This window comes from Miscanthus floridulus, chromosome 5 (assembly GCF_019320115.1).
Source record: "Miscanthus floridulus cultivar M001 chromosome 5, ASM1932011v1, whole genome shotgun sequence".
NCBI lineage: Eukaryota > Viridiplantae > Streptophyta > Magnoliopsida > Poales > Poaceae > Miscanthus > Miscanthus floridulus.
This window is the reverse complement of record NC_089584.1, coordinates 33,406,786-33,478,158: the sequence shown is the minus strand read 5'-3', so window position 1 is coordinate 33,478,158 and position 71,373 is coordinate 33,406,786. Positions and strand designations below refer to the sequence as shown.

General features: G+C 46.4%; 4 protein-coding genes, 1 long non-coding RNA gene and 2 pseudogenes across 11 annotated transcripts in view; 4 read left to right on the top strand and 3 right to left on the bottom strand.

Annotated features, from left to right (window-relative positions):
• The window catches only part of LOC136449800 (uncharacterized), a 4,613-nt gene extending 3,868 nt beyond the window's left edge, over positions 1–745 (bottom strand). For 2 of the 4 annotated variants that reach the window (XM_066449996.1, XM_066449998.1), the window contains exons 1-2: positions 359–744; positions 1–78 (exon numbers count right to left, since the gene is read on the bottom strand). The exon at positions 1–78 is cut by the window's left edge and continues 106 nt beyond it. In XM_066449996.1, coding sequence (XP_066306093.1) covers positions 1–78; positions 359–570 — 290 coding nt within the window. In that variant the 5' untranslated portion in view covers positions 571–744. Of the gene's footprint in view, positions 79–358 lie in introns of all 4 variants that reach the window. The other 2 variants (XM_066449997.1, XM_066449999.1) reach the window with 2 other exon arrangements.
• A 571-nt stretch (positions 746–1,316) lies between these two features.
• On the bottom strand, positions 1,317–8,916 carry LOC136449799 (rab escort protein 1-like). The gene is made up of 10 exons (XM_066449995.1): positions 7,464–8,916; positions 7,262–7,384; positions 6,971–7,070; positions 6,651–6,689; positions 6,258–6,474; positions 6,082–6,157; positions 5,734–5,929; positions 5,516–5,602; positions 5,172–5,277; positions 1,317–1,689 (listed from the first exon to the last, which is right to left on the bottom strand). The coding sequence occupies exons 1-9, from the start codon at positions 8,219–8,221 to the stop codon at positions 5,188–5,190; spliced, it is 1,686 nt and encodes a 561-aa protein (XP_066306092.1). The 5' UTR covers positions 8,222–8,916; the 3' UTR covers positions 1,317–1,689; positions 5,172–5,187.
• Positions 1,700–4,334, top strand: LOC136449802 (uncharacterized). 4 transcript variants are annotated; one of them, XR_010758143.1, is made up of 3 exons: positions 1,700–2,495; positions 2,575–3,280; positions 3,359–4,334. It is a non-coding gene; the product is annotated as an uncharacterized lncRNA (long non-coding RNA). The 4 variants fall into 4 exon arrangements; XR_010758144.1 differs by having other exon boundaries at positions 1,700–3,048; positions 3,163–3,253; XR_010758141.1 differs by having other exon boundaries at positions 1,700–3,048; positions 3,163–3,280.
• A 28,482-nt stretch (positions 8,917–37,398) lies between the features above and the next one.
• On the top strand, positions 37,399–43,421 carry LOC136454499 (uncharacterized; annotated as a pseudogene).
• A 120-nt stretch (positions 43,422–43,541) lies between these two features.
• On the top strand, positions 43,542–48,047 carry LOC136454498 (disease resistance protein Pik-2-like; annotated as a pseudogene).
• Positions 48,048–49,149: 1,102 nt separating this feature from the next.
• On the bottom strand, positions 49,150–51,909 carry LOC136449798 (cysteine proteinase inhibitor 12-like). The gene is made up of 4 exons (XM_066449993.1): positions 51,621–51,909; positions 51,247–51,466; positions 49,707–49,852; positions 49,150–49,612 (listed from the first exon to the last, which is right to left on the bottom strand). The coding sequence occupies exons 1-4, from the start codon at positions 51,828–51,830 to the stop codon at positions 49,457–49,459; spliced, it is 732 nt and encodes a 243-aa protein (XP_066306090.1). The 5' UTR covers positions 51,831–51,909; the 3' UTR covers positions 49,150–49,456.
• Positions 51,910–68,757: 16,848 nt separating this feature from the next.
• Positions 68,758–71,373, top strand: part of LOC136451923 (peroxidase 57-like) — a 2,699-nt gene continuing 83 nt past the window's right edge. Inside the window, exons 1-2 of the mRNA XM_066452604.1 lie at positions 68,758–69,269; positions 70,579–71,373. The exon at positions 70,579–71,373 is cut by the window's right edge and continues 83 nt beyond it. Of these exons, the coding sequence (XP_066308701.1) occupies positions 68,982–69,269; positions 70,579–71,331 (1,041 nt within the window). The 5' untranslated portion in view covers positions 68,758–68,981 and the 3' untranslated portion in view covers positions 71,332–71,373. The remainder of the gene's footprint in view (positions 69,270–70,578) is intronic.

The window sequence follows — 71,373 nt, the reverse complement described above, 5'->3', positions numbered from 1 at the left end:
GCAGCAGTCACTTTGCCTCGATGTAGCGTTGACTGACTTTGATTCACCAACCTCCTCCATAGATAATAATATTCCCTACTACAAAGTAGTGCAGATTTAGCTGAAAGAAATAATGATGAGGAAACCAACTGTTCCGATCCTGAGAAATCACTGAGCACATTTCCCTTGTTTGCAAGGTGTGAGTTAGGAGTTGATCAATCATTGGGAAGCTAATTCCTGGCGGCAAGGGAGCAATTGATTCAGGTAGTCATCAGATCAGTTGCGAACGAACAGTTGAGGCTCCCGATCATGAGATAAAGCAATGGCACTACCCAAGTCTGGCCCTCGGCGGTTCTGAATTCTGAAGTTTGATGCTCACCTTGAATCGCCCGAGGAACTGCAAGGCAGTGGGGGCGGCGCGTCCGCCGCGTGATGACTTCCCGTCTCGCCGAACCCGGCGCCTGAGAGCATCCCAGAGCCCAGCACGGGGGAGCTCGCCAGCGCCGCCGCCGCAGCAGCAGCAGCAGCAGCGGACGATGAGGCGTGTGGAGAGGCCAGCCTAGAGCCGACCTTGGTGGACGCCGCCAGCATGCTGCCCGCCGGTGAGCTTGTTAGCTCGGGCTCAGCCGATGAGCTCCTAGAAGCTTCGGCGGGTGAGAATGGGAGGGAGGGAGGAAAGCGAGGCGCGAGTCCAGGACGGAGGAGGGGTTGCGTCTGGGTTTCGGGCTCCGAGCACCGAGAGCAGCTTTGGCCCTGTTGGCTTGTGTTACGAGTCAGCGAAAGAACAGTTTTTTTTACTTATTTTGCAGCACTGGGATGGGAGCCATTACTGACGTGGAATCTGGTTGGGCAAGATAAGAACATTATCCTTCTGACCTTGTGCAATGAGCCCATGTTCCCGTGTCGTCCTAAGATTGTTCTTGTAGAAAACTAAACAGATGCAACGCCGATCTTTCAGAACTCATCAACAAACAAACAAAATGTTGCGAAAAAAACAAACAGACTGATGATCGATAAAAAAACACATTACTATAGGCTCGGGTATGGCACCCAATTCTGCAAGGTGAAGATCAAAACCTCACCTAAAACAACCAAAAACAAAGATACTCTTTCCGTTCCAAAGTACATGTCGTTGTGACTTTTTTGGTATATCAAATATATTATGTATTTAGACATAATTCATATATAGATACATAGCAAATTCGATGTATCAAAAAAAAATTAAAGCGACTTATAATTTGAAACGGAAGGAGTACCGTGAAAACGCAGTCTGCACACAGCTTTAGCCGTCCAAAAATACACTCAACAGTTTAACTACCCTCAGGGGGGAGAAGTCGTTTGAATACCCATTTACCCTCTCTCTCGTTCAAATGACTTAATTGGGGAATCATATCGAGCGTTCAGCATGTATCCCGTATTTGCTGTGGTCCTGTGTACAACAAGGTTTGCGAGTCCATACAAGGCCATTTGCACCGAGCATCGCAGAATGTGTCCATATAGCATTTGGTGAATATGAATATGCTACCACATCCCTCCTACCAACTGTTACCTACTAATGCCCTCTGAAAATCCAGCACAACTACCCATCAACCCCACAGGCTCCCCTTGCGACGCTCTTTTGCCCTCTGAACTTCAAGGAACACCACGACATAGAGGATGATGCCTTCATGCATCTTCAGTGACGGCGTTCTCCAACCAAATGATAAAGCCCTGTCAGTATTGGGGAAAAAAAATACTTAGTGCACAAAGATATATGGTTCCCATTCCCCACAGCAAATTCTTAGCAATAATTCATATTTTGCATTGGTCACGGCCTTGTTCTCAAGACAATATACAAAGTTTTCAGACATCCCAGGCTGTCAGCATGGAAGTGCATTTGATGTATTGTTTTTCGGGTCACAGGTATGTGCTCCCTACTTCCCCTTACTTAATTCAACTAGTTTTCCATAGCAGAGCAGCAAATTAAAAGTAAGAGTGTTCCTTGATTGCTTCAATGGGTTGCCGTCGCAGCCCTTCTCCCCTACACGTGGTCTAAGGCAAGGTGATCCGCTTTCACCATACTTGTTCTTGCTTGTGGCTGATGGCTTGTCTACTCTTTTGAAGCACAATGAGCGGCTGGGAAATATTGATGGAGTAAAGGTGTGTCGGAGGGCACCGAGTGTGTCACATTTGTTATTCGCGGACGATAGCCTATTATTCTTCAGAGCCATTGTGCATCAGGCGCTGGTTATCAAGGATGTTCTCTCTACCTTTGAGCAATGTTCAGGTCAGCTTCTCAGTCCCAATAAGTGCTCTCTGTTGATTAATGGGAATTTTGACCAGCAGATCACAGATCAAGTGCACCTTACGCTGGGGGTGGAAAGATTAGATTTTGAAGCAAAATATTTGGGCCTCCCGACCCCTCATGGATGGGTCCTGCGGGGACTGTTTCAACCCCTCGAGGAACGTTTTCATAAGAGGATGGTGGCGTGGAAGGAAAAAAATTTGTCGGCTGCTGGGAAGGAAGTGTTGATCAAGTAGGTTGCCCAGGCCTTACCTATCTATGTTCTGAGTGTTTTCAAGCTGCCCCTGACATTGTGTGAAGAACTCATGAAGCAAATACGTGCTTTCTGGTGGGGAGCTGAAAATGGTAGAAGAAAGATGCAATGGATCCCATGGGAGAAAATGTTAATGCCAAAAGGGTTTGGAGGTATGGGCCTATGGGGTTCAGGGACCTCAGACTTGTTAACCAAGCGTTGCTCGCCCGGCAAGCATGGAGGTTGCTAGCTTATCCTGATGGCCTTTGCGCAAGAGTTCTTAAAGCAAAATATTTTCCTGAGGGCGAGCTGCTAGATTCTGTTCCTGCGGGAGAAGCATCCCAAACATGGAGAGCAGTTGAGTATGGGCTGGAATTGTTAAAGTTAGGCGTCATCAAGAGGATAGGAGATGGCAGATCCACTCAAATTTGGTGTGACAATTGGCTCCCAAGAGGTCATGGTCTGAAACCAATTGGTCCAAGACGATTGTGTAGACTGCGATGGGTGCACCACTTGATCATAATGGTACATCGGATGAAACAGCCGTGCGCAGGTACTTTTTTCCTTGTGATGCTTCAGAGATTTTTAAGATCAAGTTGCCGCCGTCTAGTACTTCTGATTTTGTTGCTTGGCATTATGAGAAAAATGGCTTGTTCTCTGTCCAAAGTGCATACAGGCTTGCTGTCTGGAATCAGTATGGTGTCGGTCAGATTGGGACCAGCTCAAGTTCAGAACAGGGTAGCGCGGTATGGAAGAAGGTATGGAGTGTTAAAGTTCCTTCTAAGGTTAGTGTTTTTATCTGGAAAATTGTCAACAATAGTTTGCCTACCCGTGTCAATAAGAAGCACCGTCATCTTGAGCAGCAGGATATATGTCAGCTGCGTGGAACTCAGGCCGAAGATGCCTACCATGCGGTCATCAGGTGCCCCCATGCTGCTGCGCTTCGCTCGGCAATGAGAGACCATTGCTCCCTGCCATCAGAGCAGGACCGAGTGGTTACTGCAGATTGTTTTCAACTATTCCATGGAGGTATTGGCTAGCTTCTTCTTGCTTCTCTGGCATACTTGGAACATATACGAAATAAAGTTATACATGAGGGTGCTTCGGCCTTCATCGGTAGCTGTCATCTTTCTGAATCGTTATATGCACTCACTGTTCACCATCCAGCAACAGGGAGACCTTCAGATAACAAAGGAAAACGCAGTCTGCTACCGAGTACGAGTAAAAGCAAGGTTCCGGCAGTGGGTCAGGTTAAGAAGATATGGAGTCCTCCACCACAGGGTACTTTCAAAATCAATGTTGATGCTGCTTTCAATCAGCTGACCGGCGACACTGCGATTGGAGTGGTAATTAGAGATTGGGTTGGAGCTTTGAAACTAACCGCCTGGCGTGTCATATTCCATTGCAGGGATGCCGAACAAGCTGAAGTGCATGCTTGTCTGTAAGGTGTTCATCTGGCGCATAGATGGCCGGAGACCCCGATGATTCTGGAATCAGATTGCCACTCGGTGGTCACCAAGCTCAAAGAGAACACCCGTGACCGTTCGGCGATCTGGCAACTCATTGAGGCGCGCGAGGTTGGGGGTTAGTTGAGTAGGATTGAGTTTTCTCAGATTAGTAGAGTCCAGAATAATTTGGCGCATGATTTGGCGCAGTTTGCGATTAGGTCTAGGGAGTGTCAGGTGTTTTTTGCTTGTTTTCCGGAGTGGATTGTCACTCTTTCTTGTAAAGACTTTACTTAAGTTTTAATAAAGTTACTGTTTCGCAAAAAAACAATTAGCAGTCCCATTGGTTAGCCACAATTGGCCGGACAAGGAAAATTGCAAGTTATGCGGGTTGAGAGAGACTTGTGACCATATTGTTTTTGAATGTGCCATTGCACATTGTGTCTGGTGGTCCTTCAGAGAAGTGCTGGGATGGAATTCCATGCCAATGAGTATAGAGGAGTTTCAATTGAGCATATTACATTCTAGTAAGAGGAAAGAAAGGGTGATTTTGGTATACTTGCTGCCTTGCTGGGATGTATAGGTTTGAGCCTTTGGCTGTTTAGAAATGGAGTTAGTCTTTAAGAATACAACGGTGAGTTCACCCATTGTCGTTGTTCATCGTGCTTTACTTCTTATGCAGAAATGGAGCATTCTCCTCAAGGCAGAATAACAAGGCTGGGTGCCAAGGGTAACGGAGGACATGATGGATCGGCTATAATCGCTGCAGCCGGTTAGCTGAAGCTCCTGTTAGCTATAGTGGGAGCGTGTCAACTTTGAATGCAATGTTGGGTATCTTATCTTTCAGGTTTTGTTTGAGGAAGAGGGAGTTTAGAGAGAGAGAGCCCGCTTTAAACTTGTAATGGTATAACTTAGTGCTACCCTTTGTAAGCTGGTCTCCCCAGCAAAACATTGCTCTCTATAAAGCAGGGCCTATCGGTCTGGAGTCTAAAAAATTGTTCAAAAATCTTAATCACCAAAATTTATAGCCAGTGATAATTTCATCAATATGAACAAATGGCACAAAGTTCAGCATGTCAAGACATTTATATGCCAATGAGCAAAGATACTAATATTTCCATATGCTGTATGTTGCATAGGAGCAAACATTGTCCCAGTATCAGAAAATATTTTCATATGTAATAAGCTAGAATGTGAGCTCCTAGTGAAAGTTCCATATGCAAAGACATACCTCTAGAAAGATGGTTTTACTCTGCAAAATCAGAGTCATCATCGGCATATACAGGAGCTGACTTTTTAGGTAAGAACTCTTCATCAGGATAGATACTTGCGAATAACTGTAAAAGAAAATAAGAAAACAAATTCGTCAGGACAGAGCTAGTGGTGTAAATGAAGCATCATCCATTCTAAAGCTGTCACAAAAGAGCGTACTCTTGATGTATATTACGAAGAAAATTGTTATAACCATCTGATACTGACAGAATTACAGATCAACCAGAGTTTCAGACCTAATTTCTCATGCAGGTACATGTGTACATCATACAAGAAACAGAAAAAGTTCACAGAATGTAATACCTTTTTTGTTGATCCCAGTACATTTCTGTAGTCCAGGTATTCATCAGGCATGGGGCATGACAATAAAGATGTTCCCTGATTTTTTTCCTGATAGTGCAAGACAGGACACCAAATGCTTTAAATATAAAAACACATATATATAACCTGAAAAACCAATGTGTTTATAGTACTGAAACAAACATGAATACAGTCCATATTGATAACAAATAGAAATGCACCTGTGTGATGTCTTGAACATACACACAGCTCCAGATTAGTGTTGGCTTCACATCCCCAGTGCTTTCACTGGCTGTCTCAAGATGGCCTTCCGAACCATCTGAAGCCTGAGGACTGAAAAGAGCATCTATTGCTTTTTTTATGCATTGCTTTCCGGCTGAGACATCCGTACAGGGAGTAGACAGATATGACATAAACCTGCAAGTGAGATTAGCTTGTGAGGTAAGTTACTTGCCTATATTATAGGGCAATTTTGAACATAGTGGTTCCTGGCGGTAGACTGGTAGATATAACAAGTACATGAGAGAATTACATTGATGCATACTATAATGATAGGATAGATAGCTTACATCCCAGGAAGACATACTGTGAGATTGCTGCTCAACTGAAGAAGTCGAACAGCTGTGACCTGCTGCTCTTCTAGTGCTAAATTAAGAGTAGAAATGGGATCAACAAAGAGAACCAAGATCACCAATACATCAATAAGATCTGGCATAAACACAAGTAAAAGAATAGTTGTCCTTACATTTTGGAGGGAAAATAACCAGAACATTTGATGATCCCTGTTTCACGGACTTGCTAATTATGCATACCCCTCTCGCAACTTTTCTTGGAAAGTGAGACTCTGAACCATCAAATGGGACGTCCAAGGTAGGAATCTTATAAGACGGGTCAATTATCAATTGTTGGCACAAAATATCCTGACCAGATGCCAATCTGGCACCTACAAAATGCTTCTTTTCCTAATCAATAAAGTATAAATTATTTCAGGTTAGTAACGCAAATAGAAGCTGTGCATAAAGATGAAACATAGATGAAATAAGCAAGATTTCAAAAGGATCCAGTGTATGATAATGACATCAGGCAAAAACAAATTTGCAGGAATATGGCCACCATAGATTTTAGTTTATTATCATACCTCATCCATAAGAACTGCAGCCACTGGCATCCGCAACACCTGAACAATAAGATATGTTGTTAAGGCTAAGTATGAGGAAACCAGCACATGTTATTAAAAAAGAAGAAGTAAAGAAGGCGTCAGATGCCATTCCAGCAGAGAGATGTCAAGCCCAAGACTACCACATCATTGTTCCTAAATGTTTGGGTTGCAATCAAATTGCAATGTACCAATTACAGATAATTGGGATGAAAGATGCTACAATCATGCAACTAAAGAAACTATAGCCAAAGCTAGAGCACAAAAAACATTGCCACGCATACTTGTGAAGATCATCTTACATATAGGGCGCCCTTAACTGCAGCACAGCGACAGAAAGCCTGAGGCAGCTCACCATGCCCATACATAGGATAAATGAAAGCGCCTTCTGCATTAGCGAACCTGGTGTGGTGAAAAATAAGATGTAAAATTATACCACCACAGCTATGTTATTTTAAGGTTTTACATGTTAGATTACATATATCTTCTCTAAAGCTAAATGAAAGGTGGATTAATAAACAAAGCATTATATAATATGATATATATATGGTTTTCCAAAGTGGACAAGGAAAAGTTCAGACAAGCTAATTCACCTCCCAATGGACGAGGAGTACAAAGCAATGGTCTGGATTCCCTCCCTCGTTGTAATCAATTTCCCACAAGGGTCAGCACCATCTTGATCATAATCCGCCATGGCAATCGCATACAGCACGACCCTGCAAACACCACACAGAGCCCAATCTTAGTCATGCTGCTAAAAATAGCATATACTCGACCAATTCATAACACCCTTACGCTCTCATCTTGGGGGGAAGCCCCTGTTTCTTGAGGAATTCAACAAAGGGGAGATCCAGGTCCTCCTCAGGTATCTTGGCAGATGCATCCCCCTCTCCCGTCTCATCAGCAGAAGCTGATGCGGCAGCAATGTGCGCCTGCACAAGCTTGAAGAACCTGAAGAGGATGTTCTTCTCCTTGAGCTTGAGTGTGGTGTCCTTGAAGATGGCCTGCCTCGAGTCTGGCACCGGGTAGAGGCAGCCCTCCCAGTAGAGGAGGCTGCCCCCCTCCACGCTCTTGAACTCCACATGGTGGCTGCCCCCCGACCGCAGGAGGAGGTCCACTGCCTCATCGGCGCAGTACAGCACACGGGGCCCCACCAGGTCAATGGTGAACCGCCTCGCCGGCTCTGGCGCCGCCCCCGAGGTCTCGACATCGGAGTACACGCTCCGTCGGTGGAGATCGACGACGACGGTACGCGAATCGGAGGCGGCGGCCGCCGCGGACGAGGTGGGTGGGGAGGCCTCAGGGGATAGGAAGGAGGCGAGGGAGGAGAGTGGGATGGAAGAGTAGAGGGAGCCGTAGAACGGGCTGGGATCGACGTGGAGGACCGTCTTCCCAGCGGCGGCGCAGGCGGCGGCGAGGACAGACTCCGGGAGGCCCGTGCCGCAGAGCACCACGTCGAACGAGCTCGGGTCAATGGTGGGATAGTCGTTTTGAACGCTACCGCCGCCACCGTCGACGGCCGAGTTGGAGGAGTGGGCAGCCGCCTCCGCCATGTTCGTTGGGAAATCTAGGGATCAATAGCGTACCGCAGCAACGAGCGGCAGTTCACCGTGCTGGCGGCACACTACCTCCCGCCGTCGCAGCACTCAGCCGCCAAATCGCGAACCCGTGCCACTATCGGCCGTGCAAGAGCGCGCTGAGGAAGGCCCTGTTTGTAGTAGATTTATCTGGCCACGCGTCGATTCGAAGCTGACTTCGCTAGGAAGCGAGCTTTGAAACGAATCGTGGACAGATAAAGGAGAAGACAAGCTCGGACTGGGGCACGCAGCTGGAGAAGAAGACGAAGAAGCGAGCTCGGACCGGATCTCAACCGACGGTCATCCCTGGGGGCGGGCGCACGCGTCGTCCGCTTTGCGCGCCGAAAGCGGCCGAACACCCGATGAAGTCGCCGCCGCGCCTGCTGACGACCCACGAATCCGTCTCCTTTCCGTTGAGCAGAGAAGTGATCGAGCAGGGCTCGAAACGGCTCGGCGACAGCCCAGATTCCGGCGCCTCCTCACCCGCGCTGGAAGGCAGATCGCAACGGAGGCTACGGAGAGGCGAGGGGCCGGGCCGAGAGGGCGGCGGAGACGGAGACGGCGAGGCAAGGGGCCAGACCGCGAGGAGCGGCGGCGACAATGCGGCGGCCGGAGGGGTGGTGCGGGGATGGCGAGGCGGGGAGACGGGAGACGGGTCCGTAAGACACAGATTCGGTAACTAGTCTTAGCAAGTCACCGTATAATTTACCTTCAGCATCCAACCCTTCAAATCAAATCCAACGGTTCAAAGCTTCTCCTTTGTTCTCGCCATCAAGTTCCACTTGTACTTGAGGTTCTTTTGCTGCCAACGAAATTGCAACTAATTAGTAGAGGATGGGCAACAACATATAGAAATGTTCATATTGCAATTGCAAACATATCATGTCATCATATATATCAAATCGCTAGTTTCTCAGCCGTCACAGTCCTACAGTGCCCAGCCACACCCTTGCCGTCCGATCTGTCCATGTGACGGTCATCGTTCGGTATTGTTTTACTGTTTGAACGACACCTTCCACCTCACGTATGAAACCACACGTGCCGTCTACGCGTAGACGCGTGGCCTGCCTCGCAACCATTCGCTCAGAAATAGAAAAAAAATCGTCCATCCTGGACCTCATGACCGTCGCCTCATTCCTATCCCGATTCTCCTCCCTCAGCGCCGCCGCCGCTGATCCCTCAGGCCGTCCTGCACCTCCGTCGCGCGCCCTCCGCCTCTCCCCCTCGCAGTCGTCTACCTCCGCGGCGCGCCCTCGGCATCTCCTCTGCGCCGCCCCTCCCTCTCCCTCTCTCTCCTTCCCTCTCGCGATTGATCTGATCCCTCGCGTCGTCGTCCGCCTCCATCGCGCACCGTCCGCCTCTTCCCCTCGTGCCGTCCTCCACCTCCACCGCACGCCCTCCGCTTCACCCCCGCGTCGCCCCTCCCTCTCCCTCTCTCTCTCCTTCCCTCTCACACTCGAATCTTGCTCAGCACTCGCGGAGGCACGCTGCGATGGGCCTCACAGCGGACCTCCATGGCAGAGCACAATAGCAGGGGGACACCGTCGCCGCACCCTGAGAGGAACTCGGGACCCCACCCCCGTCGTTGCTGCTCGGTAAGAGAAACGGGGGTCGTCACGTGCCCTAGGGCGCGCCGCCTTCCTGCTCCAATTTGGTACACCGGTAGCTCAATTTTGTTTTTCTGAATGCATTCATTTGTGTTGTAGGTACTGTTCGACTTGCTTCATAGGTCACCACGAGGTAGGCCGTTGCGCAGCTTCGTGGTGCTCAATTACTGTGCGTGCCAGTTGATATGGTGTTCAATCCGCAAACGTCCACCACGCCAAGGTCATCTGCATTACAGCAAGTACGCCAGGTTTGTGCTTCCTGGGATTCAATTTATATGTGTTGGCTGTTTAGTTATTTTGTACCAACTAATTCTAGGTTGCCTACAAAATGGATCTGCAGCTGGTGATGCGGAATATTTGTCGAGGCTATGGAGGCCCTCTGCATGTATGCTCCTCTTTAACCTGGACTACCTCGAAAGGTCCGTAGCGGACAATTGCGCCATTATGGTCTGCTGCCTCTCCTTACCTTCATATCAGGTTTTCATATTAGTTTTCGTAAATGTTTAAAGTTCTAATGACCTAAAATTAAGTCCATGTGCTATGCTTCCTGTGTAGTTTATGTATTAAAGAAACTAACTGGAATCATCATATAAGCTTTACAGGACCTGGTCACATGTGTTCATATGATCCTTCGTTGTATCCTTATATGCAATGAAAGATCTACTACATAGACTCGTCTGTTCATGTACCTGCAGATTCTGTTTGAAAGATTGCTTCCATGATCACAACAGTAGGAACAATTTAAAGGTCTGCTCTTCGGTGAGCATTTACTTTTCTTACTCTTTAATTAGTTATACTGCTACCTTTGCACCTTTGAACTAATTCGTGTTTGTATTCTTTGATCTGTGCTTACTCATCTTTCTAATTCAATATCTATGTGCACATATGCAAGCTACACATATAGGATTATAAAAGCCCACCCATGCATACATGCTTTTTCTCTGTTATTAGTGTTGTTCGATGTATGTTCAGATCATCCATGTGGCAGTTAGTACAAAACATCCATTACAACTTTGAATGTTGTTAACTTTTCGTAAGCATTACTAATCTGCCAATGCCAGTTACAAGTGCAGCTCCTAATTCATTCTAGTTATCTAATGTATACTACTACGTACAATCTAATGCATTGTCGCTTTTTGGATGTTTACTGGAAACCATATTGGCTGCGCTCCACATTAGTTTGCATAGCATTCAAAATATTAGAAAAAAGAATTGTACCTGCTTTTTTATCCTTCCTGCACTAAATGCACAGTCATGACACTATTTTTTGAAAGTGCTTCACATAAACAATTAGTACTAATTCTAATCTTTCGTATGTTCTACATAGTCACTGATAAGTGAATCCAAATTTATTATGCGAGGGTTGAGTCTGGCAAAATCTCTCTAAATACCCCTTATTTCTTTCATCCCATTCTATTTGTCTAGGTAGTATTTGTAGGTTCATAGGTGTATTCTAAATTTGGTTTACACTCTTACAAACATGTCTTCTTGATTCGTAGGCAAAGATTACACAACTCTTCACTTTTTGACCCCTTCAATGTTCTACTACACTTTTTGAAGTAAGTTGCCGCCGAGTTCCAGAACAAAAAATGTAAGTCCACTTTTAGGCCACCTCACATGATTTATGGGGTTACAATTTGCTTCTATTAGTCACAGTATTTGCTTGATAAAAAAACTTTCTCCATACCCACAGGATTTGCTTGATAAAAAAAACTTTCCCCGTACAAGAAAAAAAAAGAAATTGAAAGAAAGAGGCTAAAAATAATACATGATACCTACTGATTTACATAGACCCTTTCAGAGTTTGATGTCATTAGAAAAACAAATCCATTGTATCATCTTTGCTATGCCTATGGTATGTACATAATCTTGCTCTATTTACAGTTTAAATGACTACATTGAGTCTATGGGAACCTCTTTCTCTAATATGACAATTTAACCATATCCATGATGTAAGGAAAATGGACCCAAGGCCTATTTACTTTGGATTTTGGTGTTTGATGACCAATACAACCAAGTTGGACTAATGAATTTACAAGTGATTATTTTGTAGTTCAATAAGGTGCAAGACGTGACTTGGACGAAGGTGACGTGATGATCCGATGATCAACACCATAAGCAAGACCTTAGGAGCACAAGAGAAGACCCAAGATATCAAGCAAAAGTCCAAGCACGAAGATAGGAACCAAGCCGTACGTAAGATCATGAAGAAACGAGCTCACAGAGGTGATTGGACGCTGGACCGGACGCTGGCGGAAAGTGACCGGACTCTCCGATCAAGAGGCTCGGCAACAGCAGGCGTCAGCAGCAGCGACCGGACGCTGAGTACTAAAATCGACCGGACGCACCGATGGTACTGTTCATCATCACTGGCAACATATTTAGTACTACCGGACGCTGGCGGCAAATCGATCGGACACAGAACTGCAGCGTCCGATCGAGTACAGAAAGGTTCTAGAGCGGCGAAATTGTGACCGAACGCGTCCAGTGGCATGTGACTGGATGCTGGCAGCGTCCAATCAGTTGATCGTGGCTCTAACGGTCGGGACGACCGGACGCATCCGGTCAGGACATGATCAGTGTCCGATCAGTAGCAGAAAAGTAGGATTTCGTCCCCAACGGTTACTTTCTCAGTGGGGCTTATAAATAGACCCCCCAACTGGCCATTTGAAGTGTGTGGAGCTAAGGAAACATATCAAGGGTGTTGATACACCATTTTAGTGATCTCCACTTGCATAGTTCTTAGTGATTCATTAAGTGATTAGTGTAGGTGCTTTTACGAAGTGCTTAGGTTGATTAGACCACCGCTTATGCGCTTGCTCTAGGTTTAGGCCTAGTGTTTAGTGAGGTTTGCATACCTCTTACCACTCGGTGCTTGCGCGCACCATTGTTGTACATCGAAGGGGCTTGTAGTCTTGCGAGATCACACCAACCGCGGTTGTGGTGTGGCCGCCACCGTATACCGGAGGGAACAAGGCCCGCGGCGTTTCGGCCGGAAGCTTGATAGTGAAGACGGTGGGGAGCATCCGGGAGAGCCTTGCCGGAAGGCACGTCGGAGACCCACTTACACGTGGGGAAGGCCTGAGGCTTTCTACGGAGTTACCCGACCGGGAGCTTAGCCCTTGCGAGGGGCTCCAACGAGGACTAGGGGGAAGCTTGCGTGCTTCTCAATACCTCGGTAAAAGTATCGGAGTCGTCGACGGGAGTTTGCATATCTCTACCTTGCTCTTTAAGCTTCCACATTTACATTGATTGTATTACTCCTTTTACGATAGAGATAGCAACACACTAGCAAAATCATAGGCGCACATTTAGATAATTTATCTTTTGCATAGGTTCTGCTAAGGTTAGTAAAAGAGGCCATAATTAAGAAGTAGATTTTTAAGTTGCCTAATTCACCCCCTCTCTTAGGCGTCACGGTCTCCTACACATGCTTATATTGATTGACCGATTTCATGCCTTATAAACCGGCATAGGCTCTTCCTCTTTTTCATCCTGTGTTGATTTGTTCCTGGAGCTTATTGGTTATCTCTTGCTTGGTTTGTGACCATTGCGGATACATATTATGAGCTAGCGCATTACATAAGGAGACCGATCCACCCTGAAGTGGCGTGGTTATGAATCTGATCGATTATATATTTTCCAGCTTAAACACTTTGAATTGAATATGACATTTGTTTAGGGAGACATGATTATATAGTCGGGTACCTTTTTTAGATATTTGCTTATATTTGTTGTGTTTCGCCCTCTACCCGCAGCGAAGCGCGGGGCAGTGTCTAGTATACATGCTTTCTTGTTTGCTAGTACAAACATATTTAGTTGTTTTACGCTTCACCTTATATAACTTATCTAACCATGTTCTCTATCTCCTTTTTTTAATAAACTTCCTTTTTCTTTTGTGTGGCACCAAGGGCATCTCTTTCCTACACATTTGGGTCAACTTTTTTCTGGGCCGGTACATGGGTTTTCATTCGCAACACAGTAGATGCATTGAATTTATTCTCTAACAACCAAGGCAATCAAGTGCATAGCAAACAACATTCCAAAGAGATGCCCGCTTTATATGCCAAATTTAGAAATTTATTGGACAGGAACTTGTACCGAAGTCGAGCTTCAAGTTTTGGATTTTCTACCACATTTCTTCCATGTCTATCTTGTATGCTTTCATTGTGTGCTTCTCTTGGCCATCTCTTTTAACACATAATGCGTTGGCAATATCTTTATATTCGTTAAATCAAAAACTTTCAAAACATGTGCACTCAATATTCCTATCCTACTGAACATTGCACAACTACATGAAGCTGTTTGGTTCAAAGGATCGCTTGGTCTCATCCTCAAAACTCAAATCACCATGCAAATCCTCTTAAACACATGAATGCTAAAGTTTTTTTAGGAGTACTCTACAACAAGAAATAGGGTGCCATGTTGCTTTGTTTCTGTCACTACTCACTATGCAAGTACAGTGCCAGTTGGGACTTGGGGAATAGAGATTCGGTGTAAACGCATGAGCTGGATAGTATATGAACATTTGAACACTGATCCCATGACTAATATGCACCCAGGCCATGTGACTCAGGGCTAATCCCTGGTCTCGTTTGGTGAAGGCGACGCAGCAGGACCACGCCCTCTGCAAAATAAAATAAATAGTAAGAAATTCTAAGAAAAATGATGCCCTATTGCCATGTTGCTCTCCGGCCGTCACTAAACTAACACGGAGGAGGGCCAGTAGTAAGAAGGATCTTGGAAGAGAGGAGTATCTAATCTATCTGTGATGTGATCCTGTTTAAGTAATGCACCCAAATGATGGACTGATCACCGAGCCCGCGACTAGCAGAGCGTCGCCGCGCGCATCATGGAGGCCGCCGTGGTGAGCTCCACGGAGGGCGTCCTGCGGATCCTCCTGGGCAAGCTCGCCACCGCCCTCGCCGAGAAGTACGTGCTGCTCAGCGGCGTCGGCCGGGAGATCCAGGAGCTCAAGGACGACCTCGAGAGCATGAACGCCTGCCTCCGTGACCTCGCCGCTGGCAGCGATTACCACCACAGCGAGCAGGTACGGTGACTCGATATATATGTTTCGTCTGATCTATTCATGCTTGTTTTTTTAAGATTGCGTTTGCTTGAGAAAAAAAAAAGAGAGGATGGATTTAGAGCTTATTTGAACTAGTAGAATACCCTACGTCTTGATGTGGGAATTGCGGATTAGTGGATTGCGTGGCATGATTATGTGGACAAACAAAATACTTATGTGTCTTGTTGACGTGGACATTATAATTGTATGAGCTAGTGGATTTTAATTGTGTGTGATAGTGCATTGCCAAGTTGGACAACTTGCATATTAAGACAAATAGGTGACTCGCTGACGTGGACATTACAATTGCATGGACTACTGAATTTTTAATTGTGTGTGATAGTAGATTGTCTAATTAAACAACTTGCATGTCGAGAGAAATAGATAGTGAGGCTTGGCTTTATAAGAGTATAAGATAAGATGGGCTAGATCTAGATTGCGTTTGCTTGAGAACAAAAAGATATAGGACGGATTTAGACCTTATTTGAATGAGTTAGATCTAGTTATTAGTTGAAGCTAACAACTAGTTTAGATTTTGGCTAAAAAAAATCAACCTATTTACTCCCTCTGTCCCAAGTAACTGTCACAGTTGATTTTCGTGTCAAAAGTTTAACTTGATTTATAGAAAATATATACAACATTTGTATTTCCAAATAAATTTGTTAAAAACTAGATTTAAATATCTATATAATGATATTAATTATGTATCATAAATATTAATGGATTTTTATATATATTTAGTCAAAGTTTTTTCTCGGAAAACAAAAACGACGGATATGTAGGGACGAAGGGAGTAGCTTTCTATTTAGATGGGCTAAAGCTATTTTTTTACTTTTTTAGATAATAGATTGAAATCTGGCCTCTATATCCATACACAACCAAAGTTTACATACTCTAACCCCCAAAACTGAGATAAGCAAAAAAAAAAAAAAAAGAGAGCAATAAAGTTTGACCGAGCTGGATTGAACTTATCAGCATGTCTTATTAGTCATAGAGCAATGTTTTTCTCTCATAATAAATCAGCTTCAGCCGGCTTATCAGAGGCAGAAACCATCAGCCGAACAACACCCTGCTTCCAACTTCTATGCTCTTGTTTCAAACTTGCTTTGATCTTGTACGGTAGCAATCCTTATATCTCTATAGACCTGGCAAAAGCGAAAGACCCCTAACGTCAGGGGCTGACCACTGAGCTCACTCAGGCCGTTAGTAGCGAGAGCGGAACAAGGGTTTTCATCAAAAGAAATCCAAAATGGTTTCATTCGATTTGTTGTGGATTGGATGATGGAAAAATCTGCATCGTAGTTTGTTTAGAAACTCTTGATGTTAGACTTTAAAATTCAATCTTGTGTGTTAGCAATCCTTCGTATTCTAATTTACTTAGAAACTTTGATGATAAAAAAGTCATCAAAGTGAAAATCTTACGTGAAACTATAAAGATAACGCCTTTAGAAAGCAACACGACGTAGACATGCCACTATTGTCTATCCAACATGAACAAAGATTTAGCCGCGAGACCCACGTCGAGAGAGAAGAGAAGGTGTATCCACATATATGCCTCCAAGAAAGAATACGGCTTCCAAAAGCGTTGTCGTCGCCGCAAAGACTAGCATCCATTTATTCTAAAGAATAAATTGCACGCTGGGTCCTTAAAGTTTTAGGGTCTTCTCATCTGGGACCTCAAACTAAAAAAGCTCCCATCTGAGTTTCTAATCTATTGTCCTCGCACACTAAAAGTCCAAAACCCACCACGTCAGCTCCAGCATATGACATGGCCATGCCATAGTGGCAGCTAGACGGTGGGGCCATGCCAACTTCTCAATAAAAACCCTCACGTGTTTGGAGGGCAACGGCGCTTGACGCAGCGGGAAAGCAGAGCAGTGGCAGCGAGCTCACGAGAAGGGCTTCGCCGGCGCCATTCCTTGCTCTAAGATTGACCCCACGTGGCATGTCCCGACGGGTCGCATCGCGCTCGCTCATCCAAATGGCTGTAGCGACAGCGGCGGTGCCTGCTCACGGCGGCATCTCGCATGCGCGCCCGCGGCAGTTGCGGTGGGTCGCACGTGTGCCCATGTAGCCGTGGCGGCGGGTCACGTGACGCCCGCGCATCCACAATGATGGCGCCAGTGCTTGCTTGCACGCCCACAGCTACAACACTAATTGCTCGCACACACGCCCACACGCCAGCGACTGCTGCTCGCCCACGTGGCCACGGCGGCAGAGGACCGCCTGCGCTCGTAGTGCCCAAGTGCCCACCCACGCTCACAGTGCCCACGCAGCAGCCGCCCCCATCCAAAAATTCATCGGCCTCGCTGCATCCTTCTTTGATTCCTCATAGACATGGCTCGCTCACCTCCCTAGTAACGCCCCTGAGCTAGTTGCTTGCAAGACCGACCAAGGTAATCGCTCAGTTTGGCGGACTTTGCGCCGCCGGTCGCCATTGCCGTGGCTCGAGCTCCACGCGTGGCCCCACTCTCTACCTCACTAGGTCACCACCGCTTCGCTCGCTCTATGTCTGCCCTAATGCCCTCCGTGTTGGTCTCGCAAAGGTTCGAGGGAGCTTCGCCGTTGCACCGGGAACGGTGCCCTTACCACCGGTTTCCACCTCCGACGGGCATGATGATGCGGCCAGCTCTGCTCCACCCGCCTCGAGCTTGCTGCAAGTGGGTGACACCATGGGGAGGTGACCACTTTGCACCTCAGCTGGTTCCTGTGCTAAGCACGGCCCTGTGTTGCCATGACACGATGCTTACCCGCCTCCTCACCATGGACGCTTGCCCCGTCTGGGCTACCTGTAGTACGTCATCAACGAGACCCTGCGCCTCTACCCGCTGGCCCCTCTGCTACTATCGCATGAGTCGGCGGCTGCGACATGCCCCGCGGCACACTATTGTTCATCAATGCATACATTGGGTCGAGATGGCGGACTAGAGGAAATAAATAATCCTTTCTAAAAATAATCACGCCAGCTAACCGAAACAAATACGGAATTAAAACTATCGGCCTAGCCAAGACTATACCCCTCTATCTAAGTTCACAAGCACCTTAAAAAGATCCTAATTAGGCAACAAAGGTGTCGGACTAGCTAGAGCTCACCTAATCAATTCTAGAGCAAGGTCACATAAACCTATGCACTAGTACTTCACACAACCGAGGGAGCTCCTACACAACTAGTGAAGCAAAAAGCATAAAACCCCTAAGCTCGCTAGCAATGCTCAATAACAAGGCTACACAGGCCAAATTAGAGAGCGCAAATTACTTAGCTACACAAACTAAGCAATGTGACTAACAAGGTTACTAAAACCAAATTAGCCACACAAGGGAGCTACTTCTATGCTACACAAGCAAGAAGGCAACTAGCAAGCTATTAAAGCTAAGCTAGTCACAAGAGCAACTACACAGACACAATGTAAATGAAAGTAATACAAGTTTGTGTTTCATGGAAAGCAAATCACCGAGAAGATGATGAAGACAATGTTGACACGGTGATTTTCTCTCGAGGTTCACTTAATTGCCACCAAGCTAAGTCCCCGTTGTGTCAACCGCTCACTTAGTGGTTCGGCGGCTAATTGGCATCATCCACCAAGCCCACACGTCAGGCACCGCAAGAACCTACCCCGAAAGTGAGGGTAGCTCAATGACACACTCAACTGGAGTTGCTCTTCATGATCCCTGCGGGGTGAGCATAATCCCCCTCACAAATCCTCCTCCAGAGCACCGCACAATCTTCTCGCGTGCTTCAACGGAGTCACAAGCCACCAAGCCATCTAGGAGGTGGCAACCTCCAAGAGTAACAAGCACCATCGGCTTACAACTCAATCATCTAGTGCCACACAATGCAACCTCATGATGCAATCGCACTAGAATCACTCACACACTCGATCGGATGATCACTATCAAGCACAAGTGAGTTAGAGGGCTCCCAAACACACCTACACAACTCACCAAGGCTCAAGAGTGCTCAGCTACCGGCCCAAGTGAAAGGTCCTAATAGCAAGAGGGGGGTGAATAGCCTATTAAAAATTCTACAACAACACTAAGGTAAGTGATTATTAAATAAGATGGCGAAGCAAATTTTGCGCTAGCACTACACTTGTGTTGCAAGCCACCTACCCAATTCTAAAAGGGACAATTGTCTGTTGGACATCCAAAGTGACGGTCCTTTGCTGGCGGACACCCACTTTGGAGCATTTTGCTAGAAGACACTCTGGTTCATTGAAATTAGGCCACAGGACACCGCGGCCCAGTTATAGCCAGTTGAGGAGAGAGAAAACTTCATTTTGGACATTCGGTGCCCCTGAACCACACTTGGGTCCACCCCTAACCTGGTCTAGTTGGACACCAGCAACCATAAATAGGAACACCAGTACTCAATACAAGGTTCATTTGTTCCATCTATAAATAGCCACAACCTCTATTTTTTTTATTTTTTCTCCCCCACTCATTTCCTCCCCATCCGCATCTCTCAGACAGAGTAGTACTAGCGGCGACACCTCCCTCACTGGTGGCACGGATAGGGCTTCTCGGTGGTGATGCGGCCCACCTCCCTATCCACTTCGGGGCCGGTGGCCCTCCATGGCCACCTAGGGCGGCAGCGCCCCATGGCGACCTCAACGGCGGCGCATCAGATAGAGTAGTACTAGCAGCGGTGTCTCCCTCATTGGCGGAGTGGACAGGGCTTCCCGGCGGCAACGTGGCCCGCCTCCCTGTCCATCTCGGGACCAGCGGCCCTCCATGGCCACCTAGGGGTGGCGGCGCCCCATGGCAACCTCGACGGCAGTGCGCCAAATAGAGTAGTACTAGCGGCGGCGCCTCCCTCACTAACGGCGTGGATGGGGCTTCCCGGCGGCGATGCGGCCTGCCTTCCTATCCACCTTGAGGACGGTGACCCTCCATGGCCACCTAGGGACGGCAGCGCCCCATGGCAACCTCGACGATAACGCGCCATGGCATATCCACCTCCTTCACTGGCATGAGCGGTGGAGCCGACCTCGTTAGAGCCAGATCCTACGCCACCAAGGGCCATCACTACGGAAGGGAGGCTATGCGGCTCGACCCATGCGCATGGGCTCCCTTCCCCATCATCTCCGACAATGGTGGCTTCCTTCCCAACAGTGGCAATGGCAGCCGGCAGTGGTAGTGGCTTCTCCTCCTTCCCCATCCTCCACCCTTCTTGATGACGGTGGTGTCCACTCTCGACCTGGCAGCGGTGACATCAATGACATCCACTACCTGGCGGCGACAAGCCCTTCTCTTTACCTAGCGGCGGTGAATCAAGGCATGGAGCGATGGTGGTGCCCCCTTCCCTCTTTCCCGGCAGCAGCGCATGGGGGCTATGCAACACCTCTGTGCCTCCTCCAGTCGTCGCCATATATTTGACTAGGTGCAGCTGCCTCTGCTCTCCAGGTTGGGGCAGACCCAAGTGTGGTTCAGGGGCACCGGAGGTCCAAAATGAAGTTTTCTCTCTCCTCAACCGGCTGTAACCAGGCCACGGTGTCCTGTGGCCTAATTTCAACAAACCAGAGTGTCTTCTGGCAAAATGCTCCAAAGTGAGTGTCCGCCAATAAAGGACCATCACTTTGAATGTCCAATAGACAATTGCCCCATTCTAAAATCTATGATCCCTAGTATATCACAACAAGGCTAAGTCACTAATTTACACCTAGGTGAGCAAGCTAGCAAGAGAACTACAACTAAGAGCTACACTAACTAGTTTCAACCACCACAAGCTCTACACAAGTAAAGGCATAATGTAATACAAAAGAGTGATAGAGAGGTATACCGCCGTAGTAAGTGATCAATCAATGAATACCAAGGAGACAATCAAGACATAATGATTTCTCCTCTGAGGTTCACTTGCTTGTCAGCAAGCTAGTCCCCGTTATGACGATTCACTCACTTGGAGGTTCATGCACTAATTGATATCACACACCAAACCCTCAATAGGGTACCGCACAATCAACACAAGATGAAGTTCCACAAGCCACACGCAATCCACTAGAGTTGCCTTTGGCGCTCTGTTGGGGAAGGCACAAGAACCCCCCACAATCACAATGATCGAAGTCAGAGACAATCACCTTCCTTCGCTCGACGATCCACCAATCACTGGGCCATCTAGGTGTCAGCAAACACCAAGAGTAACAAAATCTCCACTAGCCCAAATCGCCCAACTAGTGCCACAAGATGCTAGAACACTAAGCAATGCACTAGAGGCTCTCCAATCTCACTCAAGATGATGAAATCAAGTGTGTAAGTGAGTGGAGTGGTGTGCTCAGCTCTCAAAGGGTGTATGCAGCTGTTAGAAGTGGCAAGAGAGTGGCCAAGGCTGGCCACTAGCTCTATTTATAAGCCCACAAGCAAATAGAGCCATTACCCCTTTTGTAGTAGCTTTCTACGAGGGCACCAGACACGGCGGTGCCCCTCCCAATGATCACTTTCCAATGGCTAATAACTAGCCATTGGGGCACCAGACAGGGTGGCGGTGGCACCGCCCCTAGGATGATTGTGACCAACCAGACAACCCCCCGAAATACCTCCTCTCTAGACTTTTATGGCGATGCACCACCATCCGGGCGATGGTGCCTGTGGTAGTGCCTAGCAGCCCTTCCCCTGCTCTCTAGATAAAAGAGGCGGTGCCACCGCCCCACCAACGGCGGTGACCAGGCGATGCACCGCCCTCTCCACGACGATGAACATTGGACGCACCGATGCTCGCTCCTCCACTACTGCTCTCACCCAGAGTCTAGGTGGGCACTGCCCTAGGGGTGGCGGCGCCACCAGAGCAACCCGCTGTTCTCGGCCTCCTTTGTCGGTCATCACTACAAGGGTGGCGGTGCACCGGATAGGGCATGGCGATGCCCCCGTGGCAGCACCCTGAGCCTGGCAACGCCTCCTTTTCTTTACATTTTCACCACCTTTGCAAATGTGCTAACACTCCAAGTGTTTCACCATCACGTGCAAGTGTGTTAACATTTTCACAATTATTTTTCAAAGGTTAATCACTTTCTCATCGAATGTGCACTAGGCCTAAAATGCATATGCAAGTTTTTCAGCACCTAGTGGCACTAGATGATCGAGTTGTCTGATAAGAGATCCCCTCTTAATAGTATGACCATCTATCCCAAATATGATCACACTCGCTAAGTGTCTTGATCACCAAACCAAAAAGCTCCTATTAAGTTTCATCTTTGCTTTGAGCTTTTTATTTTTCTCTGTCTTCTTTTCCAAGTCTAAACACTTGATCATCATGTCCACACCATCATCATGATCTTCACCATTTGCTTCACCACTTGGAATGTGCTACCTATCTCATGATCACTTTGATAAAGTAGGTTAGCACTTAGGGTTTCATCAATTCACCAAAACCAAACTAGAGCTTTCAATCTCCCCTTTTTGGTAATTGATGACAATCCTTTTATAAAGATATGAATTAAAATTCAATTGAATTCATATTGCTTGCCCAAGCATATTTACCATGTGTAAAGGATTTGGACAAGTTTCATGAACCCCCATTGGTACAATTTGCTCTCCCTACATATGTGCTAAGAGTTTGGATTGAAAGCTTGCACATATGCATGGATTTGAGTTGTGGGAGAGTAATGTCTACCAAATGATGCTAAGGTATAAGAGATGGACCTTTGAAGCGTGATACCAATTGGAATGCACCAATATACCACCCTTAGCACCATTAGTAACTAGACATGCACACAAAAACTAGAATACCCCGTGAAATCAACATTAGAAGCATGGGTCTAGTTTTCATAATATAAACATAAGTCTAGTTACTCAACCTATGCATGCTAGTTTTTCATTTCATCAATCAAACCTACAACTAGCATCTACCACACAAGCATGAAATTTTTTAAATTTAAAAACTTGTGCTATGCAAGCAAACATATGAAATGCACATTCAAATGCACCAATCAAGTTTATGAGCTTGCTCCCAATTGATCCCCTTACTTTGTCATATTTCTCCCCCTATGTCAAAGTTCTCCCCCTTTGTCATCAATGACCACAAATGTTCAATTTGAGATAGGTTAAGATTATCAATGTCAATCAATGGGGTGAGCATTATTTTCCCAAAATTGGTCCAATCTAGAACACTTGCCAAGGATATTTAACTCGGTTCGATCCAAGGACAAGCTTCTTCACACCTCCAAATAAGGGTTATCTTGTACCATGTTGAGTTAGACACTTGTAGCTCATTTTCTAGATCAAACACTAGGTTCACAAGCCCACAAACATGTCATCTGCTACCCGTAGATCAAGTCAAGCATAGAAGCAATAGTGGTACCATACAAGCATCAAATTCATCTGATTTTTATGAATGAGCCTAAAAGACATGAGGAATGACTAGATGCACTAAACATGTTCTTAGCAAGAATGTATGCCATGCCAATCAACTTTTACCTTGGTTGCTCGAAGGAGAGACATGTTATATAAGTGGGGGGGGGGGGGTACATCAACACATATTTGAGAAATCTAATATGTTCAACTCATTCCTAAGCTTGCAAAACCTTTTCTCATCCAATGGCTTGGTGAATATATCGGCAAGTTGATCTTCGGTGCCCACACTCTCAATGCAAATGTCCCCTTTTTTGTTGGTGATCTCTAATGAAATGATGGCGGACATCAATGTGCTTTGTTCTTGCATGTTGAACCGGATTGTTGGTGAGCTTAATTGCACTCTCATTGTCACAAAGCAGAGGCACTTTCTTGAACTTGATTATAAAGTCATTCAAGGTGGCCTTCATCCAAAGTATTTGTGCACAACAACTACCGGTGGATATGTATTCGGCTTCAGCGGTTGATAATGCAACACTATTTTGCTTCTTTGATGACCATAAAACAAGTGATTTTCCCAATAGTTGACAAGTGCCTGAGGTGCTCTTCCTTTCAATCTTGCATCCCGCATAATCTGAGCTGAAGTAACCAACTAGCTCAAACTTTACTCCTTTGGAATACCACAAACCAACATTTTGTGTATGCTTCAAGTATCTCAATATTCTCTTTGTAGCCTTCAAGTGACTTTCTCTTGGTGAGGCTTGAAATCTTGCACACATGCACACACTAAACATGACATCCGGCCTAGATGCGGTCACATAGAGTAGGCTTCCAATCATAGACCAATACAACTTTTGATCCACCATGTTGACACTTGCATCACTATCCAAATTACCATTTGTTCCCATTGATGTACTTATGGCCTTTGCTTAATTCATGCCAAACTTCTTGAGCATGTCTTTGATGTACTTGCCTTGACTCACAAATGTACCATTCTTCAATTGCTTGATTTGAAGACCAAGGAAGTAACTCAACTCTCTAATCATGAACATCTCAAACTCATTAACCATCATCTTCCCAAACTCTTCACAAAAGTCTTGATTGATTGATCCAAATATGATATCATCAACATAGATTTGTAACACAAACAAGTCTTTGCCAATCTTTTTGGTAAAAAGAGTGGTGTCAACCTTGCCCATCATGAATCCTTTTGAGAGTAGGAAATCTCTCAACCTCTCATACCATGCTCTAGGTGCTTGCTTTAAGCCATACAAAGCCTTCTTCAACTTGTACACATAGTCGGGCTTCTTGTCATCTTCAAAACTGAGAGGTCTCTCAACATAAACTTCTTCATTGATGTAGCCATTAAGAAATGCACTCTTGATATCCATTTGATAGAGCTTGATGTTGTGGGTACAAGCATAGGCTAGCAAGATTCTAATTACTTCCAATCTAGCAACCGGGGCATATGTTTCTTCAAAGTCAAGACCTTCCACTTGAGTATATCCTTGTGCTACTAATCTTGCTTTGTTCCTTACTACTATCCCATCTTGATCTTGCTTGTTTCTATAGACCTATTAGGTTCTAATCACATTATGTCCCATTGGTCTTTTCACTAATTCCCATACTTGATTTCTTGTGAAGTTGTTTAATTCTTCATGCATAACATTCACCCAATCAACATCCTTCGATGCTTCTTCTATCTTCTTTGGTTCAATGGATGACACGAATGAGAAGTGTTCACAAAATGATGCTAATCTTGATCTTGTTTGTACACCTCTAGAAATATCTCCAATTATAGTGTCCAATGGATGATCTCTTGCAATATGAGTTGGTTGAAGTATTAGAACATTGCTTGCACTTGCTTGATCATTGGGTTGAGATGATGTACTAGCCACTTGATCTTGTTCATTGTCATTAGAGCCACTTATACTTGCTTGATTAGTATTAATTTGTACATTTGAGTTAGAGAGCACTTGCACTTGATCATCTTCATCATCATTCACTTGCCTAGGCCTCAATTCACCAATATCCATGTTTTCATAGCATTTGAAAGTTGAATGCCTCTAACATCATCCAAGTTCTCATTCTCATCTTGGGAACCCTTGGTTTCATCAAATTCAACATCATGTACTATCTCAGGAGTACTACTTGTCAAATTCCAAACTTTATATGCTTTGCTAGTGGTTGATTATCCAAGTAAGAATCCTTCATCACAATTCTTGTTAAACTTTTCCAATCTAGTGCCTTTCTTCAAGATATAGCATTTGCAACTAAAAACCTGAAAATATGCAATGTTTGGCTTTCTACCATTCAAGAGCTCATATGGTGTCCTCTTTCAATGGGTGACAGTACAAGCGGTTGCTACAATAGCAAGCCATGTTGATAGCTTCGACCCAAAAATATTGACTCATATTATACTCACCAAGTATAGACTTGTCATATCAATGAGTGTTCTATTCTTCCTCTCAACAAGGCCATTTGATTATGGAGTGTACTTGGCCAAAAATTGATGTCTCATTCCAAAATCATCACACAACTCATCAATTCTTGTGTTCTTGAACTCACTACCATTGTCACTTCTAACTCTCTTGATGATTGATTTAAACTCATTGTGAATGTCCTTGATAAATGATTTGAATGTTGCAAACACATCACTCTTGTCCACTAGAAAGAATGCCCAAGTGTATCTAGTGTAGTCATCCACTATCACAAAGCCATATTTGTTTCCACCGATGCTAGTGTATTATGTTGGTCCAAACAAATCCATGTGCAATAACTCAAATGCCTTTCTAGTGCTCATTATGCTTTTCTTAGGATGGGTGTTTCCAACTTGTTTGTCGGCTTGACAAGAGCTACAAATCTTATTCTTCTCAAACACAACATCTTTCAAACCTCTAACCAAGTCATGCTTAATCAATCTATTCAATTGTTTCATTCCAACATGATCAAGCCTTCTATGCCATAACCAACCCATACTAGATTTAGTGAACAAGCATGTTGATAATTGAGTTTCACTAGCATTGAAATCAACCAAGTATAGATTATCATATCTAAATCCTTTGAAGATCAAATTAGAGCTATCTACACTTATGATCTCTACATCATCTACCCCAAATATGCATCTGAATCCAAGATCACATAATTGAGCCACGGATAGCAATTTGAAGTTCAAGCTCTCAACTAGCAATACATTAGAAATACTCTTGTCATTGGATATTGCAATTTTACCAATCCCTTAGACCTTGCCTTTGCCATTGTCACCAAATGTGATACTATCATAACCATCATTGCCATTGGTATTGATTGAGTTGAACATTCTTACATCACCGATCATGTGTTGAGTGCACCCACTATCAAGAACCCAATGCCTTCCTCTGGCTTTATAATTGACCTACAAAAGAAGATCAATTCTTTTTAGGTACCCAAACTTGCTTGGGTCCTTGAAGGTTAGTTACTAAGCTCTTTGGTACCCAAATGCTTTCTCCTTTGAGCCCATCCATGGTGCACCAATAAACTTAGCCTTCACACCATTTGTACCCTTAGTAAGAACATAGAAAGAATCAAGCTTAATAAAGGATACATTGGCTTGAGGCTTCTTTTTCATGCACTTTTGCTCTACATGACCAACCTGTTTGTAACTAGTACAAAACCGACCATTGTTCTTCACAAAACTAGTCTTGTGAGGATCAAAGACTGCTTTGCCTTTCTTGGGGGTATAGCCCAATCCCTCTTTGTAGAGAGAAGCTCTTTAGATACCCAAGCACATAAGCAAGCGGTCCTCACCACCATAGGCCTTAGCCAATATGTGATTGAGCTCTTTTACCTCCTTTTTGAGTGTCTCATTCTCAACCATTAGTGAGGCATCACAAGTTAAACCATCACTACTAGATGAGCTAGAAGTGGATGTGCTACAAGAAGTGTTAGTGGGAGCAACAATAATAGGCTTATAGAATGATTCATCAATCATATCACAAGTTAAGCCTTTGTCACATGTAACAACATGTTCCTTCTCATTTTGCTCATTAAGTAGAGAGGAATGAGCTTTCTCAAACTTCTTGTAAGCCTTGCCAAGCTTCTCATGGGCTTCCTCTAGCCTCTCATGAGATGCATTGAGCTCATCCAAGGCTTGCTTAAGGGCTTTTAGTTCCTTACGCAAGCTTTTGTATTCCCTTCTCTTAATGTCAAAATGTTCCTTAGCATCATCTAACATATCAAGTAGTTCATCTTTAGTAGGTTCATCATCATCACTATTGCTTTCATTTTTATTTTTGTTATCATGTTCCTTATCATATTCATCATCATAAGTTTGTACCTTAGTGGTCTTAGCCATGAAGCATGATGGAGTGTCAAAGAGGGAAGGCTTCTCATTTATAACAATGCTTGTAAGAGCCTTCTTCTCGGTGGTCTTGTCATCATCACTATCATCATCACTTGAGGAAGCATCACTATTCTAAGTGACCATATATGAACCACCCTTCTTCTTCTTGATGGTCATCTTGTCCTTCTCTTTTTTTTCCTTCTTGTTCTTCTTCTTGCTCTTCTTGTCGTCATCATCATTGTTGCTATTGTATGGGCATTGAGCAAGAAGATGATCCTTGCTTCCACACTTAAAAGGTCCTAATATGGCTAGAGGGGGGGTGAATAGCCTATTTAAAAATCTACAAACCAACTAGAGCAATTTGATTAGTATAACAAATAGCGAAAAGCAAACTTGCTCTAGCTCTACAAGGGTTGCAAGCCACCTATCCAACAATTCTAGATACTATGATTACTAGACACATAATTTACTAAGTCACTACTCACTAAGAGCTCTCACACTAGCTACACTAAAGAGCTCCACTAGATGAACTTAAGGTACAAAGCAAGCTCTCAATTCTAGTTACACTAAAGAGCTTGCTACAACTAGTTTGCTGGAATGTAAATGAGTAAGTAAGGTGATTGTACCACTACATAGAGGAGTGAACCAATCACAAGATGAATACTAACTCAATCACCGGGGGAATGCCAAAGGGCAAGAGACAACCATTTTTTCTCTTGAGGTTCACGTGCTTGTCGGCACGCTAGTCCCCGTTGTGTCAACCAACACTTGGTGGTTCGGCGGCTAAGAGGTGTTGCATGAACCTCGTCTACACAATTGGACACCACAAGAACCTACCCATAAGTGAGGTAACTCAATGACATAAGGAATCCACTAGAGTTACCTTTCGGCACTCCGCCGGGGAAAGCACAAGACCCCTCACAATCACCAGAGATGGCCACGAACAAACACCAACTCATGCCAATCCTCCTTCACTGCTCCAAGCCATCTAGGTGGTGGCAACCACCAAGAGCAACAAGCGAATCCCACAGCAAAACACGAACACCAAGTGCCTCTAGATGCAATCACTCAAGCAATGCACTTGGATTCTCTCCCAATCTCACAAAGATGATGAATTAATGATGGAGACGAGTGGAAGGGCTTTGGCTAAGCTCACAAGGTTGCTATGTTAATACAAATGGCCAAGAGAGTGAGCTTGAGCCGACCATGGGGCTTAAATAGAGAGCCCCCATGAATAGAGTCATTGGTTCTCTGTTCTCTAAAAAGTTAGGGCGACCAGATGCATCGGTCATATTGACCAGACACAGGATCCCAGCGTCCATTCGTGCGATGCACGCCAGGTGGCCCCTGCTTCAAATACTGATCGCCTAGTCTCAACGGTCATCAGTGCACTTAAGTTATGACCGGATGCACTATAGTGTACGACTAGACATAGGACCCAGGCATCCCATCACTTATAGTAAAGTTCTAGTCATGACCGGATGCGCTGCTCGAAGTGATCGGATGCACCATCACTAGCATCCGATCGTTTCTAGTAAGGTTCCACTCACGATCGGACGCATTCGGTCACACCCGACCGAACTCACCCAGCGTCCGATCACTCGCCCACATCTCTATGCGCTGCCACATCATCATGACTAGATGCTAAATCATGTTCAGCCAGAGTCTGGTCGCCTATGTCTAGTCAAGAGACTGAGGGTGGCCTTCACTGCACGCCACTGACCGGACACTAGCTCAGAGTCCGGTCACTACGTGACCAGTGTTAGGTGCACTCTGTCAAACCCTGTCTTTTCTATACAGGGCGCCGATGAAGTTTCGAACCCTTGCTCCCAAGTGCTAAACATAATGTGTATCACCTTTGTGCATGTGTGTGTTAGCTTATTTTCACAAACATTTTCAAGGGTGTTAGCACTCCACTAGATCCTAAATGCATATGCAATGAGTTAGACATCTAGTGGCACTTTGATAACCGCATTTTGATATGAGTTTCACCCCACTTAATAGTATGGCTATCGATCCTAAATGTGATCACACTCACTAAGTGTCTCGATCACTAGAACGAAAAGCTCCTATCAAGTTTCACCTTTGCCTTGAGCTTTTTGTTTTTCTTTCTCCTTTTTCCAAGTTCAAGCATTTGATCATCACCATGCCATCACCATCAGCATGTCATGATCACCATTGCTTCACTACTTGGAGTAGTGCTACCTATCTCATAATCACTTTGATAAACTAGGTTAGCACTTAGGGTTTCATCAATTCACCAAAACCAAACTAGAGCTTTCAACACTTAAAGCACCTTCTTGATTCTTCCTTGTTCTTGGATGAAGACTTCTTTCTTCTAGCATGGTAGCCCTTATTCACTATGAACTTGCCAATTCTCTTAACAAAGAGAGCCATCTTTTCATCATCGTCATCATCCCATGAACCATCATTTCACTTGATGTATCTTGCTTGGCCTTGCCCTTGGATGATGAACCATCTTTGAATGCCACACACTTCTTCTCATCCTTCTTTTCATCCTTCTTCTCTTTGTTCTTTTCTTCCTTATCATTATCATCTCTATAAGCATCATCGGTCCTAATTGGGGTGGCTTCTTGGTGTTGTTGATTTGAGCCATTTTGACACCGAAGGTTGTTAAGCCTCAAATCACGGTGACCACGGCTCTGATACCACTTGAAAGGTCCTAATGGCTAGAGGGGGGTGAATAGCCTATTAAAAAATTCTACAACAACGCTAAGGCAAGTGATTAGTAAATAAGATGGTGAAGCGAATTTTGCGCTAGCACTACACTTGTGTTGCAAGCCACCTATCCAATTCTAAAATCTATGATCTCTAGTATATCATAACAAGGCTAAGTCACTAATTTACACCTAGGTGAGAAAACTAGCAAGAGAACTACAACTAAGAGCTACACTAACTAGTTTCAACCACCACAAGCTCTACACAAGTAAAGGCACAATGTAATACAAGAGAATGGTAGAGAGGTATACCATCATGGCAAGTGATCAATCAATTAATACCAAGGAGACAATCAAGACAATGATTTTTCCTCTGATGTTCACTTGCTTGCCGGCAAGCTAGTTCCCGTTGTGGTGATTCACCCACTTGGAGGTTCACACGCTAATTGGCATCACACGCCAAACCCTCAATAGGGTGCCGCACAACCAATACAAGATGAGGATCCACAAGCCATGCACAATCCACTAGAGTTGTCTTTGGCGCTCTACCGGGGAAGGCACAAGAACCCCTCACAATCACAATGATCGGAGTCGAAGACAATCACCTTTCTCCGCTCGACGATCCACCAATCATCGGGCCATCTAGGTGTCGGCAAACACCAAGAGTAACAAGATCTCCACCAGCCCAAATCGTCCAACTAGTGCCACAAGATGCTAGAACACTAAGCAATGCACTAGAGGCTCTTCAATCTCACTCAAGATGATGAAATCAAGTGTGCAAGTGAGTGGAGTGGTGTGCTTAGCTCTCAAATGGTGTATGCAGCTGTTAGAAGTGCCAAGAGAGTGGCCAAGGCCGGTCACTAACTCTATTTATAAGCCCACAAGTAAATGGAGCTGTTACCCCTTTGGAGCAGCTTTCTGCGAGGGCACTGGACACGGCAGTGCCTGGCGCCGGACATGGCGGTGCCTCTCCCAATGGTCACTTTCCAATGGCTAAAACCTAGCCATTGGGGCACCGGATAGGGTGGCGGTGGCACCGCCCCTAGAATGGCGGTGACCAACCAGACAACCCCCCAAAATACCTCTTCTCTGGACTTTTATGGCGGTGCACCACCATTCGAGCGGCGGTGCCTAGCTCCCTTCCCCAGCTCTTTGGATAAAAGAGGCAGTGCCACCACCCCATCAATGGCGGTGACCAGGCGGTGCATCGCCTTCTCCATGGCGGTGAACACCAGACGCACCGGTGCCCGCTCCTCCACTGCAGCTCTCGGTTTCATCCTTCTCCTCTTTGTTCTTTTCTTCCTTCTCATCATCATCTCTATAAGCATCATCGGTCATGATATCTCCCAAGATTTGGTTTGGTGTCATTGTGTCCAAACCGGTCCTCACTAGCAAGGTGATCAACATACCAAATCTTGCGGGTAAGAATCTCAAGAATTTATGGGAGAAGTCCTTGTCCTCTATCTTCTCACCAAGTGCTTTGAGATCATTGACAAACACTTCCATCCAATGAAACATGTCCAGCACACTCTCATCTTTCTTCATCTTGAAGCTAGCAAATTTCACCTTGAGAATGTATACCTTTGCACCCTTTATTGCCTTGGTGCCCTCAAATGATTCTTCCACCTTCTTCCAAGCTTCATGAGCTATTTCAATGTTCTTGATTTGCTCAAATATTCCCTCATCAATAGCATCATGAATAGCACTAAGAGCAATGTCATTGTTTTGGAGAAGCACTTCTTCGGTCGCAATGAGATTCTCCAGATCGGCTATCTCAATTTTGGTCTCCACCACCTTCCACACTCTTCTATTGATTGACTTCATATGAGTGGTCATCTTTGACTTCCAATATGGATAATTTGTTCCATCAAATTGGGGTGGCTTCTTGGTGTTGTTGATTTGAGCCATTTTGACACCGAAGGTTGTTAAGCCTCAAATCACGGTGACCACGGCTCTGATACCACTTGAAAGGTCCTAATGGCTAGAGGGGGGGTGAATAGCCTATTAAAAAAATCTACAACAACGCTAAGGCAAGTGATTAGTAAATAAGATGGTGAAGCGAATTTTGCGCTAGCACTACACTTGTGTTGCAAGCCACCTACCCAATTCTAAAATCTATGATCTCTAGTATATCACAACAAGGCTAAGTCACTAATTTACACCTAGGTGAGAAAACTAGCAAGAGAACTACAACTAAGAGCTACACTAACTAGTTTCAACCACCACAAGCTCTACACAAGTAAAGGCACAATGTAATACAAGAGAATGGTAGAGAGGTATACTGTCGTGGCAAGTGATCAATCAATTAATACCAAGGAGACAATCAAGACAATGATTTTTCCTCCAATGTTCACTTGCTTGCCGGCAAGCTAGTCCCTGTTGTGGTGATTCACTCACTTGGAGGTTCATGCGCTAATTGGCATCACACGCCAAACCCTCAATAGGGTGCTACACAACCAATACAAGATGAGGATCCACAAGCCACGCACAATCCACTAGAGTTGTCTTTGGCGCTCTGCCGGGGAAGGCACAAGAACCCCTCACAATCACAATGATCGAAGTTGGAGACAATCACCTTTCTCTGCTCGACGATCCACCAATCATCGGGCCATCTAGGTGTCGGCAAACACCAAGAGTAACAAGATCTCCACCAGCCCAAATTGTCCAACTAGTGCCACAAGATGCTAGAACACTAAGCAATGCACTAGAGGCTCTCCAATCTCACTCAAGATGATGAAATCAAGTGTGCAAGTGAGTGGAGTGGTGTGCTCAGCTCTCAAATGGTGTATGCAGCTGTTAGAAGTGCCAAGAGAGTAGCCAAGGCCGGTCACTAGCTCTATTTATAAGCCCACAAGTAAATAGAGTTGTTACCCCTTTGGAGCAGCTTTCTACGAGGGCACTGGACACGGCGGTGCCTAGCGCCGGACATGGCGGTGCCTCTCCCAATGGTCACTTTCCAACGGCTAAAACCTAGCCATTGGGGCACCGGACAGGGTGGCGATGGCACCGCCCCTAGAATGGCGGTGACCAACCATCCAACCCCCCAAAATACCTCTTCTCTAGACTTTTATGGCAGTGCACCGCCATCTAGGCGGCGGTGCCTAGCTCCCTTCCCTAGCTCTTTGGATAAAAGAGGCAGTGCCACCACCCCATCAATGGCGGTGACCAGGCGGTGCATCGCCTTCTCCATGGCGGTGAACACCGAACGCATCGGTGCCCGCTCCTCCACTGCTACTCTTGGCCAGAGTCTAGGTGGGCACTACCCTAGGGGTGGCGATGCCACTAGATTGGGTGGTGGTGCCTCCAGGGCAACCCGCTGCTCTCAGCCACCTCTGTCGGTCACCGCTACAGGGGTGGCGGTGCACTAGACAGGGCATGGTGGCGCCCTCATGGCAGCACCCTGAGCTTAGCAACACCTCATTTTCTTCACCTTTTTCACCACCTTTGCAAATATGCTAACACTAAGTGTTTCACCATCACATGCAAGTGTGTTATCATTTTCATAATCATTTTTCAAAGCTCAATCACTTTCTCACCGAATGTGCACTCGGCTTAAAATGCATATGCAAGTTTTCCAACACCTAGTGGCACTAGATGATCGAGTTGTTCGATAAGAGCTCCCCTCTTAATAGTACGACCATCTATCCTAAATGTGATCACACTCGCTAAGTGTTTCGATCACCAAACCAAAAAGCTCCTATTAAGTTTCACCTTTGCCTTGAGTTTTTTGTTTTTCTCTTTCTTCTTTTCTAAGTCTAAGCACTTGATCATCATGTCCACACCATCATCATGATCTTCACCATTTGCTTCATCACTTGGAATGTGCTACCTATCTCATGATCACTTTGATAAACTAGGTTAGCACTTAGGGTTTCATCAATTCACCAAAACCAAACTAGAGCTTTCACCAAGGCCGACTAATGCTTGGTTTTATAGCCCCCATGAGAAAAGAGCCGTTGTACCCCTCACTGTAGCTGTCTGTAGGATGACCGGATGCATAGGTCGAATCAACCTGATGCACGGTCCCTACGTCCAATCAACGGATGACCTCCACATGTCATCGCCTTCAAATTCATGCTGCCTGATCTCCAACGGTCGAGAGCCTTCCCACGCGTGTTGATGAAGGACCAGATGCACCGATTAGAGATTGAACGTGCTAGCCCCACGTCAGGTCAATGTAACCACGCCCACAGCGAATAGATGATCGAACGTGCCGATCAACTCGGCCTCCCAGCATCAGGTCATTTCTAGAGAGCTTCTCGTGTGGCAAAACAATGACCTAACGCATCCGAGGGTGCATGACTGGACACACACTAGCATTAGGTCTTCACAGCGCACATAACGTCGCCTATGTCACCCTACATCACTGCTGATCGGATGCACCCTCAACGAGTTAGATCACCACTTCGTGCCAGCATCATGTCACACAGCCAAGACCATGCCTTCACTGCTAAGCATGACCGGACGCGTAGGTCCAGCGTCAGGTCCTGTGTTCGGTCACTCATAGTGACACTTTTTCACCTCTGTTTCTTCGCCGAGTTGAGCAACAACAACTCCAACTTCTTCTCCTTTGCAAATGTGGCAACACCACCAAGTGTACACCACCATGTGCATGTGTGTTAGCATTTTCATAATCATTTTTAAAGGATTAGCCACTCAACTTGCCACGCCACTCAATCCTAGCAATGATGCAAAGTTAGATCACTCGAGTGGCACTAGATGACTGATATACAAACAAGTTTGCCCCTCTTGATAGTACGGCCATCTATTCTAAACCCGGTCATTAACTTCTCTACACACCTATGACTGGTGAAATCAAATGCCCTAGGTTATACCTTTGCCTTGTGCATTCCATTCCATCTCCTCCAATGTCGATGCAACACATGCACCAACATGATCAACAATGATATGATCCACTCCATATCATCACGTGATCATATTGGTTCATCGATCTTGACTTCACTTGCTCTTCATCGTTGCTTTGGTCCATCGGCACCAAGTTATCACACAACTTGCCCTTCACACTTGCAACTGGTCTGTCGAGCCAAGTCATGTCTTGATCTTCTCCACCTTGATCACATGACTCGATGTCATGTCTCATGTGCAATGAGCTCCTTCATCATCACATGTGTGAGCTTTGCAACATCTTTGAGCCATTTTCACCTCCATGGCATATGTTGCTCATACACATGTACATGTGGACTAATTTCCTATGTATCTCACATTAAACACAATTAGTCCACCTAGGTTGTCACTCAATTACCAAAACCAAACAAGGACCTTTCAGCCATCCATAGGGACCCTGCGGTGTGGGAAGACCCGATAGAGTTCAGGCCAGAGGTGGAGCGGTTGTGGGATGGCAAGGCCGAGGATTGGCTAATGCTGTAGTTTGGGATAGGAAAGCCGTAGGTGCCTCAGGGAGACGCTCGTGCTGTGGATCGTCGACCTCATGCTCGCCACGCTAATCCAGTGCTTCCACTAGGACAGGATCGATGGCGGACAATGACTTGGCGCTTGAGCAAATGGGAGTGGGGACTGGGGAGAGAGACGATGGGCTTAGGAGTGAGATGTGAGACAGAGAAATGGAGCAGGTGTTTATTTGTGAAATGGGCAATGGGTCCACCTCCAGTCTCCAAAGCACGTCAGCTCCCGAGGCGCGCGTGGCATGTTTTGGAGTGTTGGTGCATGGGACAGATAGATCTAGGACTCAGGTGGTAACATTTTTAGTTGGAGAACTCAGATGGGAAGCCACTAAAAGTTTAAGGATTTGCGGTGCACTTTACTCTATTCTAAACCTAGGGCATTTATTCCAATATTTTGGTTGAGATGATCATGTGTTTATTTGATTGAGATGAGAGAATAGTGTGTTTGGTACTAGTAGAGACAGAGAAGGAGACCATGGAGGACAGTTTCAGATCTATTAACTGCCATCACATGGGCCCTGCTTGTTAGCCTCCAGTTAACTTGTTCTTCCTTGTTTGTTCGCACTTTTGTTCACAACGAGCCCACCCGCCTGGCCAGAAGAGCCCTCACCTTGCCCAGAGCAGAATCTCTAACCACCGCCACTGCTGTCAGCTCAGCCGCCCACCTCCCGCTTGCAAGACTTTGGCATTTCACCCATCATCAAAAACTGGTTTCACACTTTTATCATCCCTCAAAGTGGTTTCGCTCGTTTGCCATTATGAAACTGGTGTAACCCGCTGAAATACATTTTGGGTAGTTTGAATTCATAGAAAACAAAAGAAGACACATGCTTCCATTTCTACCCCTGCCTGTTGTTATCTTCATCACAATGGATTGAACAACAAAACGGATCGCCTCTCTCCTCCATCCCTAGCGGCATCAGTCGGCACAGGCCTGCCACCATGCCACTCCCCTCCTGTGCCAGCGCGGGCCTTCCCTACGCCGCCCCCTCCCCTGTCGGCACATGCCTACCACCACGCCGCACCAGGTGTCACGTCCTACCTCCTACCTCCGCTCGGCCATCCAAGCGCTGCCGCTGCCCTAGGCCATCCAAGCGCCGCCGCCGCCCCAGGCCAGGTGCCACCTCCCGCCTCAGCTCCGCCCTAGGCCATGGGCCAGGGTGGCGCCCAGGTTGCCACGCTAGGTCGGCGCATCCCCTAAGCTGGCGCCGCCCCCATGGATTGTAGTTGGAGTGATCTAATTCCTTGGTATGCACTCTCTCTCTCTCTCTTGTATTTGTAGTCCTCGAACATAGTTTGAAACACTGATAGAGTTGTTCGAATAGAATTTTAACTATATTTCTTGCATTTGCTTTATCTAGGCTCGATGTGGAGCCTGAGCTTAGAATATATACTATAGCAGATAGTTGCGATGTTGGGGTAAATGCAAAGGTTGTAGACCATGGATGTGGTGATGTTAGTGGCAATGCATTGGCTATAGAATATTATGGAGGTGTTGAATGGGACAACCTGTAGATTGTTGACACAAATGATGAAGAGGGTGAGGGCAGGCAAGAAATAATTGATGAGGATCAATTATTTTGTCTGTTGGGTTTGAGAACCGAGGATGATGAACATTGATCTCAAGAGCAGCAGGCTTCTACAGAGATGGAAAATGGACCTAAAAATAGGAATGCCACTATTGAGGAGGAGATTGACATAGATGGGGCTACCATTCCTATTGATGATCATGTGCTAGGGGAGAGAATCTTAGTCTATGACCCAAACAACCCTTGTATGGACATTGGCACTGTGTACCCTAACATGAAAGAATTCAGATTGGCTATGAGGCAGTTTGCAATAAATGAGGAGTTCAAGCTGCACATAGTGAAATATGAGCCACAATGGTACATTGGGGATTGCAATGCAGAAGGTTGCCTGTGGCATATTGTTGGAAGGAGGCAACCTGATGGGGCAACCATTAAGGTGTTTAGCTAGTGGCTAACATTTTTCTCCATTTTTTTGTTGCTGGTCAATATTTAATTCATTGGTATTTTGCAGGTCACATGTTTGATTTCTCGGCATACATGCTCTTCTAGTGCAAGGAGGAAGACCACCACTCCAACAAGTTGCTAGGTAGCATCAAAGGCTATTCACCACCTTAAGAAGACTCCCAACATGGGCCCTAAAGAATTGCAGAAGAAGCTACAAGAGAAACACAAGTGTGAAATTCACTATGACACAGTGGTGAGGGGAAGGAATATTGCCTTGAGGGAAATATTTGGCAGCTAGGAGGAGAGCTTCCAAATGTTGTTCAGCTGGAGGGCAGAGGTATTGAAGCGGTCACCAGGTAGTGTGATTGAAATTGACTTAAAGGAGATAGATGGCATGGTTTACTTCCACACAAAAAATTTGTGCATTAAGTCCTTGCATTGAGGGTTTTTTAGAGGGTTGTAGGCCTTATCTGAGCGTAGACTCAACTACATTTAATGGTAGGTGGAATGGATATTTGGTTGCAGCTGTTGCAATAGATGATCATAATTGGATGTATCCTCTAGCTTTTGGTTTCATAGATGAGGAAACAATAGATAACTGGACATGGTTTATGACTCAGCTACCCAAAGCAATAGGAAACCTACCACTACTTGCTATTTGCACTGATGCATGCAAAGGTTTAGAGAAATCTATTAAAGATGTCTTCCCTAATGCTGAGCATAGAGAATGCTTTAGGCATCTAATGCAGAATTTCATAAAAAGATTTGGTGGATATATTTTTTCAAAAATGTATCCTACAGCAAGGACATATAGGCCTGAAGTTTTCTAATATTTCTTCCATGAAATTGTGATAGCTTGCCCTGAAGTATTGGAATGGCTTCATAACCACCACAAATTGTTGTGGATGAGAAGTGCTTTCAATCAAGAAATTAAGTGCGACTATATTACCAACAATCTTGCAGAGTCTTTTAATAACTAGATTAGAGATTGGAAGGATCTTCCTATAGTTGAGCTTGCTGACAAAATTAGAGAGATGATAATGGTATTATGGAACAAGAGAAGGTTGATTTCAGAGAAACTTGAGGGTAACATCCTACCTGCTATCCTAACTATACTAAAAGCAAGGACTAGGGGATTAGGAAACCTGACCGTTGTGAAGGCAGGTTGTTTTGCTGTAGAAGTACATGACACTACCAGCACACATAATAGACATGTTGTCAAGTCATCCTTGCATGAATGTACCTATCTTGAATGGCAGCACACTGGAAAGCCTTGTCGGCATGCTTTGGTCTTGATAACAGCCCAATAAAAGTGCTGATGTAAAGTTGGAGGACTTCGTTCATGACTATTACTCTATGCAGAGGTTTAAAAATGCATATACGAGGCTGATAGAACCACTTCTAGATAAGACACAGTGGCCAAAAGTTGATATTCCTTTTGCTGTTGGGGCACCACTAGATAAAAAAGGTGTTCGAAGGTACAGAAAACTAAGAATTAAAGGTTGTTTGGAAGGAGGCAGTGGTGGCAAAACCAAGAAGGTTGCCAAAGAGGCTGCAAATGAAGCTGACAAAGATGCTGAATTGGAGGCCGCTAAGGCTGCTAAAGGTAAGAGGCAACTAATTAGAGGGAAAATGAAATACAAGAAATGTGGAGAATTAGGACATGGAGAAACTAGTTACAAGTGTAGACTTAATGGGACTAAGAAACCACCAAAAAGGAAGGCTAGGCCGAATACTACTAAGTATGGCCAAAATGCTAAGGTCCCTACAAAGAGGGCAAAAAAGCATGTTTCTAGAGAGCCTGACAATGAATGTGGACAAGTTCCACCAGTCACAAGTCCCACCAGAACAAGAAAAACAGCGCTGCAGGATAGTCCTAATAGGTTGACACAAAGGTACAAGTGTCCAATATTTTGTTATTCATTTATATGTCCAATATTCTATTTCATTAATTACAAACTTTTTTACAAATGTCAGACAACTTTCGCTTCTGATGGAGGAAGAAACAAGTGCTCAGCCAATGCACAGTCTGATGGTGTCGCACCTAATTTTGCATAGCAAAACCAAGTACTCATATATCAATTTGTCGTACCCAATTTTGCATAGCAAAACCAAGTACTCATATATGTGCGTCTAGGATGTCCAAACACACACATATATCATAAATTGCAATAGTATCAAAGTAAAGTACTTATTGCATCGCATATCTCATCATAAAATTAATACAACGTTTGCTCGATGACAATATTATTACAATCACAGCGGAATAACTAGCCCAACTGCCACAGGGACTCCAACTGGTGAACGTCTCCCTAGTAGTCCTGGACATCCTCCGGGAACTCATCATATCCATTATCTGTTACCCATCCAGAATTTTCATTGGATGTAAAGCAAGTGTAAGCTCACCATGCTTAGCAAGTATATCAAAGGGATCTATGAGGCTCAAAAGGCTTTACACTGTTTGACTGCGGTTTGCAATTTTAGTTGATCAAATTTTAGCATCCTGAATCACTACTTTAATGAACAGTCCCAATTACCAAGAGATATTAAAGTATAGTCATGTTTATCTCAATTCCCAACCATCCACCATCCACAGTAACCACTAATCTTGAAGGATCCAGACTGCTCGTATCTGTGAGCACGACTGTTATAACAGGTTAATTATTTCTGCAAAAATTTTACATCTTTACCCACCGAGCCGTGATTCCCAAAGCCAGGGTTCGTGAGACCCACTACACCTCTTCCCAGGAAGTGTGGCAGCGTTTCACTATGAAACCCTTAGCTAGTTGCACTAACAAGTTGTAGCTATAAAGGAGTGGCACACGTGGGCATCACAGCATGATACACACCCTAGCAGAAAAAGGAAAGATATCCTCTTACCCCTTACTGGATCTACAGACAAGCTAGTACAATCTAGTTAATAGGTTAAAGTCAGAGCCATATGACACTCAGGGTTGTACGGACCCTCCTGGGTTGTCGCTTCAGGATTAAATCCTTATGGAGAGGCACTAGAGTACTCAACCCCATACTCTAGCCCCCTATCTGTTGCTAAAAAGCTCCATTTTATCACATTACATATAGCCTTTAATCATGTTTAACAATTATTTTATGTTAAGCGCTGCAGCATCTATCCAAAATGCATACCAAAAAACCCCAGGTATCAAGGATATGTGGTACAAGTAATCATCTAGGTAAAGTCCTTAAAGGCATATCAAATTAAACACATGCATGAATATGGATGATAATAGTTCATAGGTAACAAGGGGCCTTTGGTACACTTGTCTTCCTCAAAGTCGTCCTGAAAGTACTGCTGATCCTGCTGTGGGTCCTCAGTCACCCCAAATGGCTCACCCTCTAATCGTGTTCCAATCACCAATCAAGCATCATACCAATCATTACATGTATACAAGATAGACTTCTATTAGAACAGTATACCAAATAGTAAAAACATAAGTTGAAAAGCTTATAAATCTATTCTACGTATTGCTACGAACACGTGAGCGAAAGAATAACTCAAATCGGACTTCAAACGTGAAAGTTATTCATGAAATAAGATGTAATGGCATTTCTATAAATAAAACAAACTTAAATTTGAATAAAATCATACTGTAACGTGTTCTTGGACTGTGGGCACTATTACTTAGAAATACAGGGGCTAAATTGGAAGAAAACGGGACTGAATAGAAATACTTTTGAACTAATGAGTACTGCAGGTTGATTCTACGAAAACATAGGGGTTTTTCTGCAAAAGGGGCGCGCTTGACTGCGGGTTTGACCGGCTGCTGACTGGGCGGACGCGTGGTGCCCTCTGGTTGGCGTAGTGTGCCATGCGGCATGGGCGCGCGCTTACTTGGCGGGGTGGACCGGGTCCATGGCTCGCTGTGGACCGGCCACTTAACCCCGAAGGGGTACATAATCTCGACCGCTCATTCAAGATCCAATGGCGCAGGTGATGCGGTCGTCCTCCGGTGGCAGTAGAGCGGCTCCGACGAGCCTGCCATTGCCGGCGGCGAGCCGAGCTCGGCGACGGACACCGGTACGGCGATTCCGGCCATCCCGATCGAAACAAAATACACGAAAATGGACTACAAGCGCTCATGAAGTTGCTAGGGTACCAAATCGGGGACGGGGAGCACGTCAGGGTAATGGTCCGCGGTGGCGCCATGATCGGCGGCTCGGGTGCTCGCTGCTTCGGCGCTCTAGGGCACAAAGCGATGAACAAAAGGCACGGGAAGAGTCGGGAGCTCACCGCGAGTTGATGGGACGAGTCGGTGGCGTCCGGGACAGGCTCCAGAGGCGAGGTCGACGGCGGTGGTGTGCTGGAGAGAGAGAGCGCGCGCGGGTGAGGTTGAATCTGAGCGTAGGGTCACCAAATTGACGCGATGGAGGTACCTTTGGCTGCGGGAGAACACGGCGGATCTCTAGGTGGCTTCGGCGTCAAGCTCCGAGGCGTGGGCGAGGGAGAGCTACGGCGGCGGTGGGATTCGGCTGCGAGCAGAGGATGGGAGAGGGAGAAGGGACGGCACGGGGCTTTATAGACCGGGCGGTGAGCGCTAGAAGGAAAGGGAGCGGGAAGATTTGGGCGGGATTGGCCGCCTGCCATATGTGGGCGACGGCAGTGATATTCCATGCCGGCAGCGTCATCGGCGGGCACCGAGGAAGGAAAGTGCTGGGGGAAGAAGAAAGGAAAGAAGAGGAGGGCGCTGACAGGCGGGGCTGGAGGCGCAGTGAGAGAAGGGAAACGGCAACGCGTGCGGGTGATGAAGGCCGAGCTGGCAGGCGCTGTGGGCCGGGGTGCCGATGCGGGCCGCGCGCTGGCGTGCGGGGCAGGCCGGGCACGGAAGAAATAGAAAGGGAGGAAGGGAAGGCGCGGCTAGGCCGCTAGTGGGCCAGCGCGGGAAGGAGAAAGAGATAAGGGGCTGGGCCAGAACCTAGGATTGGGCCAGAACGGAAGAAAGGAGATTTTTTTTCAAAAACAAAACCTTTTCCAATCTATTTTCTCTATTTTCAATTCTAAGCCAAATTCAAATAAAATTTGAATTCAACTTCAAATCATCTAGCCCTACACTCAACCAAAAACCATATGCTTCGACATGAATGCAACAACCATTGTTTCTAATCCTTATAGTGTATTTTATTTATCCAACATTTATTATTTAGCCTAAGTTAAAAAAAATTCCTAGAAAATTTAATAAATGTTAAGAATTAATTGCTAATTTGTAGTAAGAATTTTGGGTGTTACAGATGGGAGAAGGCACAAGTGCTCAGCCAATGCACAGTCTGATGGGAGAAGGCACAAGTGCTAAGCCAATACACAGTCTAATGGGAGAAGACACAAGTACTCCCAGTAAGACCTAGGGAAAAACAACAAAGAAGACAATTGCAAAGAAACTTATGCCAAGAAAAAAGAAGACCACCCGAAAAATGTGACCAACCTGAAGAGAATCAATTTGTCAGGTTGCCCTAATGTCACACAGGAGGCTGTTGCCATTTACCAGCGTCGCTGGGAACTCGAGTACTAAGGGAGCTGAACCTCCAGAAGAAAAATAAACTTGGCTGCGTGCTTCTATTTGCAGCTAAATTTGTTAGGGTCATCATAAACTTTGATTTCACATTTGAAACTTTTGTCGTCTTGTGCAACCGAAGTACGTGGTATCGTACTTGACAATGTCGGTCCTGTTGCTGCTTATGTTCGCAGCTCCTCTGAGCTGCTATGCTGCTTTTGTTTTCCGGTTTATATTTCTAGAGCATAAGGTGCTGGACTGCTTGTTCTGTTTGCCAAAAGATGCAAAGTGTAGCCCAGAATTTGCATCTATGAACCTGTGACTGCTCATAGAAATGCTCCTCAAATGGTGTCATGATCTTGGATCTATGCCTGATTGCTGAGAATGGACCTTAGCTTATAGAATTGCTTGTTCTGATTAGCTTATTACCTGATTGCTGAGAATGGACCTTAGCCATTACCTGTCGTTGAAATGCTCCTCAAATGGTGTCATGCTCTTGGATCTATGCCTATCCATCAGGCTGCCGTCAGGTAATGGATCCTATGACGATGAGCAGTGCCTGATCATGACAAGCGAGCGACCAGAAAGCTCTTGGCTTAGCTAGCTACTAGCTAGTACAAGTAGTAATCTCTGTGATCCTCGGAGCAAGCAAAGCATAGAAAAGCTCCATGATCAAGGGACCTTATATTTGAACTTCTACCATGTATGGAGATCTCATGTATGTCATTCTCATATGTGTTGACTCCTTAAGTGCTGAAATGTGTTGAAATTCTATCAAAATTCAGTCAAAACTCTATCAAAATTCTGTCAAAAATTTTCATAAAATGCTGTCCAAAATTATGTTCAAATTCTATAGAAAATTGGTCACAAAAGACACATCACACATGACACAGTATATGATACAAGTCACGAATGAGTACTTCCATTCATTTATTTCAGCACACAAGTGCTACAAGTACAGAAAGCACACTCATCACCCACTCTTAACAATTCTATACAAATTGGTCACTAGTAGAAGTGCACAAACTAATATCAAGCATTTCAGCAATAACATAATCTCTCTAGCTATTCCTGTCAGGTCCTTGAACTGTTCTGGTTGCCCACCATCTCCCTTAGACTGTTCTTCTGGTTGTGGCATCTTAGTGCTCTGAAAAACAGGATGATAAGAGGGTGGCACATGCTTGTTATCAACCAGCCATTGCTCATAGTCCTCCTGCCACTTCCAAAAGTCACATCCACCACTATCCATCTGTCACCAATGCAAAGAAAATTTAATTGTCTGAACAATACAACACATGAATTACAAACAAAATAGAACAAATGATAGAACCGTTCGAGTTGGACAAATGTAGAACATGCGCCCATAGTTCTTCTCAGTCTTTGCCATCAATGCCTTACAATGTGGCATTTGCATTTGTCGAAGTGGACAAGAGGGAGAAGGACTCTACTCCTAGCCCTCTAGATGGCCCCTGTCGAACTGCTGCTCCCATCCATTTGGGCGGCGCCGAAGTGGAGCGGTGCTGGCTAGGAGGGGCTATAGCTTGCGGCCTAAGCTGACGCCTGCAGTGGAGGGGGAGGCATGGGGGCGAGCCTACACCAGCAGGAGAGGAGAAGGCGTGGGGGCAGGCCTGTGCCGACAAGGGAGGGGGCGGCGTGGGGAAAGGCCAGCACCGGCACGGGAGGCGAGCGGTGTGGGGGCATGCCAGCACCGGCACGAGAGGGAGCGGCGTGGTGGCATGCCAGCGCCGGCACGGGAGAGGAGCGGCGTGGGGGCAGGCCTGCGCCGGCACCGGCAAGGGAGGGGCCGTCGTTGGGGAAGGCCAACATCGGCATGGGAGGGGAGCGGCGTGGTGGCAGGCCTGTGCCGGTAGGAGAGGGGGCGGCATGGGGAAGGCTAGTGTCGGTACGGGAGGGGAGCGGCATGGTGGCAGGCTTGTGCCGGCTGATGTCGCGGGGGTGGAGGAGGAGAGGGCTGATCCGTTTTGTTGTTCGATCTGTTTTGATGAAGATAACAGCAGTTAGGGGTAGAAGTGGAAGGATGTGTTTTTTTCCACAAATTCAAACTACCTAAAATGTATTTTAACGGATTATACTAGTTTTATAATGGCAAAGAGCGAAACCACCTTGAAAGATGATAGAAAGTGTGAAACCACTTTTTGATGATGGGTGAAATGCCAAAGTCTCCCCGCCTGCCTCGGCTGCCCCCGTTCGACGGCGCGCTGCGCCCGTCGCGGCTGCCTCCGCCCGGCTACTTGCCTACACTCGCTAGGCCGCTACCGACCGGCAGCGCCGGCGCGTCTCGTCATGCCCTGCCCGCTCCTCCACGTGCCCCAACCCTAATGGGCCTAAAAGGGGAGTGGTGAATTGGGTCTCTAAAAATTCGGACCTAGGTTTTCTTGATCTAGAGTAGAAAAACTGTCATACGTCTAATGAGAGGCCCCCAACCCTAATGGGCCTAGCAAGGCCCAAAGGAGGGCGCTGGCCGGTCTCAACCGGTTCCAGCGCACCCCAGGGGGGTCGCGCGCACCAGGAGGAGGGGCGCCGACGCCCTCGCTGCCTCCTTCACCCGGAAGAGATTAGATATTAAACTAGGAGAATTACTATGTTAAGAGTTTGGTTTGTTTAGGAAAGGAGAATCCAATCTATAAGGATATCTCCCGTAGTTGCTTGGAACACAAGTTCTATAGGGACTATAAATATAGGGAGGATGTAATCAATCTAATCTAAGCAAGAGTAGAGCAATTGCTCCTTCCCCTATCCCTCTCCTCTCTCCTTGCCGTCGCCCTCCCTCACCCTGCGCCGTCCCCCTCTCCCACGCCGCTAACCCTAAGCCGCCACCCCCCTGCACCATAGCCGCCACCCCTTCCCCCTAGGAGGACCCTTACAAAAACTTAAACTAACTAGTATGATGTGCACTTAGATTTTCTAGTTTGCTCTACTTAACTAAGGTATACTACTTGAAAATTGCTGCAGTCATCTTTTTAGATGAAGTCAAATCATTCAGTAATCTTTTACAGTTTTACTTGCTATTTGTTTGCTTGTTTGATAAGCATCATTTTTCATCCATAGGTACTTCATTGTTCTGGATGACTTGTGGAGTCCAAAGGATTGGGCGCGCTTGAAGGTGGCTTTTCCTGAAAATGACAAACAAAGTAGAATATTAATTACTACTCGTGATTCCAACGTTGCAGAAAGTTGCTGCTCTTGTCCCCACGATATTGTTTACAGCATGGAGCCTCTACCCTTTGAAGAATCTAAGAAGCTATTTTATAAGAGAGTATTCAAGTCGGACACATGTCCTCCACAATATCAAGATTTGGAGGTAATCTCTGACGGCATATTGAAAAAATACAGTGGTTTGCCACTAGCCATAGTTTGCATTGGAGGAATGCTAGCCCGAACGAAAAATAAGACAAGATCAGAGTGGGAAAAGTTGTGTGATAGATTGGGTTCAGGGTTAGAAATAAATCCAACTATAGGAGGAATGAGAAGGATACTCTCTCTTGGCTACCATGATTTGCCCTGCTATTTGAAGGCTTGCTTCTTGTATCTTAGTGTATTCCCTGAAGACTACGAGATCAAGAGAGGACCGCTGGTTAGACGATGGCAGGTGAAGGTTTCATCAGTGGAATGCACGAATCAAATCTAGAGGAGGTTGCAGCAAAGTGTCTCGATGAATTCGTGAGTCGAAGCATTGTTACACCAACCCGTATTGCTAGCACTGGCTTGGTCAGGTGCTGTAAGGTTCATGACATAATGCTGGAAGTGATCACCTCCAAGTCTATCCAAGAGAACTTCATTTCGTTCATGGGGAGTAGACAATACAACACAACGGGGCACGATAATATCAGGCGACTTTCAATAATCCATGCAGATGGCAGTGGCAATGATAAAGAGCAAGATGAAGATGACCCGAACATTAACTTTTCTCACACCCGTTCACTGTTAATTCTGCGCTGCAGCAAGAAACCAATGGCCATCACCTTTGCTCACTTAAAACTGTTAAGGGTTTTAGACCTTGAAGGTTGTCAGTGGCTTGCTGAAGATTTAAAGGAAATATGTAAACTGACTCTGCTAAGGTATCTAAGCCTTAGAAGAACAAATGTAGGGCTGCCCAAGCTAGTTGGAAGACTGAAGGAGCTGGTAACACTGGATGTAAGGGAGACATACATTAGGGACTTACCTGAATCCATCACTTGGCTGGGAAATCTGAAACATCTACTTGGTGGCTGGTATAGGCACTACACAAAGATGAGCTGAGTCAAGCTTTTTGAACCATACAAAGCTCTTAGGATACCGCATGGCTTGAAGAACATGAAATGCATTCAAAAGATTGCCCATGTAGACATTGGAACCAGCTCCACGAGCATGATGCAGGAAGTGGGTGTGTTGTCCCAATTGACCAAGCTTTGTGCTATAAACCATGAGCATGGAGGAGAAAAATGGGAACCTTTTGCTGCCTCGCTGAACATGCTGCAGAAGTCCATCCGGCACCTGTCTATCATCCACTGGCGCAACAGGGATATCGGACTTGAAGTCTTCCTGGAGTTAACATCACCCCCCATCTTCCTTGAAACATTGTACTTGTGGGGAAGACTAAGTGTCCTGCCTCTATGGATTTCATCCCTTAGCTACTTAATTGAACTATGCCTTCGAGAGAATTTTCTTGATGGGGAATTGCTGGGCCAACTAGAGAAGCTTCCAAGTCTTGTATCTCTCAAACTCTACCACGAATCATTCATGGGAACACACCTCTGCTTTGAGAAAAAAACTATTTCCCAGGCTCAAGAAGCTGATTATAGACAATGCACCAAACCTTGATGAGCTCAGATTTGACGGAGGTGCCCCTAATCTTGAGAGCCTCACGCTGGCTTTTGAGAGAGAACCTGCAAATGGTATTTTTGGCATTGAGAACCTCCCAAAACTCATGGAGGTTGAGTTTCGGTGAAACTATTTTTGATTCCCTAGTGCAGGGAATGACAGCTGAGGCCAAGATACATCCAAACAGACCAAGAGTTTATAGAGAAGATTGAGCTGTCCAGGGAAACTCCAAATAATCCAGTCGACATAATCGACCCGATGTACGTTGACAATATATACATTTCTTTCTGTGGCCTCTTAGATTGTTTCTCTATATTCTTTGCTCAAAAAACTGGACGACAATCGTATACTTACTATTGCTGACTTATCTTACTAGCCATAGACCAACGAAAAGGTATGGGTATAGTATATAAAACTATAATGTCCTCAGGCTTTTGCTGTTAGTTGGTTTCTTTTGTTAGTATGCTCAGTACATCTTTTATCCTCGTCACTTGATGTTTGATTTTTTAGGAGTCCAAATGCTAGTTGCCGCAACTTATTCTTTTGTTAGTATGCTCAGTACATCTTTTATCCTCGTCACTTGATGTTTGATTTTTTAGGAGTCCAAATGCTAGTTGCCGCAACTGATTCTTTTGTGAGATTGTTCTTTGACATACTACCATTCGACTACCTAAATATTCTTGTAGGGTTTTGCTCTGAACTGTTATTGTTCTGTCTCGGGCGCAGGTGCTGATGGGTAATGGTGCACTTGGTGGATGTGACTGAGGACCATTAAGTTGACATCAAATCGCTGCACCCATACGCCTGAGAAAAAATGTCATTTAGCACCTGGACTATTTATTACCAGCCATGCATCTCTGTTGGCTTGTTATGCGGTTACCTTTTTCATTTGGAGGTTGTTATACAGTTCCTAATACCATGTAATAAGGTAGTCGGATGCTGCTGCCGCCTATTCGGCCGAACCAATGCCTCTGATTGATTATATATCGTGCTTGTACCAGGATGCAGTTGGTTTTTTTTCCTATACCTGTTGTCATGTGTATCTGTAATCCTATGAACCATGCGAACTGTTACTATTTTATATGTCAATACGTAATTGTCTTGTACCTGGAGCTGGCATGATCACACACTAGAAAACCACCAGTACGCGGGAGAATACTTCGAAGATTGTATCTGATACTGACATTGGCAGCTTAAGCTAACTTGGCATACACTGCTCGCAAGCAACCAAAAGGCAAAGTGTAGTGGCATAATATATATCCACATACGATCCATAATATTAAACAATACAATACGAACAGTTAGCTTCCGAAATTCACAAGTTTCAAAGTCTATTATAACGGCAACAGCAACAGCAGGTACCACTTGTCTTGCAACGAGTTGGAACAGCACCGGGCTGCCTGCTGCATTCGGAAGCCAAGCCACCAGCAACGACCATCGACCATACACGATATCCAGATAAAACCGGAGTGGCCACGTTTTCTCCTTATTTTATGTAACACAAACTACATTACTACAGCTCTCAGTTACGTCAGTTCACTGGCTGCTCGACTCATCATGCTCCGCCGGCTGATGCTGGTTTAGTACAAAAGCCCCTTCCAGGCTCTTATGGACCTCGGCTTTGATCTTCTCCTCCTTGCTGCCTCTCTTCAGTTTCATCAGAATGTCAAATTTTGCGAAGTCCTCCGCAACCTAATCATAGAAGTGGCATCAAACAAAACTTTAAGCAATAACTGGAAAGGTTTGAAAAAGACTCGAGTTTAAGAACCAATTTGCAGCAACTAACCTGTGCCTTGGCACGAACGATCTCAAGAAGTTCATAGGGAAATAGGGAGTTGGACCTCTCTTGGATAGATTTCACAGCATGGTGTGCAGCATCTTTGACCACAGGATCCTCTACAGGAACCTCACGCCAACCAGGCTCATGTCCACCTGCAGTATCCCCAATTAAATGCCAATTATAGAAGTTTTAAAAAATATATATGCAACATAATCTCCAGCATTTTAGTATGTCATGGGCTAGGTTCTAGCATGCATGCCACAATCAACATACTGAAACAAAAGGAGTGCAACTTTAACATGATCAAAAGGCCAAGTACCACTTCATAATTAAAATTTACATCCTATGAACATCAGAACATCAACACTGTGACTAGGGCTGAAGTTAAGGTGGGGCACATTTGCGATTTATCAGCTTTCAATACCAGTGATCAACTGAATGTACATCCAGTATCAAAATTAAACACCAAATAAAACTAGAAATAACTAAGTAATCAAATATATCAACATCCATGGTCCCTATATGCAACTAGGCAAAGCAGTGTATGTGGGATCAATGCTCACCATTTGGCAGTGGTTTGACTCAGTTGTAGTGCTATAAACTTTGTGCGGGAGGAGTCCATTTCATTTCCCAGAACCATGTGTACAAGCAGACCAAGCTGTCTTGCCTAGCCTAGCTATCAAGTTATCTTGTGTAAGTAACTGAACTGAGAGTTGTAAACCCCAAACTTCCAAGTCGTAACTCTTCTGCACAATGTGACTTAAACCCTGTTACCCTTGAGGCTTCAGACAGTTAAAACTCGACCCAAATCCCATAACTACTGGTAGTGTTTATGAACGCACACATCTGATTGCAACCTAGGTCTTCCTGAATATGGTTTCAAACCCCTCCAGCAAGAGTTCAGACCCGCTATGTGCTTGAAGGAAACTTATCATGGTTTCCCCATTCAGCAAGGATGACTGACCTATGCCAATCAGTTTTTAAGTGAATCAGCTATTGACCTAAACTCTAAGAAGATACAGCGGATGCTATCATGCTAATGCTGTTTCCCTTCTTGTTTCACAATGGTTACCCCATCACAACTTTCCACAATTTATCGAAATAATTTTGATTTGAAATAATGAAGATTCCACCGGTCACTATTGTCATATTTACTCTATTTAGACGGCCTGTTCGCTGGTTGGTTTCTGGGCTGATAAGCCCGGCTGGTGCTGGTTTGTTGTGAGAGGAAAACACTGTTGGCTGGCTGATAAGCCCTGGCTGAAACCAACAAACGAACACGCTGTCTAATCCAATGGGATCTATAATTCAATCCCACTCGCCATTCCAAACTAGATGGGCACCTACCCTCTTACTACTCCTGAGGATCTGTTTCCTCCATCCAAAGCACAATGATGGCCCAGGTCGAACAATCAGCACTGAGGCATCTCTACAAACACTTTGCACAGACCACACAGGCCCCAGCCCTTGTACTCGCTATGCAGTTAGACAGGAGTCATCAACAGTAGTAGCAATGTCTCATCAATTCATAAGCGGGAGCGCGAACCTTTCTTGGCGCCGAGGTCGGCGTTGGTGAAGGTGGTGGCCTCCCCTTTGTGGCTGAATTCCTGGAGCTCCTTGAAGTTGAGCCATGGCTTGACCCAGACCTTGGCCTCGTAGAGCTTCTTCTTCCCCGACTCGATGGCCTCGACCGTGAGGTGATGCAGCGTGCCGGCCACCACCTGCTCCTTGGCCTCCACCACGCGCACGAACTCTAGCAGCGCGTTCTGCAACCACGCACATAGATGGAGTAGTACATCAATAAAACCCCAAATCAGGATAGGACCCCACATCCCCATGGCACGAATCATGGCACGAATCAAGCAAATCGAGCACACGAAGGGGACGAGAGGAACCCGGAAGGCGAGGGAGGCCACTGACCTCGCGCTTGTTGTGCTCGTCGACGGCGAAGCGGCCGAGCCCGTCGGATTCGGCGCTGTTGGCGGCGGCGGGGTTGTCCTTCACGCCGCCGAGGACGTGGCCGGCCATGGCTGCTCCGATCGCGAGGGACGCGGAACCGAGGAGCACCAGGAGGAGCAGGAAGCGGATCGGAGGGGGAGCGGCGGCGAGTCGAGTCGCGGCAACGCGCATGCTCTGGTGGTGGAGTACGGCGAAGTCTGGCGGTTGCTTTGCTTCGTGGGGGGTTTTGCTTTTGCACTTGCGGAGGCAACGGGCAGTGGAAGAAGGGGAACGGCCGAACGGGGCTAGTCGGCTGGGGTGGGGTCAGGCCGTCAGCGCCTCAGCCCTCAGGGGCGGTTGCGGGACACGTGCAGGGACGCATGGAGGCTACGGCGCGCGGAGACGCATGGGCAACGGCGGTTGCTTAGGATGTAAGCGACGCATCAATCTTGGGTTGAGTTGGGCTTTCCTGGGTTGGGACGGAAGCCGAGAAATAGAGAGAGACGGCCCAATGGCATTTAGTAGTCCGCATCCTGACTGACGGGAAGAACTTCTAGTGCGAGCCCGTAGTGCAGTAGGACTGAAGGCTGTGGCTGTAAGACCGAAACGCACTGCGGGCCTTAAATCTTACTCACGCTCTATGATTTGGGCCGTATTGAACCATCGTCGCCCGATCGATGAGTGAGAATCATCGTCTGACACCCTGTTGGCTTGAGCATGCTTATCCGTTAGTACAATGTTTTTATCTAACAACGAAACAGCGTTAGCCGACTAAGCAAACATGTCGCGACTCGGCAGCATCCGTCCTATCGACCGGGCCGAATTTTTTACTATTTGATCTTTTTTTCGAAAATTTCTCATAAATAGATCCTTGGCGAAAAGAATTTCGAAAATAGACCTTTGGCTCGGCGTCAGAGTGACTGGCGCCGAGCTCTTGGGCACGGAGAAATGGCCTGCCAAGGGGCTCGGCGCCAGAGTGACTGGCGCCGAGCCACCTGCATTTAACCCAGTCCACCCTTCTTCTCCGAGCGTTCTTCCTCTTCTTTCTCCTTCCTCTCGGGTTTTTCTCTCCCCACTTCACCCTACCTCATGAATCGATATATTGGACCTTAAAAACCTTGATTTGATCCATAGATCTTCGAGAGCAAGGTATACTCGCTCATCTCCTTGTTTTTTTTTCGAATCGATTCGGTACATATTAGTCGGATTTTTTAACCTAAGAATCGTTATCACTTAGGGTTTCATTGTATCCCTCAATATATGTATTATTCAACCGTAGGTTGATTCCAAGGCGTGGAAAAAGCTAGCAAACCAAGCCGCATGTAGTTATGTTATGGGTTCATTGTTGTGGATGAAATGAGAAACCCTAGGTTTAGGGTATAATGTTAACTGCTTTTGGTTCTTAGAACGAAATTGGCTGTATTGTAGTTATGGTTCTCATTGATATTTTTTGTGATGTTTTATTTATGTTTGTTAAATTACATCCGTTTTGTTAGATGCGAGAAATGTTTCGGGTTGAGTTTTGGCGAAAAAGGGGTCGTCCTCGAGAATTATACCCCGACACGTCTAGCAAAGATGCCCCCGTCTCTTCTGACCTTCCTGTCCCTAACTGTGACTGTGGTTTCCCGGCCCATGTTTTTCAATTGAAACATCCGGACACAGCCGCGCGTTGCTTCTACACATGTAGTCGATTTAATGTAAGAAATTGTTTGTACTATCCTTTTCTTTATTTGTTTAAGTATGGTACTAATATTTTGTTGGAATCTCGTTGTGTAGGACTATGAGAGGTGTTTTTTCTTTCAGTGGATCGATGGTGCAGACAAGTTTGATCCTAGGTACCTCTTTTTTGACGATTGATTTAGAGGGAAACATCCACATGAGCACTTCAAGCGGTGGGTTCCACCCCCCTAACCCTCCGGCAATAACGGCTAAGAAGAAGCACCTAGCCGCAATTAGACGACTCGAGGAACCTCCTCTGTGCGATTACGGAGATCAAGCTGTGATAAACCCTGATAATACATTGGAATTTATGTGTCCAAACAAGCATGAAGTCAGTGCAAAGTGTATATGTTAAAATCTTAAGCTATATATGTTCATGTACTAATGTCTCATTATTTAGGTGTATTCAATGACGAAGTGTCGTTTCAAGGAGTGGTTGTATGGTTCTAAGAACCAATAGTCGGAAAAACCGCGGAGGGTTAAGGAAAAGAAGAAAGAACGGGTAATCTACAAAGCACCTCCTGTCATATGCGAATGTGGTATAAAATCCAACTATGGCCTAGTCCCTTCAGAGCTTGGAATAGGCCATTATTGCGGCCATATGATTGAGTATGATGAGGTTCGTTATTTTTCTGGTAAACATGAAATCGTATGTAGTTGGGAATGTTATGATGGTCAAGCTAAGTTCTTGGATAAACTGAAGAAGAGGCAACTAATTGCACGGAAGAGGGGATATGGACCTGACTACGTCAACCTATTCGTTAAACATCACAAAGAAAAGATGCGTGAGTTTGCTAGACAACGCGATATTTGTAACCCGATCGATATTGGGCTTAACAAATGGGGATTGGAGAGGCGGATGACGTTAGAGGAGGAGAGGGCAAGGAATGAGGCAAGGGAGGAGACAAGAGTATAGATGCAGGTCTTGAATGAGCATGTTGCTATATTATATGCCAGTGAGTGCTTGAAAACCTTTTTTCGTTGTCTGGTTTTAAATGTAATATAATCGCGTTGCTAACTGATTGCATTTTATACATGAAGGGATTGGTTGCAGCGAGGAACATGCTGCAGAGGTGGCTCGTGCAAGGTATGAGGAGAAGAAGTTAGATGGCCATAGATCACGAGCTGGTCGCACCGTTCAATCACCGATTGTGTTGTGTGATGACAAAGACGAGGATGAGGACGACACTAGCAGACTGAGTGAGCTCATTGCTCTAGCAGAGGCGGGCATACAGGCGCATTAGGCTAAGGATAACACTAGCAGACTGAGCGAGCTCATCTCTCTAGCAGAGGCGGGCATTTAGGCGCAGGAGGCTGACGATGACACTAGCAGACTGAGCGAGCTCATCGCTCTAGTAGAGGCGGGCTTATAGGCAGAGGAGGATGACGACGCGTTCTTCACTCAGGCCGTAGCGGCTGCAGATGAAGTGGAGGCCGCTTACTACAAGCGACAGGTAGGTCAGAGCAACGCAGTTGAGCCTAGCCACAGCAACAGGGTTGTAGTAGAGGACTGGTACTCGGATGATGAGTTGCTTACTCAGTACGTTTCAAACTGAGGATTTGGAAGTGCATTTGCCCCTATGTCTACTGTCGGCACGTAGTTGAAGTATTAATATGTTGTGTAATGTGGCATAGTATCGAACTTTTCATTATGTGGTTGTTTTCATTATCAATGGTCTTAATATTCCGCTTAATGATACGGACGTATTTAAATTTGAACACGTGCTGCAAAAAACACTTAACGACGTACGACATTATAGAAATCAACACACGAAACACATTAAATGGCATGTGACTACATGTACTAAACCTGGGTACAGAGTTTTCTTTGACTAAACCTAACATGCCTTAGGTAATTAAACCATGCCTTAGGTAATTTAATCTAACATGCCTTAGGTAATTAAACCTAGGTACATGCGAAAAAGATAAAGTTATCCTAGTAGTGTGGTCACATAGTAAATTGTGTTGCACCTTCTCTATAGTAGCCTCCCGTTGTTGGTGGTGGTGGCGGCGGGGGTGACGGGGGAGGCCCCTTCTTCTTGTGGTTAGGGCAGGTGCAATATGGATCATTGCAGAGTGCCTTCTGTGAATCGGCACCATTGTTGTTGTCGTCTTGTTCATCGTCCTTGTAACCGCTGCTAACTTCCCTTTCTAGATCGAAGATACGATCTTGTAGGTAGTAGATGTACTCCACATGCGGATAAATAGGTCGAGGATTGACCCACCTACTGAACCCACAGTTTTCTTCATCCAAAGAATACTACAAAAAGTATGTCGTGTAAGTGATATACAAAATAAACATATTGAAGAAACAAATAGTAATAGCAATTACTCATGCTCACGGGCATTTGAAGAAACGACGACCTCCATCTATTCTCTCGGTGAACATCTGCACTAGGCAGTCCTCACCATACATGCATTTTGGCCACTCTTCTTTCCTTTCATCGTATCCTCTTAGTGGTGCCTCTTTGGTGAAATCACTTTTGCTCTCAACTGGGAACCTCTCATAAAGAGCTTCCTCAAAGAAATCGGGACCAAGAGGACCCTCCCACCCCCAGGTAGTTTTATTCCCCTTTTCTCTCCCTCTGGACGACCCTCCAGACATTAGTACTACAACGAAAGCAAATGCTGAGGAGTGTTCTTCTTCCTTATTGTTTGTGTGAATGAGAGGGAGTGAGTGGTTATTTATAGGTTGAGAGGAGGCCTGTCAATGTGCTATGTCAGCGATCCGTGTGTCTCTTCACCTCAGCCCTTGGATCAAACAGTCATAAGATGGATGGTGGAGATAGAGTTGAGTTGTGCTTCCTTGCATGTTGTCCGTGTATCTAAAAAGTCTATATCAGTGATGTGATAATTCGATGATGTCCGTGTATCTAAAAAGTCTATGTTTATTGTCTAAAAAGCATAGATTCGTTCACTGTTGCTTGGTAATCCTAGATTCTTCTACACAGCGTATGTACAAATATTCCTAGATTATACACATAATAAATTTATTGTTAATCTGTGTACTACATTTGTGCCTTTGTACAAGTGTAGTATGATTAAAGGTTCATGCGAAAAATTCGCAAGATACGGTCTTGTATTAGGAGCATCCACAGTTACAAACAGAGACATCAATATATATTCCAAACATTTAATCATCCAACGAGCATAATGCAACCACAACGAATATCACAACCAACATAATATGTCATGCAAAGTCCAAATAGTCCATAATGTCCATATAGTCCCGAATAGTTACAGAAAAGTAAATACAAAATTCACAATAGTTCATAGTAACACCTACCACGTCCCTCACTGTCTCCTACTCTTGCCCCTACCCTTGTGACCCAGAGCGCTGGTGCCTGGAGTGTAAGGGTCACGCGGACGGCGTCGCCTAGTGCCTAGAGGCGGTGTAGGATGAGTCGATGGAGCGTCATGGAGCTGAGAGGGCCCAAGCTCATCGTGCCTCTTGTCCATGTCATCGTCGTCGTTGTCCTCCTCGTCCTTGTCCTCGTCCCCTATAGCTGCTTGACTAGAGGAACCCAAGGCTCCTCTTCCTGCGGAAGGATCGTACACATCATGCGTCGTGTTTGTCCTGCAACCACAATGACCAGCCGCACGGCGTAGACGACGTGACAGCCTCTGTTGTACAAAACTATGTTAACTGAAAGAATATAACATATTAATGATTTGTTTGAAAGAATATTTTAAATCTTACGTCTAGGAAGCCAAGTATGTAGTCGTATTGACTCTCGGCCGAACGCGCTCGATCTCTTCAACTGAGCTTCTCAGTGTATTGCCCTGCAACAAAGTTTTCAATAATAAGACTTCTGAACAGATAGCATTTAGTTTTGTTTTCTTTTGTACAAGAATGTAACTTAGGCCCCGTTTAGATGCGAAAATTTTTAGCTTTTGGATACTGTAGCACTTTCGTTTGTATTTGGTAAAAATTGTCCAATTATGGACTATTTAGGCTTAAAAGATTCGTCTCGCTAATTACGGACAAACTGTGCAATTAGTTATTCTTTTTACCTACATTTAATGCTCCATGCATGTGCCGCAAGATTTGATGTGACGGGGAATCTTGAAAAATTTTGGATTTTGGGTGGGATCTAAATAGGGCCTTATTATAAGGGTTATACAGCTCGAAGGTTGCAATAACTATAATAGATAACTCCTAATGTCGGTCCAAGAACGCCTAATGTATTGTTATGTAACTCAACATAACAAAATAAGGCGATTGGCTTACCACTCTGTCCAAGATCGGTCCTGCCTCCACCTGCCTTCCTGCATGAGTGGACTGGTCGTACGTCGTGTCTTCATCGTCGGAGGACTCGATGTCGGCATAGTCAGCTTCGGTCCACTGTAGCCTGAGCCTGCACCGTGTCGAACGCTGGTACCAAGCTTGGTACCGCCTAAACTCACGGTTCGTGTGTGGCTCATTGTTGTCGTCCAGGTTGTCGTGCATCTCCTCCCATTCCTCAATGTAGGACTGGTGGTGCCTCTCCCAGTCAAAAATGCAAGCAAAAAGGTGTAGGATCCACGCCCGGCAGTAGTACCCAACTATCTCCTCATCTGCCTCCTCGGGGCACTGTGCAAACTCTGTACATAGCCATGAGATGGGAACTCTAGAAGTGCGAGCCCCTTACTCGCCAAGCTCACACCCAAGGAAGGCCTCCACTCGTGCTCTCTAGCCCTCTGACCTACACTGCCCGGTGACTAGGTTCCCATGAATCATTAGGCCTAGCATCTTCTAACAGTCCTGAAGTGAGACTGTCATCTCCCTGAAAGGTAGGTGGAAGCTGTGAGTCTTCGGCCGCCACCTATATTTAAGACCAAGCAAGATTACTTATCAAAATGTCAATCGCATGAACAAATGGCCATGAATGGAGCCAACGATTCACTTTAATACCTGTCTACCAATGCAGTTATCGCCACTGAGTTGAACTTGGGCAACCCACGACGAACCTGAAAGGAGATGACATCCAGGCCAGCTCTTTGTAGGAAAGGAGTGTACCTATTGTCGTACCGAATGTCCAAGAACCCACTGTGGGTCCTAGAACGAAGGTGTGGAAGGTCCTACATCGAATAAAACATAGTCACATGTTACTTCACGAACACATGTATGAATAAAACTTATAGATTATTACCTGCCCCAGCACAATGAGACGTCCTCGGTGGGTCTCCTCGTACGCCGGGTCTAGCAGGTGGAATTGCTCCATCCTACAAAAAAAGTGAATGAATTAGAATTGCAATGTACAATAAAACATGAACTTATAAATGTATAAGTAATTGACACAAATACAAGTATAAATTGAGACATGCATAATTAAATATATGAATAAGACAAATATAAAATAATACTATAAACCAATAGTCCTACCTCACTAATCTGCCAACGACAACTTCGTGAGTTGTGGCCAAGTCTACCACACTTGCCGCACTCGTACTGCTCAAGATTAGTAACAAATGGAGTTCCTCTCCCACGCCTAGTTCTTCCGAGTATCTGATCCATAACCATCCTATGCCTCGTCCTCTGCCTTGATCCACGCTTGTTCCAACGGTAAGCTGGATCCGCAATGTACTTCGGCCTATCATATGGAGGCCACTCTCCAGGGTCCTAGAAAGGCATGAAGCGAGGGCTCCATGTGTTCACAAGCGTGTTGACACTGAACTCATGAGGTATCCTCCTCTCGATATTATAGTTGCGATGCCTAGCTGCTGCCACCAAATGAGAACATACAAAGTGGTATTGCCTTGATTTACCACAAGTGTACTTGAAATCTTGGAGGACAACCACATGTATCCTCGACTCTCGGACCTCGCCATTGGATGTTGTACCGCCCCTATGCTCGACCTAATAAGTCCCTGTGGCTTGGTCAAAGCATGCAACCTCATGTGTGACAACCCTTTCTCTTGCCTTCTCTAGGTGTGCCTTTGGTTTCGGAGCCCATATCTCTCCATCACTCCTCAACTGTAATGCATGGGCGTGTCTATCGTTGAACCAGGCAACAAGCTTATAGAAGGTGAATTGAACAATTGCATTCACGGGCACACCACGTATCCCCAATAGCAACTTATTGAATGACTCTGCCATGTTGCTGCACTAAAACTCGTACCTCTAGCCACCGGCGTCATGAGCTCTCATCTATTTCTCCAAATCTCTCATCAAACCTGTGAGCCATTGTCTACCTTCTGCATTTGATGCGGTTCTGACCTGCTCTAACTTTTCCCTAAAGTACTTGTCCTTAAGCTGTCGAGCAGCCTCCTAGAACAGATCAAAGTTTTTCTTGACACCGTCCTTCCGTAGTAGATTCTCGGCAAGATGTCGAGTACACCAACGATGGTGCAAAGGTGCATACCCCTCTAACTGCTCTCGCACGGCATTAAGTATGCCCTGATGCCTATCAGATATGACGCTCACCTCCCTGCCAGGCCCAACCACGTGTATCTGGACTAGCCTCAAGAACCATCCCCAACTGTCATTGTTCTCCTTCTTAACCAAAGCAAATGCCAAAGGAACCAACTTGTTGTTCGTGTCACAGGATATGGCTATAAGAAGTGTGCCCTAGTATTTGACAATCAAGAACATACCATCAATGGAGAAGACGGGACGATAGTGCCTAAAGGCCTCGACACACTGAGGGAAGCACTAGAAGGCACAGAAAAATATCTGCCTCCCATCCTTCCATGCATTAGGTTTTGGGATGTACTCATAATACATGCCTAGATTCACCACTTTGATTGAATTGAAAAGAACTGGCAGCTGCTCATACCCATCCTCCCAATCCCCATATATCATCTTCCACGCTCGCTGCTTAGCCCTTCATGCTTTACCATAAGTTATCACATATCCTCCATACAACGCCTCAACGGTCCTGATAATTATTCTCACCTTCATGTTGGGTTCTCCCTATAAAATTCCCATCAACCGCTTGGCAATGAGGGTAGATGTCAACTGTCGATGCCTCAGTGTTAGTTCATGGTCAGCACAATTGTGTGGCCCAACAACTTTTGTGATCTTCCATTTTCCGGTCACCTATTGCTTCCTTGCACAAACCCTCCATGGGCAGCATTCCTTGTCACACACAACTGTGTAACGACGCTCCACATATAAATGCAATACCCTGTAAGGCCTCTTTCGTATCACTGCAAAAGCCTACAACCATCTCTTCAAAGCAGGGAGGTCATTGAACACTCTCCCCTCCTTAATTACCATGTTAGGACTGGCCTTAGGAGCTTCTAGGAGCTCATCATCACGTCCTTCTGCAAACGCCAGATCAGAATGAGCAAGATCACTGAACTCATGAACTCTAGGATCACGGCGGTCAGGAAAGATACGCCTCATCATCTCAACATCACTCTCTGTCAGCTCTCCAACAGGACGATCATCATCAGAATCAAGAGCCCTAGCCATCTCATATGGCTCCGAATCATTCATAATTTCAACACTATTGGAGCCACGAAATCCATCTCCAAAGTGCATTTGCGCAGCAACATGGGGCACATCCATATTCTCAGGAATGTCTCCTGCAACGTCATTACAGAAATAAGGAAAGAATGAAAGAAATAGATGTAAGGAACAGGATAAGCTCCCAAAAACCATGCGGTTAAGACAATTACTCGGATGATTTTGTGTCAAAGGGATCTCATAAGGAGGATCTGCCACGAAAACATGAGTATGACAACCATCTCCAAATACCGCATTAGGGGTAGATTGAGCATCAGGAACCGTAGGCACAATCTGCACATGCAGGTAAGGTTCGGGAACGAGAGGGTCGATGTGTGCCGGATGATCCATTGCTGGGGTAAACCCATGAGGGATTGGATCAACTAACACCCGACGCACAACCACGTCTAAACATTGTAGCTGGCTCTTCATAGCCGATCTCACATAGTTCTCCCACTGATCCGCACAACCAATTGAGATCATTCGCCTGAAAATGTTCGGAGGACAACCTAGGTTCAGTACACCATCAACTGTAATGTCATCATCTCCAAAGCAATGCAGCTCCTCCCGAGCCCTTGCAACCATCTCACTAAATGAATGCCTATCATTGAATAGCACAGGCACGCTTTGTATGCCAAGAAACTCAACATATCCATAGCGATCGCTTTCAACCGTGCCTCCATGATATATGGTCACTAAGTTGTCCATCTATTTCAAAAACATAACGAAACACATAGTCCAAATTAGACGATAGATAGTACCTAACAAGTACTTTCTAACTACAAACTAAGTAATCAAGATAATAACTACGTATATATTTATAGTGTACTCACTAAATAGCTAGATCATATGTAGTTAACTACAAATATAACTACATATCTAAGTAGCTATCTAACTATATCTATTTACCAATGTATCTATATTTCTATCTATCTACATATATATATCTCACTAAATCAACTAACTGATTCATCATAGTAACTAGTAAATAACAAACACCAACTAAATAGGTACATTGCATATTCATAATTTTTACCTTTCTAGGTCGACGGACGACGGGCGTAGGTCAAGGCGAAGATCCGGGACCGCGGTGGCGTGGCCGATGACAGAGGTGGCGCGCGGCGGCCGCAGGGTGCCCGGCGCTCCGCGCGGCGAGTCCAACCACAGGCAAGGCGGGGCGAGGCTGGCGGTGGAGGGGGCAAGGCAGGGCGAGGCCAAGGCCGCCGGTGGAGACCAAGGCAAGGCTAAGGCGAGGACGGCGGTGGAGGGCGTGGCGGCGCGGCACTGCAGCCAACCACAGGCAACGGCATGAGGGCACGGCGGCGCGGTGTGGGCTCGGGCGAGGGAGCAGCAGCGGCGGCGCGGCGCGGCGAGGGCGCGGACTCGGCCGCCGAAGCAGCAGAGACGACGCGGCGCGGCGAGGGCGCAGGCTCGGCCGCCGGAGCAGCAGCGGCGGCGTGGCGTGGCGCGGGCTCGGCGCGGGCGGGCACGGTCGGGTGCGGCGCGGCGTGGCGCGGTGGCGCGGGCGGGCGGCGGGAGCGGCGGTGGAGCGGCGACGGCGTGGGCAGGGGAGGCTAGGGCGAGATGGAGAAGAGAAAGGTGGGGCGGCTGATATTTAGGGGGCTCGGCGCTCGGCGCCAGTCACTCTGACGCCGAGCCCCCTGGCAGGCCATTTCCCTGTGTCCAGGAGCTCGGCGCCAGTGATCGTGACGCTGAGCTCGGCGCCAGTCACTCTAGCGCCAAGCCAAGGGTGTATTTCCAGAATTATTTCTTTGTGAATTTTTTTTTAAAAAAAATAAAAAAATCAAATAGTAAAAAATTCGGTCGACCGGGGAGTACCTTCTGCAGAAAAAGGTTCACGTGCGACGCTGCCGAGAGCAGTACTACACGACAGGCACTGACGGCGCATGGGGATTGCAGCACTCCACTCCAGATCTCCGCAAATTAAAACCACCCTGACGCTTTCCCTTTCCGCTGGCCGCAGCCGCATAAACTTTGAAGTGCAAGGCGCCTCGTGCTAATTCCAAGGTGTTTAGGTTCCTCATGTTGGTCATGACAGCACGCGCCCCCTCATGATCGCCTGCAAGATCTGCAAATGCGCTTTGCGTTGATCCAATCAGGGGGGCGGCAATCATGCATGCCGCGTCGTTCCTTCTTGGAATGGTCTCGCGGGAATTTCGAATGATTTAGGCCCGGGCTCCGATCCCCTGCATTGCAACTTGCAACACAGCTATGCTGTAGTGTCAAATTCTTTCTGAATCTGTGACTCTGCGCGTGTTGGTAATATCCAAGTTTTGGTGACGCTACTTTACCTTATCTCCATTTCCGGGTCGGGCCACGTTGAATTGTTCTCTTCTTCGTTTAATTACCTGATCCATGCATCTCCTTGCTACTTGACCGATGCATGGCTGTGTTTTGGACTTGGTATTGGACGTAGCATTGGCGACACCGGCCGTCACGCGACAGGTCACGTCCTCATCGGATTCCCTCCTGGTCCACGTAGGACACACCAGCTGGTGTGGACTCGCCGTTCGTTCGTTCGTTCATGCACGCGCGCTGCGAGCAGATTTTAATTAAAAAGACACGGAGCCTCTACTGGGGCAACCATATTTTGCGAGAGAATATCGGTATCGCAGTAGAATATCTCTGTAGCCTGTCTCTGTCTGCTCCGGGCGGCCACATGTGTTCGCAGAGCTCATGTGCCACATGCTCCTCTCCTCCCTCGCGCTCGTGGTCGTCGTACTGTCTGTCGAGTGACCTCTTGATGCCCAATCAAACCACGGCCCTGACTGATCGCAGTGTTTAGCGCGCGGCAGCAGCGACCGCGCTGGTTTAATCGTGGGAAAGGACAGCCGGTTAGGCGACTGCGGTCGGGGCTCCATGAGAGGCCCATTAATTTCGCAATTATACTACCTAATCCGCCCCGGCCCGGGCTAGCTCTGATGCATGCTTTTGCATGCAAAATGGTCGCTGGAATCTTGACCTGTGCCGCCGAACTGCCGACGCCGTCGCAGCGATGGCACGACGGATACACCATGCATCATTCATAATGCTCGAACGAACAGGAGATAGGACACATGCGCATGCATGCCTGCCGGTGATGAGCCGACGGTCCAGCTTGTGTTCAAACAATCTCACCCCCGGGGCTACCCACGCTGGTTAATTTTTTTTTCTTTCTGAACAGCGAACAAAAAATAATATTATTGAATGAATGCAATAAGATAGTGTACTACAGTATGATTTAGAGGGGGCATTAGTCAAGGGAGCTAGTATAACCTTGGGTTACGCCTTGATCTCCATCGCCTGATGACCTAGGGATGGGATTTGGTATGTTTGGATCTCCTTGTCTAAACTTTAGAGCTCTACAAACTTTAGGGCATTTTAGTTCAATTTTGAGCTCTAAGGCTCTGTTCGGCAGGACCTATTGCTGCTACGACTGATTTGTAGGACTCATTTGTTGTGACAGAAAAAACATTGTTCCATGGCTGAAAAAGTAGGGCTGATTCTGGCTTATAAGCTCAAGCGAACAGAGCTTAAAGCTCTAACGTGATGTGGGCTAAAGTTTAGAGCTAACTTTAAACCATCTATTTAGAGACTTTAGCTCTAAAGTTTAGAGCGGTGAATCCAGAGAGGCCCTATGTATGGGATAGATGGCTAATGCGGACAGGCCCGTCTATACGTCTATGCTGCTCCCATATTTTGTTCTCTTTCTACTACAGCTACTAGCTGCGGACCACCTACTACGGTAGACCATTAGAGGGAGTAGCAGTAGTGATGGCAGCTTCGTGGGTCTTTGGAGTTTGGAGTGGCCGCATCGCCCATCAGTAATAATCATTTACTCTCTTTGGTGTGGCTCCGCCCGGTAGCTCTGGCACTAGAGGGGAGCTATACCAAACGAGAAACACTTTTGTACTCATGGAAAAGGAGAGCCATTTTTTTTCATATTCCAAGGTGAAGCTAGTTTTTTTTCTGTCAAACTTAAATTTGTTTAAAATATTTGGTTAAACTTAGATTGATTGACTCATCGAAAAATGAAAATTACACTCTTTTTTGGACGGAGGAAGTATTTTCTCTAGTGTAGCTAAGGGATGCATTACCAATTAGGACATGTTTGATAGAGCTCCGCTCCTTGATTTTTGCTCTAGCTACATAATTTTTCAATGGGGTGATTTTGATATGGAAGCATGGCGGAGGGCAGGTGTGAAATGATTCAAGTGGGGATTGAATAGGAAGCATGTTTTTTAGCTTCCAATCTCTAGCGTAAATTGGAGAAACGACTCTTATCTGATCCCCAAGATAATCTAGTTATTATGTTTTATTAGTTAGTTTGTTTAAAGGCGATTCACATGGAAAATCTAGAATTGGGAGCATTTCCAAATGGCCTTAGAACATCTTTAACAGTTTGTTAAACCAATTCTGAATCTTGTTTTTTTTATTTGATGGAAAATAAACAATCAAACAGTTTCTTATTCTAACTCCCAATTTATCCACGCTTGGGAAACAAGGGCATCCACGTGGAAAGATACGCAAATGATCGATGCTCCCTTTTCGTTTTTCCTAGGCGATCTCTGTTGCCCTCGACTGTTGTCGTCATTGCCTTAAGGTTCACCGGAATTGCATCTCCGGCTACTATTTTCATATATGAGAATACTAAGAGAGATAGCAAGTAATGGAGATTCAGTTTTAGAGGTTGTGGGTGTGAGTTATGGTGCTGGGATGACCGGCCATGGCTCGACTGCCATCGCCTAGGAGGTTCCCCTCAGCCATTATTTTCATATTTGAGAAAATTAGGAGGTAAAGCAGCCAACGAAGATTCTGTTATTTTGAAGGTTCTAAGTGTGAGCTAGAGTATCAGAGATGGCTACCCACGAAGTCGAGATATTTTGTCCATGGACAGTGCATCGGTATATAGAAAAGACAATGGCGTGTAGAGTATGTTTTATGATTGAATGAAAGAAATTTGTTGGTGGAGTGTATTTTTTCAGACCCAGTAGTTTAGAAGAAGTTCCAAAATTAAAATTTTGAAACTCAATTTTTCAGATAATGTTTGTGTTGCTCTTAGTCAGGCACCCAGCTCTCCCGTAACAAACTCCAAGTTGGTGCATTGCGACTTGCGGAGACACGAGCACGGTCGGATGCATGTTATCCGGCGGTGTAGCTTTCAATCATCCGTTGCGCGCAAAGAGAACCAGGTTTTATTACTCGCTAGATGACACCTTCCTGGGTTCCTTGTAAGTATAGCGCCGATCAGCAGCGAATCCGCAAATTAAAAGGAAAAAGACACGGCCGCCGCCTCGTTAATTAGTCCCTTTCGGGCGCCATTTCTGCTGGGCTTTGGCCACGCAGCCCTGAAACAAAGCAAAGCAGCTCGGTACGAGCACCTCCTGCCCCACGCGCTAATCAATTCAACCACAGCCGCGGCGCAGCACGGCAAGAGCACCGCGGCCTGTCACTCTTTCTTTCATGCTTAATAGCAGGCGCCACCCGTGGTAATGGCATGATTACGTCTGCGCTGGGAGGAAGAACAGAACAGGCCATGCACGTTTCCCTCCGACACGGGCATACCGCATACCGGGCGGATTACGCGACGACGACGGCCGTCGACGTTCGTTCGTGGTGGTCCAGAGCGGGACCACTGCCCGAGAAGGAAGGACGCGCTCGCGGCCCGTGGTTTGCTGCGGCTTCACGGCCGCCCGCCGCTGCGCGCTTCACGCTCAAAAAAGAAACACCCAGACCGTGGCCACATCAGGGAAACAAGGACCCACGTGGCGACCGCGCGTAGGAATGTCGGTCACCGCGGTACATGAAACGGGGCAAAACAAGCTCCAGCTGCGTCTGCGTGGAGTGGAGTATTATCCTTCTCCCGGCACGGCAACGGCAGGTCTCGCGGCCCGGCCGCCCACCCCGGCGGGGCAGTGGGCAAACGCGGCAGCTGGCTGGCCTTGGCCGGCGGGCGAGGGGCAGGGCTCGTGGCCTGGCCTGCGCGCGACACTGTGCGTGTGCGGTACAGGGAGGCACGCCCTATAGCTGATGCAACGCGCGTCATTATCAGAGCTAAACTAACAGCATCATTCGAAACTGAATCAATAGAAAATCAGAGGGAACCTAAACTGCTGAGGAACGGGGTCCGGCGCGGGGCCGGAAAAGGCCACCGAACGCGTCTCCTTTGCGCACATGCGCCCTGACCCACATGTGGCAATGCATGCGTCTTCCACATCGCCCCGAAGCGAGGGTGATGGCGCTCGTTCGGCCGTCCATCCATGATCCATCACCCCCACGCACGGACTCGATATGTAGGACTCGCTAGCGTACAAACGAATGAGGCAGTTTCTTATTGCGCTCGTGAGCGTGAATTTTACGCTCGTCTCTATTGCTAAAAGCTAACAGTTAGCTAGTAATATTAGTGTTAAAGTACAACTAGCTTACTATTAGCTAGCTACCTGCTAGAGCATCTCCAAAGAGCTATTCGTATAACTTTTTATTGCAAGATTTGGAAAACAAAACAAAGTTCAAGCTTACATAGACTCTCTAATTCGTTATTCGTCTTTTCTGTTCTTCAAAACCACACTTCTTGCTCTCTAAATTTAATATATGATCTCTCAATAATTTATTCACACAAGGAAAATTATGATAAACAATTTTCCTGTTTGGGATACACCCTTGCTGATTTTAACAGCTAAGAAAGGCCTGTTTGGATACTATAGGACCCAAAATTTAGTCCTAGTTCATTGAAAAAGGTGAACTAATTTTTAATTCACAACCCAACTGCCAACTAGTTTACTGGTTGGCAAGAAATCAAAAGCTAATTCCATGCAACTAGTGGATTAATAACTAATCCCAAACGATTTAAACAGACCAAATGTCGCCAATGACAGTACCTGATCCAGATCGTGGCAACCAACGAAATGTTTCTCCATTCTCCTTACTGTTGCCAGATGTCTGGCCCAAACTATTACCTGAATGGATACAAACGGAGCCTTAGTTTCATTTGATACACAAACACCGTCCAATTAGGGATGGATCCAGCGGTGGGGTGGGCGGGGCTCTAGCCCCCCTACCACTGCCGGACCCATGGAGCACCTCTCCCTCCGATTTTTTTTTTTTGCCATGGATGCACCTTAAGTAGAGGTTGAAGCTGTTTAGAGGTTGAAGAAGCCCCCTTAACATTTATTCTGGATCCATCCCTGCGTCCAATTATATGAAACAAAGGGCACAAAAATGAAATAACCCCCGCCATTTTGAGCAGCGTTTCTCCTTCGTCATCGACATGCATGTTCAAACATAGCTGTATTAATAGTACTCACTCCGTTCTAAATTATAAGTCACTTTAACTTTTTTTAGTTCATCCATTTTATTATGTATCTAGATATATTATTATATATGTAGATGCATAGCAAAATGGCGTCCTAAAGGTGGTGTTTGGTTGCCCCTCCTAAATTTTAGTCACTGTCCCATCGAATGTTTGGACACATGCATGGAGTATTAAATATAGACTAATTACGAAACTAATTTTATAGTTTACGACTAATTTACGAGACGAATCTTTTAAGCCTAACTAGTCATTGATTTGACAACGTGGTGCTGATTATGTAATTTTTTTTATTAGTATCCGAACATCTCATGCAACCTCCTCCTGATACACCTCCTAAATTTTAGTCACCGGATCCTAACACCCGCTGAGTGCCCTCCCAGTGTTGTGCAGTTGTGCTTCGTGCCTGATACTATAGACAAATGATGGCGCTGTTCCAGACTTCCAGCCAAAACCATAAACAAAGCTTGCAAGTTGGGTTAAGGCACAGCTAGCGAGACCATCCGCCACATCACTGTCCAGGCGTGGCTGGCTATGCGAGTGGCGAGTGACGAGTGAGCGAGCCGTGAGCAGCCATTTGCATTTGCTGCTTGCAAAGCTGCCGCCGGGACGCGCAGACGACACCCGATGGACGGCCTGGGGCCTATAAAAGGCATCGCCCCCCAGCCGCCCCTTAATGACACTGTCATCACCAAACCAAGCCAAACGCCGGTGAAGACAAGCGAGAGCCCGTCCCGTTCCCCCCTCTCCGACTCTTCTCTTCCTCTTCCATTCCACTCAAGATCACTGTTGCGCTGCGGAGAGGCTGACCACCAGCCATTCATTCATTCATCCGTTAAGAAGAGAGCGAGAGAAGGGGGGAGAGAGAGAGGGGCCGGTGGAGATGAGGAGGCAAACAGCAGCTTCCGGTTCCGGGGTCCGGTGGCGAGGCTGCGATGGCGTTGCGGCGTGGCGGTGGTGGGTGGCCGTGGTGGTCCTGGGTGGCCATTTACTGAGCTGCGCGCGGGCGGGGCTGCTGGAGTCCAACCCGGGGCTGGCCTACAACTTCTACCAGAAGAGCTGCCCCAGCGTGGACTCCATCGTCCGCAGCGTCACCTGGGCGCAGGTCGCCGCCAACCCCGCGCTCCCGGCTCGCCTCCTCCGCCTCCACTTCCATGACTGCTTCGTCAAGGTCCGTCCGGCTTCTTCCTCTGCTCTGCTCTGCTCTCTCTCAATCATTCATTCATTTGTTCATTCACTCACTCATGACTCATCCAATCCATCGCCTGGCCTCCTCAATCAATCATGCACGTCGTCAGGCGTCGGTGCGATAGGATAGGATACATAGTAATCATTTCGAGTTACTACGCCTGTGCGTCCGCCCGTCCGGCTTCGCCTCCAGATCCTTCTTCCTCCTGCAACTCCAACAATCCCGCATCTCTAACCGCATTGACCGACCCGCAGCACCCGGCAGAGAGAGCAGTATCTGTGGCGCCCATGCGAGATTCAGGCGCCGGCCACGGCCAGCCGAACACACACAACAGAACCTTCAACTTTCTTGCATACAGTACATGCATGTCCGCACGCATACGGAGTGCGGCCGGTGTCGTTCGTAGTAGCTTATCCGGATTCCGGGTCCTGGCGCGGGCGGCAGGTTTTTACCGCGGATGGCCAGCCGAACACACACAACAGAATATTAAATTTTGATAAAAAAAATAACTAATTACACATTTGATTATAAATTACGAGACGAATCTTTTAAGTCTAGTTAGACTATGATTGGACAATAATTATCAAATATAAACAAAAGTACTACATTGATAAATACTAATTCCTAACCCTAATCTAAACCAGGCCCATTAGTTTTCCAGTCTCAGCGCCAGCGGAGTGGGGCCTGGTTTAGATCGTAAATTTTTGCAATCTGGATACTGTAGCACGTTTCGTTTATATTTGATAAACTTTGTTCGATCATGGACTAACTAGGCTCAAAAGATTCGTCTCGTGATTTACAACCAAACTGTGTAATTAGTTATTTTTTTACCTACATTTAATACTCCATATATGCTTCTAAAAATTGATGTGATAGAGAGAGTAAAAAAATTTGGAATTTAGAGGTGATCTAAACATCACTTTTGTGGGTTTTTACCGAGAACAAAAGCAGAGCGCTGCAGAACAGCAGGGTTCCACTCGGCCCTCTTTCTTTCCTCGTGCTCTGTTCCCACGTACTCCGTACGAGTACGAGACGAGCGCGCGAGCCGCGAGGGGAGCAACGCGAATCTTGTCATTTTGCACCCCGGCCCGGCCCCCGCCGCTCACGTGCCTCCGTCCGGATTCCGGTGCCGCGCGACAGCTATCCTATCAAGCCTGTCCTTTGCATCATGCAAGCGAACAGGCTCCCAGGCCAGGGACGAGGGAGACGCATCATGCACGCATGCTTTGCCGTGTCCTGTCCTTTGCTGTATCGCTGTTGTATGTAACTGACCACAGGCTACTACGTGCAGGGCTGCGACGCGTCGATCCTGCTGGACAGCGCGCAGAGCGAGAAGACGGCGGCGCCGAACCTATCCGTGGGGGGCTACGAGGCGATCGACGCCATCAAGGCCCAGCTCGAGAAGGCGTGCCCGGGGGTGGTCTCGTGCGCCGACATCGTGGCGCTGGCGGCGCGCGACGCCGTCTCGTACCAGTTCAAGGCGTCGCTGTGGCAAGTCGAAACCGGCCGCCGCGACGGCACCGTGTCGCTGGCGTCCAACACGGGCACGCTGCCGTCGCCGTTCGCCGGGTTCGCCGGCCTGCTGACGAGCTTCACCAACCGCGGGCTCAACCTGACGGACCTGGTGGCGCTGTCGGGCGCGCACACCGTCGGCGTGGCCAGCTGCTCCAGCGTCACCCCGCGGCTGTACCAGGGGAACGCCACCGCCGTGGACCCGCTGCTGGACTCCGCCTACGCCAAGAATCTCATGTCGTCGTGCCCCAACCCGTCGCCGGCGTCCGCCACGGTCAGCCTGGACGGCGGCACGCCGTTCAAGTTCGACAGCGCGTACTACACCAGGGTGCAGCAGAACCAGGGCACGCTCGCCTCCGACGCCGCGCTGGCGCAGAACGCCGCGACGGCGCAGATGGTGGCCGACCTCACCAACCCCATCAAGTTCTACGCCGCCTTCTCCATGTCCATGAAGAAGATGGGACGCGTCGACGTGCTCACCGGCACCAACGGACAGATCAGGAAGCAGTGCCGCCAGGTCAACACCTCCTGACCTGATCGGGCTACGCTCTCAGTCATCGGGCCATGATTCCTC

Coding starts and splice junctions, on each gene's coding strand:
- LOC136449799 (XM_066449995.1), bottom strand. CDS start 8,221: ATGGCGGAGGCGGCTGCCCACTCCTCCAACTCGGCCGTCGACGGTGGC. Junction 6,158..6,257: donor GGTTATTTTCCCTCCAAAAT/GTAAGGACAACT, acceptor CTCTTAATTTAG/CACTAGAAGAGCAGCAGGTC. Junction 5,603..5,733: donor ATGTTCAAGACATCACACAG/GTGCATTTCTAT, acceptor TTGCACTATCAG/GAAAAAAATCAGGGAACATC.
- LOC136449798 (XM_066449993.1), bottom strand. CDS start 51,830: ATGCGCGTTGCCGCGACTCGACTCGCCGCCGCTCCCCCTCCGATCCGC. Junction 51,467..51,620: donor ACGAGCACAACAAGCGCGAG/GTCAGTGGCCTC, acceptor GCGTGGTTGCAG/AACGCGCTGCTAGAGTTCGT. Junction 49,853..51,246: donor CGACCTCGGCGCCAAGAAAG/GTTCGCGCTCCC, acceptor GGGATACTGCAG/GTGGACATGAGCCTGGTTGG.